The 72,089-nt window shown below is 33.4% G+C and overlaps 5 protein-coding genes across 10 annotated transcripts; 4 read left to right on the top strand and 1 right to left on the bottom strand.

Annotated features, from left to right (window-relative positions):
* Positions 1-18,656: 18,656 nt before the first annotated feature.
* LOC140860201 (uncharacterized) lies at positions 18,657-24,433 on the top strand. Of its 4 annotated transcripts, XM_073263076.1 has the most exons (8): positions 18,657-18,747; positions 19,059-19,169; positions 19,432-19,591; positions 20,773-21,298; positions 21,505-21,807; positions 22,008-22,198; positions 22,468-22,585; positions 24,314-24,433. In XM_073263076.1, the coding sequence occupies exons 2-7, from the start codon at positions 19,073-19,075 to the stop codon at positions 22,577-22,579; spliced, it is 1,389 nt and encodes a 462-aa protein (XP_073119177.1). In that variant the 5' UTR covers positions 18,657-18,747; positions 19,059-19,072; the 3' UTR covers positions 22,580-22,585; positions 24,314-24,433. The 4 variants fall into 4 exon arrangements, with proteins under 4 accessions (XP_073119177.1, XP_073119176.1, XP_073119178.1 ...); XM_073263075.1 differs by lacking the exon at positions 24,314-24,433 and having other exon boundaries at positions 22,468-22,982; XM_073263078.1 differs by lacking the exons at positions 18,657-18,747; positions 19,059-19,169; positions 24,314-24,433 and adding an exon at positions 20,110-20,587 and having other exon boundaries at positions 19,466-19,591; positions 22,468-22,982.
* On the top strand, positions 24,317-26,028 carry LOC140865185 (protein OPI10 homolog). 3 transcript variants are annotated; one of them, XM_073269739.1, is made up of 2 exons: positions 24,317-25,003; positions 25,753-26,028. In XM_073269739.1, exon 1 carries the CDS (start codon positions 24,425-24,427, stop codon positions 24,989-24,991), a length of 567 nt encoding a protein of 188 aa, XP_073125840.1. In that variant the 5' UTR covers positions 24,317-24,424; the 3' UTR covers positions 24,992-25,003; positions 25,753-26,028. The 3 variants fall into 3 exon arrangements, with proteins under 3 accessions (XP_073125840.1, XP_073125841.1, XP_073125842.1); XM_073269740.1 differs by having other exon boundaries at positions 25,729-26,028; XM_073269741.1 differs by lacking the exon at positions 25,753-26,028 and adding an exon at positions 25,401-25,719.
* A 1,828-nt stretch (positions 26,029-27,856) lies between these two features.
* On the top strand, positions 27,857-29,348 carry LOC140867826 (E3 ubiquitin-protein ligase RSL1-like). The gene is made up of 2 exons (XM_073272882.1): positions 27,857-28,641; positions 29,167-29,348. The coding sequence occupies exons 1-2, from the start codon at positions 27,944-27,946 to the stop codon at positions 29,231-29,233; spliced, it is 765 nt and encodes a 254-aa protein (XP_073128983.1). The 5' UTR covers positions 27,857-27,943; the 3' UTR covers positions 29,234-29,348.
* A 462-nt stretch (positions 29,349-29,810) lies between these two features.
* Positions 29,811-33,513, top strand: LOC140865477 (ribulose bisphosphate carboxylase/oxygenase activase, chloroplastic). Its single transcript, XM_073270138.1, has 12 exons — positions 29,811-30,163; positions 30,473-30,558; positions 30,668-30,677; positions 30,758-30,820; positions 30,934-31,047; positions 31,150-31,211; positions 31,404-31,458; positions 31,629-31,830; positions 31,999-32,105; positions 32,673-32,728; positions 32,964-33,056; positions 33,265-33,513. Exons 1-12 carry the CDS (start codon positions 29,833-29,835, stop codon positions 33,373-33,375), a joined length of 1,290 nt encoding a protein of 429 aa, XP_073126239.1. The 5' UTR covers positions 29,811-29,832; the 3' UTR covers positions 33,376-33,513.
* Positions 33,514-52,348: 18,835 nt separating this feature from the next.
* On the bottom strand, positions 52,349-55,011 carry LOC140864362 (uncharacterized). Its single transcript, XM_073268502.1, has one exon. The coding sequence runs from the start codon at positions 54,119-54,121 to the stop codon at positions 52,844-52,846; it is 1,278 nt and encodes a 425-aa protein (XP_073124603.1). The 5' UTR covers positions 54,122-55,011; the 3' UTR covers positions 52,349-52,843.
* Between the last annotated feature and the right edge of the window lie 17,078 nt (positions 55,012-72,089).

Below are 72,089 nucleotides of genomic sequence, written 5' to 3'. Positions count from 1 at the left end.
TTCGTACGACATCAATCAACGTTGCATTCGGCTACTTTGGCATTGGTTGAACTTTTTAAGAAAACCTTGTTCGTGTTTTACACTTTTTAAATTTTTCTTTGATTCTAGAGCCACATGTTGATGTGAGTAAGATTCACTTTGCCTTTCTTTTTGGTGATCTACTTATGTTGTGGTTGACGTCTAAATATGCCTTAGGACCGTTGTTTCCCCTGATTATTTACTTGTGTGAAGTTCTCTCGACTGAAGTCACACTGATTGCCTTGATTGTACTTTAATTGTTTGAACATGATTTCATTACCCAAGGATGAATGATCACGAGATTTGCATCTTGTTGGATCATATTTATTATTCATGGAGCCTCCATTATTATTCATTCACCCCTAGAATTGAATTATGAGTGAGTTGTTTTCACTTATCTAGATTTTTATTTTCAACTCGTTTGATTATAATACTTACATTATTTCGTTTCGTATTAAGCAGCATCACTTATATGTTTGTTTCCCTTTCATGATCCATCATGGTGAATTATTTGGGTGGATCATAGTTTCAAATTAGCATTTCTATTTCTTGTGAAGGGAATCGACTCGTAACCGCATAGTATGTAGTAACCCTTACCCGGATCACCTACTAAACAGAACTTAGGCATGCAATTAACTTAATAAAACAGATATCAGAATAAAACTGCGGAAACCAATAACATTATACAATCCCAAGTAAAGGAATCTGTAACTTATCCAAATAATATACAACCAAATCGAATAGCTGTATAAACCCAAAAAACAGTAATAAAACCTAAACGAAGCTCCAGCTGGCCAACCACTGACTAGCCCCTCCTGGATCCACCCTCCTCGTCCAATCGCAAACCTGCCCCATGGAATAGGGTGTCCAGAAAATACAGAGTACGAGACGTGAGCATACAACGCTCAGTGCGAGAGTATGAGTATACATGCATGCAAAGTGAACTCCCTATAGACTCGAGGTCAAGGATCAGATAACAGAGACAGACCGGGCCCTGGTATGTAGCACGTTGTGCCGTCGCTTCAGGAGGTGGCTCCCATACCGAGATAACCGTGGATACGCCGGACCCAAATCGATGGAAGTCCATCCACTAACAGGATAGGGTACAACCCTACTACAGACATCTCGAAGGAGATACAGCAAGATGCAAATGAATGCAGCATAATATCATGGCATATAAATCATGCAGTCATATAATACATGCATACTCAGTCAGGATATCTCGAACAGTACTTTCGTACCTCAAAACAGTGAAAGCTCTACCAACTCTAGGTCCACGCCTATAGTCTGCTCTACACTGCCAAATGATACTACTATCATTAAAGTGCTCTAAAAGCCTTAACTAAGCTATTGCATACTCCTAAATATTTATAGGGAGCAAAGCTATACCTTCGTCCGTCGTTAGCCCTTTGATGTCGATGCCTCCAGAACTTGGGCACGACTCCGCTACGACTACCGAACGCCTCTCCGACCTCCGGACCAAGCCTAAGAAGACTAGAACAGCTTCCAAAAGGACTAGAAAGGAAAGGAGAACTCGGAATTGGCAAATGAAAGTGAAGTCTCGGCCTTCTATTTATAGACAACGATCGGAACTTCCGATCCTTGATCGGAACGTCCGAACCCCGATCGGAACGTCCGATCCTGCCATCGGAGCTTCCGAAGATCCTGATCTGCCATGTGTCAAAATATCACTTGTTGACTCCGGATAGGGGTGATCGGAGCCTCCGGTCCTGATCGGAGCTTCCGATCCAACCACACGTCATGCCTGACGTAAAAACATCGGTGCCTTTGATCGCTCATCGGAGCTTCCGATCCCGTTCGGAGCTTCCGATCGTGCCTTCAGAGCTTCCGATCCGTCCAATACCCAATTCAATTAATTAGCATTAATCCTTTAATTACTCAATTAGGGTACGGGCTACTACATAGTAAGTGTTTAGACTGTTGGAGTTTAGTATTAGTACTAGATAAAATCCTAAGTTATCGTTGTGTTCCGAGGAATGGCGACTATCAATTATGTCTAGTTCTAGCGAGAAGACTGCTAGTTAGTGAGTTAGTGGAATGGGTTGTTTCATTCTAAACAGGATCGTTAAGAGTAAACAGACGACTTTGGTTAGCTAAATGATAGTGTTAATGACCCGATTGGAAATTGGAGCATGTTCGAGAGTGAATATTCTGTAGAGAATCGATAATTTGGTTGATCAGTCGCGAGGCAAGGAATAAGAGTTGTCCCTAGAGGATTTTGGGTACATTATATTAGCATTCTAAGATTTTGTGAATGTCAACCAGTAAGACTAATGCACCAAATATGAGTCCAGAATGACGAATAGAATATTCAGGCAGTTTTCCGGATAAGCTGTAGATTTATTTACCGGTGAAATGCTAAGGTACTTGAGGAACAATGAGAAAGCATTTTCAATCGAATTACAAACTCTTAAAGGTGCCTAATTGGGTACTAAGTTCTTGAAATATGAATTCAGATTGTACCATATAATAATTTGGGAATTTTTGGATTTTCCAAACTTGCTATCAAGTTGAACTAGGGATTTGAGATTTGTCTTCAGGCGATGTGTAGGAATTGTTTGGTACTTAGACCGTCTAATCCAATAAGTGGACAATAACTCGTGGTATATTTTTACTTGAGGTGTAAATTATGGATTTTTTAGTCGTTGCGTAAGGGATTGAACATAAGCCCATGACCATTAAGTGTAGCACTACTAATAAGTGGCATAGACCTTTATAATTTCAAAATGGATATTAAGTTGTTCTTGAAGATATCATTGTTCCGTAATATTACCAAGAAATATAATGAAATTTACTCGTTTTGTCGGTTCTTATGCGATTGTCGAGGAGATAGGTAATTTGTTTTATATGTTGAGCTGGCGCAGAGTTGTAAGGGACGCATGATGAGTTTCATGTGTAGCATGTTGTGGAAGTACGAGTTAGAATCATCTTGTATCTAGAGGTCTAACGAAGTAGAATTGTATAGCCCCTTAGCAATCCTATTTAAAAAAGATCAGTGTTAGTTGCTAAGTATTTTGTGAAGTATTAGTTGCTAAGTATTTTGTGAACTTGTGAATTTCTTTAGAGCCCGAGTTGTATATTATATGAGTTAAGTTTAGCTGGTGATTAGACATTAAGCATAGTTTTGTTGTTAGGAAACTTTTAAGTTAGAAGTAAGATTGACATAAATTATTTATTGATTTTACGGATATATATTGATTTAAGTTGCGATCCAGGATTTAAGGTTATCAAACTAAGGCATACATCAGATATTTTAGGAGTTTAGGGGGCGAATTAAAACTCTTACAGTCTTATGGGGACAATGATTAGAAATTTCTCTTAGGCTACAATCATTCGGGGATAAATATGAATTTGCAAATTTATTTTGCAGTGGGAGTTAGTTAGCCCTTACTTTGTAGGTGTTGTTAAGCATCAGAGTGCACAGCGAAAGCTGATTTGGGCCAACTCTTGTAGGTGCAAAGTTGGAAAACTTAGTGTTGATCTGGTCTAAGGTACCCGGACATAGTTAGTGAGTCTTGAATTTCGAGGACGAAATTCCATTTAAAAGGGGAAGGAATTGTGACGCCTAAAATCAAATTTACTAAATTACATGCATTAATTTAATAAATATTATAATTATTATTTTTACGTTTAATTGATTTAAATTCTTTATTTGAAATTATGTGCTAATAAAATATTTTATTATTTGTTCAAATGATTTTATTTTACTAACTATTTAATTAATATTTTTAATTGTTTAAGTTTATTTGTCAAAATGATTTCTAATATGCAATTTAATTGTTTTAATATTTTAAAGGTTTAATCTTGCATAATTACATTATTTTAATTAATTATTTAGTTTATTTTTTTAATAATTTTAACTGTTTAGCTTATTTGTTTAAATATTTTTGAGTGTCTAATTTATTTATTTTAAATAGCCTTAGTTTAGCGGTTATTTATTTTAAACTATTTTAAATTATTTTAAATGTCTAGTTTATTTATTTAAATCCTTTTTTTTAATTGTCCAAATCATTTTAAAGACTTTTATTTTCGCTTGTGTATTTATTTAAATTGCTTTTAAACGTTAGTTTAGTATGTTTAAATTATTTTAATCGCTCTGCTTGTTGTTTAAATATTTTACTCGTTGCTGCGACATCAAAATATTTAAAATATTGATTTTTAATTCTAAGATAGCATTTTCAATCTCGGACTAGTAAAATCCAATTTAATATTTTAAATTAAAATTTCAAGCTTGTATTTTATTTAGTCAATTAAATTCATAAATCCTAGTTGTTGAATTAAGTTAGCATTTTCTTTTATTATTATTAGTGTGTAGTATTTTATTTATATATATATATATATATATATATATATATATATATATATATATATATATATATATATACAACCCTCACTCACCCAATTTAATATATAACCCTAATCCCTAAAATTCACACTCAAATCTCATTTTTCTCACACACCCCTTCACGATATTTCCCATTTCTTCTCCTAAACTCACCCATCGGCTTCACCTTCTTCACCTAGCCACGCCGCCGCAGCTCCTCCTTTTTCTTTCTTTTCCGGCGAGGCACCTCCATGACTAGATGGTCGAGCTGTTTTCCTTGCCTTGAGCTCGGTTTCAGCTCTCATCAGCTCATTGAACCAGCCGCAGACTTCATCTCCATTTTCTCCTTCAAGCTCGATGCCGCAACTTCGTTTCTTCTTCTCCGACGAGGCATCTACCTGGCTTGCTGGTCGAGCTTTTCCTTTTCTTGTGAGCTTGGTTTTCATCTCACTCCAGCTCACAATCGACTCGGCCGCAGCTCAAGTTTTTGATTCTTTTCGAGTTTATTAGCTAGGCAAGATTTATGGGCTTTTTGGCCACCAAGTAGATTAATACATTTTGTGTGTTGCATTTTAGGAGCTTTCAAAATTATATACATATAAATGTGCCCTGTTTCGAGCATTTTTCATTTAGCCGAGATTTTCCTTCTACTTTCTTGCTTGAGGAATTATGGTATTATGATGTTTTGATGAGGATTGTTTGAGTATAAATTTAAAGAAGGGTGATTTCAATGATGCCTTATATATCCGAAAATTTCAGATTGTTATGCCATATGATTTTCGAATTTTTTCAGAAATGTATATATGCATGTGGTTCGAAATTTTGTTGTTTGATTGTGTTGATTCGGATGATGGATTAGGGCTACCATGGGTGAAACGTTGTTCACATGGTAGAGTCTAGGATGGCTTGAGGTTGGCTTGTAGGTTGTGTTTGAGGGACTTTCGAATTTGAGGAAAAGAGGGCTCGGTTTTGATGGTGACTGGGGGGCTGTTGTCGGGCTGTTCTAGGCTTGAGAAGGGGCTGGTTTTAGTGGTGTGAGTGAGTCTAAACATTGGTCATGGTCCTAGTTTATTGGCTTGGGATATGGGAGTCAAATAGCTAAGGTTTTTATTGGATATAAAACTAGGATATGAGCAGAATTTTAGGTGATGTTTGAGCTGTCCAGAAACTTATAGCTAAGGTTAGGCTAAAATCAGAATTTGGCCATGGGCTCGGGTCTGGAATTAGGCCAAGATGTTAGAAATATGTTGGGGAAAGCGGGAATTAATTCGGTTAAGTTTTGGTTGGGTTCTAGGCCTTTGAATGTATAGGTGCAGAATTTGAAGAGTGACATGCTTGCTGTCCGGAATTTTATTTTCATAAAATGGTTTGGATAGGAATAATACCCCGAATATGACTTCCTTATTTAGTCCTAAGTGTCACGGAGTCGTGGTTTCAAGCGGAACTCTTTTTGAATAAGATTTGAGTGAGTTATAGATTTTACGGGTGAACCGCTCAAATTGTCCTAAGCGAAAATCTATGGATTAGACTACTATCCTTGGTTTGTCTCCTAAATCACTATCCCGGTCATCCTTGTGTGAGTCATTTGCATGATTATTGAGTAAATATTTTCAAGTACATTACATCTACATATGCGTGCTAAGTCCATGAATCAAGAAATAAAAAAAGTATGAAATAAAATATTTTAAATGAAGTGAGATGGTTGTGACCACAGAAAGACGTGTATGGACGAGTTGAGAGACGTCTTGACTTCCCTTACCACCAGACGTGTATTGAAGAGTTTGGGAGAAATCCTGACTTCCCATACCACCAGACGTGTATGGACGAGTTTGGGAGAAATCCTGACTTCCCATACCAATCAGGGGCAAGATGAGTTTGGGAGATATCCCGAGTTCCTTGCGGCATAGTGAACTGCAGCCATGATCTAGATCGAAACCAAAGTCACAATTCAAGGATCTAAGTTCACAGTTACAGTTCAAATACTTATGACTATGTTTCAGTACAGTTTATTCAGTTACAGTGATTATATTTGACTTAGCCATGCATATGTTTCATTTATGTTCACTTCTTTCCTTTAGAAATCATTTATTTAAATTATGGCGCACAAACAAAAGTATTTTTAGTATAAACTATTTTTAAATTGCGTGTGCATGTATTTATGTAGTACTCGTTATTTTCCCCATATTTTTTTTGGGCCCCTAGGCTCACTACATTTACTTGGTGCAGGTTTAGGTTATCATTGAGATTGCGGGAAAGGACTTTCGAGTGGACTGTGATGCGGGCACGGCACATCCTTCTGACCATGCTAGTTTTCCGCAAAATTTTATTTTACCACTTTAAAGTCTTTTATCTTGTTAATTTAGTAAATGTAAATGTAAAGATAATATTCTTTGAAATTGTTTGCGGGCACTTATGTATCAAAATGTTTAACTTTTGGATAGTTTGGAGTGTCAATCTCTTTCTCAGGTTTTCGTTATTTTCTTTTCTCAGTCTAGTTTATTTAGTGGTGTTGTTTGCATTTTAAATTTGCTGTCTGTGACATGCGGGTTTTAATATATTTAGAGAGGTCATGCCAAAAAATTTTGAAAACCCGTATTTTTATTTAGTTTAATTTAAGGTAGAATTAGGGTCGTTTCAGTTGCGGCCAGCTTCCATCTGCTTATATAGAGAATTACACCGAATTTCATCTTGGGCTTTAGGTCAACAACAACTTACGGCGCAATTATAAAGTTAACATAGTCCAACCCGATAAGCCTTCATTCATAAGTCTGATATGTTCTTGTACTTCGATCTGCTTTGATCTGCCATCAAACTTACAGCTTCTCGGACACTTAATCTGACTTCTAACCAATTCACAGTACTCGAGCAATCTATCTGCCTGAACTCATTCGAAGACTCATCCGACCATCACTTTGATCTGATCCCGGTATTCGATCTGACCATGAACTCATCTGATCACTGAATTCATCTGATCTGTACTATTTGATCTGACCTCTTCTCTATACTCATTCAATCTGATAGAAACATAATTCAACAATCAACATCCTGGGTGAAATCTACTGTCAGTGTTTCAAGTTAGGAGACGCCTAAAAAACTTGATCAACATTCTCGTTGGTCAGTTGAAAACATAACCTTAGTCGATGTTGGCACAAGCGAGGAGTCAAACGTTTTTTTTAGAATGAGAAATCATACCATCAAAATTTTTAAATGTTAAAGATCAAGCAAAGTTTTTAAATCACATTTATCGAGCATAAAGTTTAATATTTTGGGAGGAATAATAGAAACCATGGAGGGATTTTTGATAGCGCTTAGTTCTCATGAAATAAGATCATACAAAGAAAAAAAAAAATAGGATTTATTAGGGAGCTCCATAACACACGCCGACGACATATGTGAATAATTTTTAAATTAAAAATAAGGTGTCATTGTTTTATGTTTTTCCACAATGCACAAGGTTTCAGAGTCCTTCGCCGAATCGCTTTTATGTAAAATTATACGTTTATATCGTGCGTAAAAGCATTCACGTGTATTTGATGCATATATATATTTACGTTGATTTTTTGGGGGTAAGAAAAGCTCGATCAATGTATATGCATGCATATCTGTGTTAAAGAAGTTTCTTTCAAATGGATCATAATAATAGAAATTCTATTGGGTTTAATTGATGTCATAGGCCGAGATTTAAAAGAAATCCCGATAAGGAGATAGTGGGGAAAAGGAAAAAGAGAGCGCAATAATCGTTGGGACTTTAAAATTGTCTTTTTCAAGTTTCAAAAAATAAGCTAAGACTTAGGTAGTGTTTGGGAGAGCTTTTAAAAATTAAAGCACTTCCAAGTTTTTTTTTGACAAAATTAGAAATTTTGTTGACGAAAAGCTGAAAAATGCTTTCGAAGCTTTCCCAAAGACTACCTAAGACTCTCTAAAACTGATTCATCTGGAAGAACAAAGCTGATTCATCTGGAAGAACAAAGGCAAAGGAAAATCGAGAAAACAAGAAAGGTGAAAGGTGGCGGGACAGAGGAAAGAAGAAAGGAATTAAACTCCGTAATATTTTTGATTTATTTGATGTGTAGTATTGCTTGTATTCAAAACTTGAATTTGGTTGATGAAAGAGGCTAATCCCTGGACATAAGCAATTAAGTGTCGAATCACGTAAATACTGTCTCGTTAATTTCTGCACCTAATCTTTATACTTATTGATTGAGAGAGAACTATATTTTTGGTCATGTTATTTATTTATTTTTTTCTCCTTTTGAGATTTGTTAACATCGATGTTGTATTTAAGTCTTGTAAGTTTTGATCTTGTTACGATGAATTTTTATATGTAGTCATGTATCTTGTATATATATTTTTTTTCATTTTTTTGTCTTTTAAATTGTGCGTTATTTTCGTTTTTGATATCTTTTTTATATAGAAGTCTATCGTATGATGAAGAACCAAAAATAAAATCATATACAAGTTAAAAGATAAAAAAATATAAGCAATATACAAGTTACATGACTAAAATTAAAAATTTGCCGTAACATGATCAATAATAATAAAAAAAAAACATGTAAGTTACATGATCGAAAATATAAATTTATCTTTAACACGACCAAAAGTGAAAAAATTGCAAATAACATTACCAAAAAATTTATTTCTCTCAACGCCTTAATATGCGCATTGTGTGATTGAAGCAAGTGAATTTCTCTGAAGATAAAATAATTCATATGTTTCTTGGGTATGATTGAATTCTTCGTTAGTGGTGTTGATCTTGGTTCGAATTTTGAATGATTCTCAATCACACACAAACATACATATATATATATATATATATATATATATATACGGATTATTCGATTCTATATAGGGGTATTACCCTCTCTGTATGATCTTATTAAGATCATACTTAAACCAATTTTATGTTGCTCACATGAAATCTATGTGTAGTCATTTGCTGGCTACACAAATACAATGTAGATAATACTCCCATTGTAGTATCGAACTGTCCGAGATATACACATATTCACTCCAATGTTGATGCTACAATGAAATCATGAAGGTTGTTTATTTTTGTGCTCAACAACCTCAACTTCTAGCAATTTTTTTCTATAGGAGTTGTCAGTCTTACAAATCATGAATCACAAAATGACTCGAATACAAATGACGTGACTTTTTATATTTTAGATAGCTCCTTTTGGAAAACCCATAAGATAGTCGGAGGCTGGTTATGAGTGACACGATTGACCGAACATCTACAAGCTTTAACTTTACATTGAGCATTCATAGAAAGTCATGTCATTTGTTTTCGAGTCATGTTGTGATCCATGATTTGCAAGGATGACAACCTATATGGAAAAAAAATGCTAGAAGTGGAGGTTGCTGAGCACAATAACAAGCAATCATCATGATTTCATTGAAGCATCAATATTGGAGTGAATATACTTTAGGGAGCTCCTTTTGAAAAACTCATGAGATAGTCGGAGACTAGTTTATGAGTGACATGATTGACCGAACGTCTACAAGCTTTAAATTTCGATTGAGCATTAATTCTAGTTTTGCAAAGAGTACGTAGCTGCAAACAAAAGAAATAATGCAAAAGAAAGGATATGTTTAATTTGAGATGAATGTTGAGTACATGTCTTTTGACAATAGGGAATGATTTATGCAATATTTTGTATTATGCTTGGAACAAACACTCTTCATTTACCACTATAACATATACGTCCTATCCAAACTCGTTGATTATAAAATATATATATACCTGAAAAAAAATGAGTAAAGTACTCAAATTAATTTTATGTGAATTTAACTGCTTACATCAACGAAATTGCATACTTATTTACGAGATAAAAATTATTAAAATGGATGGAAATATATTTTGAGTGATTTTTTTTTTGTTAAAACAATAAAATAAATAAATCCAAGTTACTGAATTAAGACAGAATTTAAAAATTTGTAGGATTAAAACTAAAAAATGGATTAACGTACATGACTAATATTGCAATTTTTCATACGATATTACAAATTCCATCCATATTTTAAATTAATTTTCTAATTATTATTTTATGAATTATCCAAAAAAAAACATTGCTGACAAAAACAGGCAATATATTTTTCTCATTAATCAAAAAAAATATTTTATTTTAACTATCCCAAAAATATTGCAAAAAAAAAAAGAAATGAGAGCCTCATAAAATTAAAAACAATAAAAAATAAAAAATTTAAAAATTATGAAATACCAAATTCCTCGACTGAAAAATAAATTAAATAATTATTAAACATGAACAACATTTTTTTTGGGCAAATTATTTTAAACTCCCCTATACCAAACTTTTCTTTAACTTAACTCCCTAGCCACCCTTTTCTTTATTTTCACTCCCTAGTGGTCCCCATATTTGAATTAAAATATAATTAAAACTAATCCTTTGTACGTGGCTTTGTTATACCTATCGAACCAGTCCCGGCCATGCAAGACTATTAGTTACGCAAGGTTTCCAGCCGATATACTCCAGATTAGGGTCCAACATGCTTCCGTAAGATGAATTAAATTTAAATACCTCTTTGACCATAATGTCGTCGGGTCATACCTGCCGAGTTTTATGAAGTGCTGCTCACACTCTAACCACGCAGTCGCAACAGATGGTTTTTGCACAAGCTCCTTCAACGACACCCAGCACAGCCTTAATTCGTTTTCTACCTTAAGGCGTATGGTATATAAATTTAATTATAAAATATGAACATGAAAGAACTAGAGATTTAAGAAATTTATTCAGACATAATATTATTACATAAATCAACTCCTTTGAAGAGGATAAGACAACTTGTTTAGCTACTCATAGTAGCCTTGTTCTTGAAATACATAAAAGAAAACTTAATACAAAGAGAGACAAATATTACAACAATTTATTTGTAAGAAAATTGAAGGGAATGATCGATATCTTCAGCTTCCTCAAATGCCTCTATTTATAGCTGTAGTTCCACTCGTTTCACCGAAAAACTTCAGGGAATCTCACAACTGTCTTGTATTTCTTTATGCCATTATTGATGGCATCTTTTACTAGTGAAGGATGCAGTTGTCTTGTATTTTTTATGTCATTATTGATTACATATTTTACTAGTGGAGGAATCACATGTCTGCCACTTTCTTTTGGCTTTATTCTCCTCACATGTCTGCTTTATTGTTATCGGGGCATCTTTTGCTTTTGAAGTAGGCCCCTGTGAAAATGCATCTTCAGTGGTCCTTGTCCACCTTTGCTTGTCTCGAAAAAATTCTTTCGATCCGTTCGGGGTCTAAAAATTCTTTCGATCCGTTCTGGCTCTTTTTGATTTGGGCATTTTGGGCAGATATTCTCTGACCATCTTCCAATATGAGCCATGTTACAAAATTTTCGGCGAGTTTCTTTACTCCCCGGCAGCTTGTTGTTCCACAAAAGATTTTTTTTCTTTTCGAAGAGTTCTTCCGCAAAGGCTGTAGTTTTCCCTGTCATTGTATTTAACAAGAACGATCCATTCACAAAATTCTGATAAAATTTGAATGGAAACTTGACTTTGTCCATCTCCGTAAGACAGACCCAAATACCTCATGCCCTTCTGGTTGAGATTTCATTTTCCCTGAAAGTGGACACCAAGGGTATTTCTTCAGTTTTAGGATCTTTGATAAATTTATGACTATTTATATCAGGTCTCCTTAGCTTGATGAAATGAAAAGGTTCGTTTGATCATTTCACTGTTGGTTCTGGAGCTGCACTGAAAAAGTATAACTCAAAAACATCCCCTCTGGACAAATGATCACTATTTGCCCATGTTTCCTGGACTGCTTTCTGGATCCATTTTGGTAACTGTGATATCTCTGGGAAGCTTGGTGACGTTGTATAAACTGAGGCCAAAGCCCCAAATTCATACCAGAGTTTTACATCTTTAGGATTGACATTGTTTTTTAGCCAAATCCTTGGATATATTCCTGCAACATCAACCCTGCAAGTGTTCGGGTTGATTTCACTTCTTGTATTCAATTTCTCCCACCTCTGTTGATAAACCTGGAATGGAGAAATAATAGATGGATTAGTATCAATCTTAGATTTTTCCTTGTCAGTGTTGGGCCTAAGATTGATCTCTTCCTCTTTTACCCCAGAGGCGGAGGGTTGACTTGATGAGTTCTTCTCATCAATTGTTGTTTTATCCAATTCATCAAAAGTTGATGGTAGATTAGCACTTGTGTCTTGGGTATTAGAATTCCCAAAATCTTGTTCTACAACCAGTGGTTGTATTTCTTCTTGTAAAACCAATGGCTTTATCATTTCTTGTTTATGAGAAACCAATGGCTTCTCTATAGCCCTCACAATTGGCCCTTGAATAGCAACCCATAGTTGATTTTGAGCTTGCAAACATCCTGTAATCCGATTGGATACTTTGATCCGATCAGCTTGTTGTAACCTGCCAGCCATTTCAGCATTAATGATAACAGGTTGAACTCGATTTGAAGCAACCCAAGGTGTTCCCTGAGGTGTCTCTGCATTTTCATGATGGAATCCACGTCACTACCTTCCATCTCTTGTTAAAAAATCTGCAAGAATATTTTTATGAGATTTAATAATAACAATATCAAAAATATAGTTCTGACATAAAGCTTGCCATCTTAATAATCTAGCCTTCTCTGGTTTAGATTCAATTTTATTCTTTAAAAAAGCTTTTACCTGAGTATTATGAACTTTTAAGTTAAATTTTTTAGCAAGTAAAAATAATGGCTATTTTTCGAAATCTCTTTTAACTGCATAAAATTCTTTCTCGTTGATATGTCATCTGATGGCCTCTGATTCTGAAAAAAGACCGCTACAGTATCTGCATGGTATTTCTCCATCCGGGGTGATTTTGGTAAGGATTGCTGCCCACCATTTGTCACTGGCATCAGTAAACAAAACCAGATCATCTTTATCTACGGGTATAGCCATTTTTGGGAGATTCTTACATATCTCCTTTAATTGGTTTACCCCTTTAGTATGGTTATCAGTCCATATAAACCTAGCATCCTTTTTTAACAAAGGACTGAACATCTTTCTGTACATTGCTAGGTTGTTTATGAACATCCCTGCAAAATTAATTACTCCTAGAAAACTCTGGAGTTGTTTTACATCTTTGAGTTTATCTGGAAAATTCTTTACATTTTCCACAATATGGGGTTGTAGAATTATTCCAGTTTCATCAATCTCAATACCACGGAATTCAATTTTTCTTGTTGCTATGACTGCTTTCTTTTCAGATAAAACCAGTCTTTCTTGTTTACAAATTTTAGAGAAAATTTCTAAGTGTTTAATGTGTTCGTCTATGTTTTTTGATGCTATAAGAATATCATCAATATAAACAAACACAAAGTTGAAATATCTTTAAAAAGATTATCCATCTTTCTTTGAAATATTTGGGGTGCATTAGCCAATCCCATAGGCATGACTTCCCAGATATAATGTCCTTGTGGTGTAGAGAAGGCTGTGAATTTCTTACTGCTTTCTTCCATTCGAATCTGGTAAAATCCAGACTTATAATCAAATTTTGAGAATACTCTAGCATTTCATACATAGCTGATTAGGTGTTCTCTACTGGGTATGAAGTACCCATCAAACTCCAGGATTTTATTAATACATTGGTAGTTAATAACTAACCTGGGTTTCCCTCTTTTTATTTCACCATGATTTCTGACCAAAAAACCTGGGCTGCTATATGGTGAAACTCCTTCTTTAATTAGACCAAGGTCCAATGTTCCTTGATAATCATTTTCATATCCCTTTGATCTGTTATATTCATCGGGATAGGTTTATATCTGACGAATTCATACTCTTTGCATTCCTTTAGAGTAAGACTGACTTTGAGTTGATTTCTATCCCACCATGCCAAAGGATGCTCGTTGTAACTTTCTTTGAGCCTCTTTTTGACATCTTCAAGGGATACCTTATTTTCTAAGTCTATATATCTGTGATTTAGAGTTACCTTGAGAAGCTCTATGCCCTCTGTTTGGTGTTCTTGTTCTGTTGTTATTTTTAACATGGTTTCTCCAAACCTTCTTGAATCTTTCATTTTTGGGTGAAAAAGTTGTCCTTTATCACCACGTTGGCTGCGAAATATTATCGGCAATTGTCGATAAAAAAACAACCTTGAGTCTTTGAAAGATAATTTTATGATCCCAAATTGTAGTGAACATAAGTCGTCTTAACTCATTGTCTTGTGTGTACTTCTTAAACATTTGTAAGAAATTATTTTCTAACGGATATCAGCTTCTGTATCATGGAAATAGATTGGTGGTGTCTTTATCTTATACCAAGGTGTTTGACCTGCTCCTCCCATAAGGATCTCTGCTTGTTTTATTCCTTTGCAAAGAATTAAAATTCTTCGAGAGAAATCTCGTCCAGCAATTTTTGGAAATTCTTCTTCACATTCTTCAGGGAAGACTCCTCTTTTTGTTGTACAAATTTCTGCTCCCGAGTCAATATAAGCTGCAAAGTATTCAGCCTTATATTGTTCATATAACATCCCTATCGAAATGTATATGGAGAAAGGACTTGTTGTCATTTTTTAAAGGGATTACTAAATGGCCCCGCCATTTTTAACAAACTGTGTTGTAACTCAGTAATCCGATTTAGACTATTCACCTTTAGCTTTCCTAAGGCCTCAGAAGATAGAGTATGGCTACTCATTTCTACTTCTTCAATGCGTTCTAGTAAATCATGTTCATGACTTACTAATTTCAACAGTTGCTTCTTCCTTTGTTTGTAAACAAAGTTTTCGAATCTGATTAAGGGTTTGTCCCTTATCCAATTCTCTTGGTTTTCCATCTCGTAGAATTCTTATTGAATCCTCCAAGTCTTTTCTTTTGCCATGAACTCTATTCCTTTTTCAAGGCGTTTCCATGGTTTATGGTCCTCCAGAAACTCTAGACCAAGAATGAGCTGATCCACTTCTTTTCCTGGAATTCCACCGATTTGAACTTCCAATTCTCCAATATTTATTACTCCTTGGTAAGTTTCTTTTTCCTGTTGTTCCAAATAGTAAATCGAGTTACAAGGGAACTGGTTCCGATGACTTGTAATTTCGAATACTATTTTTATTTATTTTCATCCTTCTGGAGATCTAAGTTTTTCTATTATAGAAAACTCCTTTTCTTCTGGTGGAATTTCTTGAATAGGAGATTTGTCTCATCTCCTACTTGTCATTCGGTCTCCTTGGAAAGATAACCTTTGGGGTTCTATTTTAAGATCTTTGTATAGAACCGATTTGTCTTGAATTTGAATGTCTGTTTCCTGAATTAAAGGAAACTCAATCCTTTCTGGGTATATTGCTTGAGCAACTTTCCCAAAGATCTCTGGAATTTCAATGAACTCATTTCTAATAAATAATTCAGAATGATGAGTATTAGAAAGAGCATATGAAATTTGATATGTAATATAATATGGCCTATTACCTTCCTTCATTAGTCTTTTTTCCTTGAAGTTTTGATGCAACGTCATGGCTCGACTAAAATCTCTATCAGCTAAATTGTAGGCTATTCTTGGATAAATAACTCCCACAATTTTTCCTGCACACAAATTTCTCGAGATAGTTCCTAGAACCGCATCTTGTATATTTTTCATTCTTTTATCGCATACTACGATATCTATGGGTGAATCTATACCCTCTTTAAAAGTAGCTTTGATCATAATCTGGATTGCTCCAATATGAATCCAAGACATTGTCTTTGCTACTTCTGCTTTTAATTTTTGTAATTCCTCTCGAATTTCTTCAAAGGAAATTAACTGCATCTCAAATTGATTACTGGTTAATTCCATAGGGATCGCCATTTCCTTTCTGGATACCTTATAAATCAAATTATGTCTTCTTTGTTTTAGCCCTAGGTTTCCTAAGACTTTTTCAACTTATCCTGCCGAAAATCCTTGGTACTTCTGTAATGTTGGATTTTCTCTCATAATTCTTTGGACCATATTATGAGATATCGTGGTTTAACTAAAGAATCCAGCCAAACTTTCATGTGTTTCATGCCGAAACACTTCCTCTTTACTCTGATTCTGATTCATCCTTAGAAACTTTTTGACTAAACAATATCTCTTCTTCGTATATGCTTTCATCTGAGGGGATATCCTCAAATTGATATACTTGGACTAGATCTTGAAAGAAGACCGCATCATCCATATCTGTTTTTGCTTCAAAGAGTTTAACTCCTTTTTTCTCGTTTTATGGACAATTTGTAGATATATGTCATCTAGCTCCACATGTCCAGCAGTTGCAATCCTTGAAACTTTCACTTGCTCTTGTATGAGTTCTTCTGAAAGTTCTTCTTGATGGTGTTCTTTCCCTGCTTTGTGATGAGCCTGTTGCTGGGAATGTCCTTATTGGTCCACTTCTTCTACCCGATCTATAGGATCTGGCCTTTTGTTTGGACCAAAATGTTCTTGGTTTCCAAGAACTTTTCATTCTTTTATTATAGGGATTATTTCTGAATTTCTTCCTTTTAAATCTCTGTGATCTGTTTCCAATTATCGTTGGAAGATCATTTTCTTTACAACATAAAGGTGTACGTTTATCTATACCCTTTATTTTCTTGTAGTTCTTTTGTAATGCTACCATATGACACCATTCTGCCAATTTTTCTTTCAAAAAGGAGGCGCGTCTTGCCAATGTATCAAGATTACCTGGAACATATTCTTTAATCAGCATTTCTCTCCAGGGACTTGGCATTTTTGCGAAAAATAGCTGAATAGCTACATTTTCCTCGACTCCCGAATTCCATCTGTATTTAGTGAATAACATAATGTATTCATCAACTAAACAAATATCGTGTAACTCGAGGCTATACAGAGTTTGAGTATATCTTCTCTTTTTCTATGTATCTTGATTGTTGAAATAGTCTACCCCTATGAATTGTGCTTTAAATAGGGTGTCCATTCTTCCTCCAATTTCACTGAGGGATTCTCCTGCTAAGATTGATTCCTTAGTTTCTGGCATAGTCATCTCTCAGGCGATCTTGACAGATCTCATTAGACTCATTTCTAAAAGTTTAATGAATCCTTCTTTATTGAGATCTAATGTTGCTGCTGCTATTCTCATAGCTGATGTCCAATCATCTATGAGATCTTCTCTGTTTTTGAAGTCCAGAACATTAAGGTTTAACATAACCTCATAAGGATGTATTGGATCTAAAATAGTTTTTTCGTAAGGAGTTTGATGGAGTGGGATCTTACTCTTTCTTGATCTGGTTCCTGCTGGATGTGAATTTTCTCCAACCTGGAACTCACTATGTGGTTCTTCTGTTTTAACCACATATCTGGGGGATTCCCTATGGGTAGTTCACTCTCAGGGGAATTCATTTTTAGATCTACTACTTTGAGATTCGCAAAGGAATCCGCAAGATCTTGTAGATCCTCGAGATTTAATCTTTCTAAAGTAGTCATCAGATAGTGTTTTTCTCTGATATTGCTTTTATGAGATTAATCATCATTTTATCATCAATTATAGTTTTTTGAACCATTTTGGTTTTACCTTTCTGATGTAACAATGTTCGGTACCAAATGAGAGTGGTAACCTTCCTCCTGTATTTCTTTTTTTAGAACTAGCACTGTGTTCTAGATTTATGATTTTATTTTGAAGATCCTTTAGAGTTCCAAGAATTTTTTCTTGTTTCTTAAGGATTTTTTCAATTTGCCGAGGTATTTCATACAGCTGTTTGCTGTAATATTGTACCGTTTTTTGAATTTCTCTAAGATCTTCGGAGAGTTTAGAGGAATCTGGGGTAATCTCTAAAAATTGAGAGTTAAAATCATCTTTCTTTATCTCTTCAAAATTGAGAGCATTAATCACAACATGTTGTAAGTAATCTATTGTGAATAGATTAACTTGTTTATAGAATTTCATATGAATAAAATCCTCTTGATTCAAACCTCCGTTTGAAGTCATTCTTTTGTAAAAATCTTCTTCTCAACAAAGAAAAGTTTGAATTAACGAATAATATTGTGTCTGAATAATTAATCTAAGGCTCTGATACCATTTTTGCGGATAATTCTTTGTACCATGATTAAGCACAAAATCTTCAGATTTTAGCATAAAGTCTTTAGATTTTAAGCATAAAAAATCATAAATCCAGTACAAGAATTAAACATAATTATTTAAGTTTGGTGGTCTTAGGAAGCTATTGCAAAGAATCTTATGTATGTATAGGGAGCTAAGGCAATGTCAAATTTGGGGTTTGGTTTTTTTTTTTTTTTTTGACAAAAAACATAATTCATTTATACGCAAAGATTTGCAAGTGTTGTAGTATAATTTAATTTGAAAACCCCGAAGGGACCTCTCTCCCTTGTTTCTTCATTTCCCTACTGGCTAGCTGCGAAACCCTCGCGCGTTCAAAATTTTCTACGCCCAGCGTCTGGGTAAGTTTTCTCTTGATTACGCATTGCGAATTAATCTGTTCTACATTTTTACTGTCGTTTCAGCTCATTGATCGGATGTACTATCTGATTGGCCATTTTGCGTGGCGTTTGTTTCGATAGTTTTGATTCTTCTGCCAGGTGTTGATTCACTTGTTTACTTGTTGTTTCTTCGTATTATTTTGAGGGTGGTGGAATCTTATTCGTTTTATCTTAATGCCCTTTTAATTTTATCAAAATAACTCTGAAGGGTTTTACTCGTTAACAAGTATTTTACTAGAATTATGATGTTAATGATTGATGTGCCTGTGTAGTCATTGTTGGCTAGATGAGGCTCTGTCGGAACGTTGTTGTGCCTGCCAAGTTCTCTCGCCAGTTTGGACGGCAAGGAGTGATCAAGGCCTCGAACATTTGGCTTGACAAAGGTGTATTTTCTTCTGTGATTATGGATGTTTACAATACTTGAATTTTCAATATTATGGAATGAAAATATGTTCTACATTCCGTCATGTATTATCATCACTTTTTGTGCGAATGGGAAGTATAAACTTTGGACACTGTTTAAGCTACAGATAGTTGTGATTGTGGACTACAATCTACTTTTGCTCCTCATTTCTTTGTGTTATAAAGTAGTTTGGTTCTCAACTATTTTGAAAAGCTGCTGATATTTGTCATGTTGTATAACAGTTTCATTTGAGATGTCTGATGTTTGGCCCGAGTCAACTGTACAGTGTCGGGGAAAATCAATGATTGCTTCAGTGCCTTCTGATGCATCAAAAACAAAGAAGACCAGTAAAAGGGTCTCAATGGACGTACGCAAATCAATGGTGGAAAAATATGTGGACAAGTATGTGATTTCCATGTTCTCCCTGATTTAATTTGTGATATCACATTCCACATTACTTCTACAGTTAGTTTCGCACACATTTTTGCATTGTGTAACCTAGGATTAATTTTGTTAGAGTATCTGGCATTAAGACGTGATTTAGCTGATTTGCCTCCTTTGATTTGTTTTCCTTGTTGAATTTATGCTTTTCTAGGTGATTCTTTCCATTTTTAGCTTAATTCCTAGTATAAATAGTTTTCCGTTTCTTTGTAGGTCTAGCTGCATGCATTTATTAGTCTCAAAATACAAGGATATTTCTTCTACTCAGTTTTTGAATGTTAAATTTCTATTTTGTTTTGTTCACGTGTATTATGATTATATGATGTGATAAAAGTGAGTGAAAATTTGACGCATGGCCTTTAACGTTGAGGTACCATTGTACCGCTACCAATGGGTTACTGAAGAGCATTATGTTTGATATTGGATGTAAGTGTGAAAGGCAGGTAAACTTAGGTGTAATTGTTGCATTGCTGGTATAGTTGGCAAGCTTGCCTAGGTGCTGGGGTGCAGCCTCTGCTCGTAGGAGGTAGTCTCCTGCACGCATCTCTCTTGAAAGGTCTATCTAAGCTCGCTTTTCGTGGGGTGCAAGCCACACTTAAAAGTTTAGTCAGGTGCGCTTCAGGCCTCCAGTAATAAAATACCCAGTGTCTACGAGTGAGACATTGGGTAAACCCCTAAGCCCCTGCCCCATATTTGTTAATGGTAAAAGAACTCAAGTGCAGTCTATAATCACCACGAATCTTGATTCACCAGCCTTCCCTAAACCCTTAAACCGGCTTTTAACTCTAAGCCTTCATGCTGTGATTAACTCCCTAAACCTGTGTTTGATTCCCTAAAGTCTACGAATAATATGATATACGCATACCTCTGTTCTTCTGCCGAGGCCCGAGAAGCTCTCATAAAAATAGAATTTTGGAGCTTCAGCCTATACATCAACCACAGAGAAGACAGGGTTTGGTGAGTAAGATGATTGAAGTTTTGTTTTTATTTACATTAAGTATTTATTATTGTGCTTTTTTATTTACATTATTATTAATGGTTTGTAAATATAATTTTGATGCTACGTCATATTGTAGTAAAATTCACTAGTTATACTTCTTTGTAAAGTTTGAGAATTTTCATTATGATGGTCTGGTTTACAGGTACAGAACAATGAACGCAGGGAAGTTCCCTTCTGCATCTGATGCGAAAAAGAATGTCGGTGGCTGCTACTATGTCGTAAGACGGATCCTTCAGGAGCTGGAATATAATTCATCTTTAGCCACTGGCTTGCAAGAGGTCTCTCGAAAGAGGAAACCGAAAGAAGTCGTCATCTCTGTTAAACCTTCCCTAGATGTACTGATTCCAAGCAGTGACTCTAGATTGGAAGCAGATAGTTTTGACACCCTATCAGTGACAAAGCCAGAAGAGGAAAGCGGATTATTAACTATGGATGTGGATACATCAAGCAGTCAAATGGAATCAGATTCAACAATTTTTTATGATGTTAAGAGAAATAGAGTTTTTGTGGATAAGGAAGTGGACAAGGGAAAGTCATTATTTGAAGCCGAAGAGTTCTCAAGCAATGATGCAATTGCGGATGAATCAATCTTGAATCTGCAGACTGAGGAATCCAGTTCCCTGAACATTGAATCGGCAGAAAGGTCACAATCTTTAATTTCAGTTGAGGTAAACAAACTGTAGTTGTTTTGTTAACTAAATGTGATGCTTAGAGATCCAAGTCTGATTCTTGTGCAAGATATTATTCAAATACAGCTATTTTGAATAGATCATAGGCTTGTCGTCCTTTTTTCTTTATGATATGTAATGAAGCTATTTGTGGTAAGTTTGGATTTTTTTAAAAAAAAATAAAAAATTGGCTCTTGTTTTGCTAGAGTGATAAATCAAAAGATGGCGGAACTCAATCTCATCGCCTGATGGATGAATGTGAAGATAGTTTGCATAGTGATCTTGAAAGTTCAGTGACTAAATTGAAGGAGATGGCTTCTGAAGATTTTCTGAAATATGATGAGCTGAATCCCGATGATAAGAAGCACAAATCAAAAATAATAGAAGCCGAAGAGTTCTCAAGCAATGATGCAATTGCGGATGAATCAATCTTGAATCTGCAGACTGAGGAATCCAGTTCCATCAACATTGAATCGGAAGAAAGGTCACGATCTTTAATTTCAGTTGAGGTAAACAAACTGTAGTTGTTTTGTTAACTAAATGTGATGCTCAGAGATCCAAGTCTGATTCTTGTGCAAGATTTTACTCAAATACAGCTATTTTGAATAGATCATAGGCCTGTCGTCCTTTTTTCTTTATGATATGTAATGAAGCTATTTGTGGTAAGTTTGGACTTTTTTTAAAAAAAAATTGACTCTTGTTTTGCTAGAGTGATAAATCAAAAGATGGCGGAACTCAATCTCATCGCCCCATGGATGAATGTGAAGATAGTTTGCATAGTGATCTTGAAAGTTCAGTGACTAAATTGAAGGAGATGGCTTCTGAAAATTTTCTGAAATATGATGACCTGAATCACGATGATAAGAAGCACAAATCAAAAATATTAGAAATACACGAATGGTAATCTCTTTTCCCCTTCGACTGCTATTTCATTTGGAAATGTCAACAATTTCATTGCATTATCTCACTATCTGTCATACCTGTGCCCTGAAGTTCACATGATGTTTTGTGATATACCATATGTGTGCTCTGATTACCTCTCCTTTGTGGGAGTGCCGAATCAACTCGATATTGCCGGCTTATGTTGTGTGTATTCATGGAGAATTTGTTTTTGTTGGTTCCATATCCTTTATATCACACGGCTAAGCATTTATGTTTATTTTTTGCAGGGAGTCGCACAAAGTACCAGCTTCAACTGCAGAACCGGAGAACAAATCATCTATGTGGCAGAATCTTAAATCTTTTGCAAATGGTATAATAGGCATGTGGAGAAGATCTTGATTTGAGGTGATTAACGAGTGTTTTAAAGAAATTTATGCTTTGCTGTAGCTCTTGAGCATGATGTTTAGTAAAACTGGTTCATTCCTAGCTAGCATTGATAGACCACAAGCCCACTGCCCTGCCCAAAAAAATACGTCCGTGTAGCTTAGTAATTTATCTAGGTCGAGGATATGTAACGCCAAGTATCCCTTCCAAGTCTGAAGCTATTGAGTGGTTAGGTCGCTTTGTGGACAGTAGGGAAGTTATTGGTGGTGAGGTGTACAAAGTATGAGATAGTAATCTAAAAACAATGGTTGTAACATCTACAATGAAATCGAAGTTTTTTAGAGTTGGCTTTTGCAGCCTGCAGGTTTCTGTGTATCTGTTTCGTTTGGTTTTGATGCTAGTGTTTGTGATTGAGTTATTCGATTATCGGGTCGATTCTCACATAATTGGCAGGAGACTTCATATTCAGTGGATTCGAACGTAATGATGGACATTGGAAAAACTTAAGAAAGTACTTCAGAAAAGTATTCAAACATAATATTAAAGTTAATAGTACTATATAGTACTCCCATGTTCATAGAACATTAATATAATTGTTTTTTTTTTTTTGGATATAAGAAATGAGGAAATAAATTTAGAATCCAAGATTCCCAAGTCATCAAAGGCCCAAAATCGAAGGTTATAGAACCAGGAGAAACACCTGTGTTGCAATTTCTCAATGTATATTCGAAAGAGTAGGTTTATTATTATATGAATAATTGTCAACTTTTAGTTTGTGTGAGATCCATGTATTTTTATGCAACATACATTCAAATTGATTTTGAATTGATTCAGCATTAGGTATGCTGGTATGATCTCAACGATATCACAGATTTATATTCGTGAAACGAGTTGACCCAAACTGTAACTAAAATAAAAGTAATACTTGTTCATGAGTCGAGTTATATAGAAGATTTGTCTTACAAAATTGATTCATGAAATCGTTTTATAGGAGTTTGGACTACTAGCATGAATAAAGAGGTGTCAATTTGAGTGGGTCAGGTTGGCATAATAAATTAGCGAAAAATTTCTCAACCCGACCCGAACCAACCAAAACTCGGATGATCAGACTAACCCGATTTTATTTTTATTTTTTAATAAAATAATTAAATAAACATTCAAAACACACAATAATAACAAGACAAAATATTTCTCCTCAAAAAAATATACATAATTTTTACCTGTAATAATAAAATCTAAAATATACTTACTATAAAAAAATTCAAAAATTTATTAAATAAATATTAAATGATGAAAATATATTATATTAATGTACAATATTTTTTTTAAAAAAAAACATATAATATATAAAAATATAATCAAAATTTTCTTAATTATATATAAAAATAAAAATAAAAATAAAAATAAAAATAAAAATAAAAAGTTTCGAGTCAACTTGGGTTGAAACGAATCCAACTCGAAATCGATTAACTTTTTCGTATTAGCTTTCGGGTCCAAACCGATTCAATATGAATAAAAACTTTCAACTTCATGTCAATGTGTCAGTTGAGTTTATTTTTTATACCCTAAGTTTTTACTATCATTGTCAATAAAATGGTCCGATTCCAAAGCAACTAAGCGTTTAATATAAGTGTTAAATTAAAATTTTAGGAAAAATAATATCTAAATTTTGTCACGCATATTCCACGGTTACAAATTAATTTTGTATAGAATGGTGTATGAAGATAAGTTTACATTATCCATTTTCAGCTGGAATTTTCGGGATCCTTCTGGAAAAACAAGGTTCTCTAAAACCTTCGAAAATTTCGCAAATCGCCCACGTTCGAGTGTGGCTTAGCAGAAGAAGAAGAGGAATCAACAATGTTCGGAGTGGTGTTCCCCAATCGAAGCTTCCCTCTCGATATCTCCACCTTCAAGCAAATCGATGCCACCCATTGGCTGCTCGATATGAACCATTTCGTCGGCGAATCCTACGATTCCATCCGAGAAATCTGCATTTTCTTGCTCAACAGTTTCACCCTCCCTCCGGACAAGGCTCTGGCCCTGTACATCCAGTCCCCCGGCTCCCCTTTTGTCTTCTGCGGGGCCCTCACCCTTGCAAGACCCTCCGCAGTCCTCTCACTAACCTGGCCGGAACCAGCCCAGCTTCATATTACGGCCCCAGATGCCCCGCCGCTCTCGGCTAACATCGGGGTGTCGGTGGAGGACATCGCTTCGCTGCCATCACTGGATGTGGCCGCTGAACGGAAGATTGAGAGGCTGGCTTTGAAAGTTGGGGAGAATCTGTTCAATTTCATGCAATCGTTTTGTGGGGTAGATGGGTCGAAGCTGGTGGTGCCTATGGACATCATGGACCGATGGTTCAAGAAGTTCCAGGAGCGTGCCAGGCGTGATCCAGAGTATTTGAAAGGGTTTGCCTATCAGTAATTGTATTTTGAGGTATAAAGAGGAATCATTTTTTCTGGATTATGTGTATTATTAGATTGCTTAATGTAAAATGAATCATGGTTTTGATCAAGTTCTGATTTTTACACGCTTTGAATATCAAAAGATCCTTTTTTGATGTATTTTTCAGTTAGCTTCTGGCACTTTCTTCTGCCAAGATAGTGAGTTTCTTGGGTTTCTGCCTTGTGATTTTTCTGGTTGTGTATGGCTATATGTTCCCTTTGTTATCGGTTATCACATATTTGTTGGGATGGATGTAGAAATATAGTTTGGGGGAACTTAATAGTCAATATAGAATAGACTATCAGAAAAAAAAAAAGTGAGGTACTTTTTGCCCTGCATATGTATTCTCAGCTTCTTCCTTTTTGTGTTTCTTGTTTATCAATTATAGTATGCTGGCTTGGGAATGAGTATATTGGTGTGCTTCATGGAGATGGTATAATGGGTTCATTGTTATTCATGTTATGACTCCAAAATGGGAGTGAAGCATGTGGGATGTTGTGAATATGAGGCGGCACGGTTGGATTGTTTGTATAGCTGCAATGGTTGTATAAGGCCGTTGGTGGGACACGATGGCCATTCTTCCCCAAGTCTTTCTTGGAGTTCTAAGAGACAGCAAAAGTTCTATTGATATCTTGTTATGGTTAAAATATGTTAAAATATCGTGTTTCGGTTACGTTCTTTTTTGGTTAATCAAGAGGATTTCTTAGGCAACACAGTTGGATTGCTATTTGTTTGTGCAGCACTGCAGCTACAATGGTTGTATAACTAATGCATTTGGTGGGACATAATGACATTCTTCCTTCTTTCTTGGAGTTCTAAGAGACCCCAAACGTTTTATTGGAAGCTTGTTATGGTTAAAATCGCTCTTCGCATATGGTGTTTCTTTGTTCAGCGAGAGAGTTTTGTGAGAGAGCACAGTTGGATTGTTTGTGTAGAAACTAGGATTGTATATGACTCTAATCGCATTCTTCCCCAAATCTTCATGGAGTTTTAAGAGATGCCAAAAGTTTTATTGATGTCTTGGTAATGGTCAAGTCGTGTTTTAGTTTTTTGTTATTTCTTTGTTATTCGAGAGTGCTTACAAAGGCGGCATCATTTGATTGTTTTTGTAGCTCCGATTCTTGTTTGAGTAGTAACGCATTTAATGGGACGCACCGTAACGTGCATCTGAACGTATTTATATTATTTTTTTAGTGGAACTCATATACGAGGATAAATGTGTAACTTTATATACACTATTGAGATATTATTTTAAAGTAGCGTGAAACGCCGTCCCCAAAACTTTCTCCTCCATTTTACCTAGGGTGCAAAAAATTCAAGGCTCCAATTTGAGTGCAAATAAGGTTTTGCTCGATTGTAGAAAATGTCTGGGAACTCTATTCAAATGATCAAATTAACTTGAGCTCAAATTAACTCTGAAAAAAGTTCAAGCATATTTGATTTCAGCTTAGATTTAATGATTTTGAAAATAAATCAAATATTTTAATTTTGAGCCAACGCGAGGGATATAATTAAATTAAAGCACACAAATGTGAGGCAAAATTGGGAATAAGAACAAATGCAAATAGATAATTTCGTGAATAGGTTTTCTGATTCACACATACTATATGACAAATTTCATGCTATTTTTAAAATAGTAGTACCCTGAGGTTCACACGTACGAATATACACATACATGTATGCCGATAATGTAAAGATATCTTCTACTATATTTCGTGCTATTTTTCCTATTGTACAAGAATAAAATAATGGTGCGGTAATATTAATTAATTGTGTAAAGAGCTACTCACCATTCACCAACAGATACAATAATCTTAAATCATGTCAAGATTACTTGCAAACAGTGAAAATTGAACTCCAATTATCATGCCATGCATTTTTTGCAGCATGAAAATATATATATACATGCATACATACATAAATGCATATATATATATATATATATATTATAAATATAAGATAAAAAAATAGAGAGTGAGATTTTATTCCTATACCGGTTATTTAAATTTAGTAATTTAGCAAAATATATATCTTACTATTTAATTAAAAGTCTGCACCCTATATCGGTAATTTGAAACTTATTTATTATTTTCCTAAAATATCACTTATTTTTTAATATTCAATACTATATTTATCTATATTTTTAAATCTTTAGATTGGAAAGTCTATCACGCCTAATAATACCAATATTTTTGAATATTCAATATTATCTATCTATAATTTAAACTTCAATAATATATTTATTCATATTTTAAAATTTTAAATTAGATAGTTATCGGTCCTAAACTTTTGAATGTTAATTCATCATGTTCTGAAAATTAGATGGAAATTAATTAAGTGAATAATAAACTAATAAAAAGATGAATGTTGAACAATCCTCAAAATCCTCTCCAACATCAAGTGAACAAACAATATCAATCAATTCAGTTTCTCCTTGTTAATGATTAGATATTTAAAAATTAATGTTTATCATCTTCCTTCTATATAGGATCCTTCTCACGTATGGCACTGTTTACAACCTTTAAAAATATACGTAATTATTGAAATTTTTTTATTAACAAATTTAAAAATTCATAATCACTCATTTTTTAAACATTACCTAAAATATGTAATGTAACGTGTAAAATTGTAAAACTTTTTCAATGAATATGTGAAGAATCCAAATCGACAAGGAAATTAAGAGGCACTTATGGGAAATGAACAAAAAACGAAGGGTACGAGGAATACTCGACAAATCCCATAATCACTCGAAATCTACATAATCACATTCACAGTTCATAAGTGGAGAATTTTTGAAGAGATTAAAAAAAAAAAAAAAAAGTTCTGAAAAAAATGGAAGAATTCTCCAATATTTCTCTTTACTGTGATGACTCTTATCTCTGCCTACTCTGCAACATCAGCAGTGAAGAATCTACCAACAATGGAACTCTAATGTCGGACGAGAAATTTGCAGAGGAACTTCAGTTTCAAGAAACTCTAATGGCTTCATTCATCACCTCCAACACACCTCCAACAGATTCATCACCAAGAAAACAAAAAGAAACCGGAGAATCCTCCGAATCCTTCTGCGAAATATGCGCCGAAAGAAGAGCGAACGATCAAATGTTCCACGTCCAAAACTGCAGCCACAGCTGCTGCATCACTTGTGTCACAAGATACATAGCCACAAACGTCACCAAATTGTTCAATGTCAACCGCGAAAACTCCGCGGTGCTAACGTGCCCCTTCGGCTTAGACTGCGGAGGTGTTCTTGAAGTCGATGCATGCAGGGAAATAGTTCCCAAGTACCTGATCTCAATGTGGGACGATGCCATCTGCGAGTCTATGCTGGATGCTTCTCAGAAATTCTACTGCCCTTATAAAGATTGCTCTTCTTTGATGGTGAACGATACAGGGGAGGCGATAAGGGAGGCCGAATGCCTTTCCTGCAGGAGATTGGTGTGCGTGCAGTGTAATGTGCCTTGGCATTCTGGAGTTGGGTGTGAAGAGTTTAAGGGGATGGATGAGAGTGAGAGAGGGTTGGAGGATTTGATGGTGCATAAGCTTGCTAAGGAGGAGAAATGGCAGAGGTGCCCTAGATGCAAGTTCTTTGTGGAGAAAAATGAGGGATGCTTGCATATGACTTGCAGGTATGTGTAACAATATCCATTTATCTTTAACATTTATTATATATATGTACTGTATGGCAAGAGGTTCGAGATGATCTCATGACGTTGTAGGGTCTATGTGTGGTATAAGTGATTGAAGGATATGTAATGTTGATGTTTTAAAGATGAGATCTACCTAGATGTCATGTTACTTATGTTAATTGTATGATCAAATAGATGGATTTTTAGGTTTAGTTTAAACTCACAAGAGGTTCGAGATGATCTCATGATGCGGTCATGTCGACGTGTGGTATTAAACATGAGATCTATCTAGATGTTGTTACTTAAGTTACATTGTATGATCAAATAGATGGATTTTTAGGTTTAGTTTAACCTCGATCATGGTGAGGGTTTTATTCAGTGATATTTTTATGTATGATCAAACGTGGATTTCACATGTTTGGATCAATGATGATTATTGGATCTGTAGTGAAGGTAATATTTTTGGTGTAGGATCTTGTTAACCGGATTTATAGGTTTATTTATTAATATTCATTTCTAAAACAGGTGTGGATTTCATTTTTGCTATAAATGTGGAGGAACTTGGAGTTCAACTCATGGTGGCTGCGCATGACAATCCTCTGGAGTTTTTTAGACATTTATTTATTCTCATTTTTATCTCCCTTTTTGGGTTTTATTTGATCTTTATGTTATGGTTCTTCATCATGCCTCTGTTTATGTTGAAATATCTATAATTTTATAGAACAACGCTTTTTGTGCAATTAATACTTTCAATAAACACGGAGAAATTCTTATAAGATAATATCAATCGATCTCTTGAATACAAATCCTTGAAACTGGATGTCTACTATTCAAAAAATTCTTAATTTTTTTTTTTTTTTGCATTCCTCAAGTGTATTCTTATTTTAATCTTTCTAGACTTTAACAATATGAAAACAGTAACACATAAAAAGTCACATAGATGAGAAAAACTAAAATGGTAAAAAGAAATATATATATATATATATATATATATATATGAACAAAGACTAAAAATAACATATAAACAAAATAAACATTTATAATAAGCTTGTTATATGAATATATTACTTATTTATTATATATTCTTAAAAAAATGAAAACCAATTTAAAATTAAATATCCTTCATAAAAACATGTGGCGCCAAAGACATAATAACCACATAACGAAATCATTGGTATGTGAATACTTACTATGGCTATCTGCTTCCGAATTCCTCCTTCCCTCCCCAGAGACCGCTGCTTCAGCAGCAATCCCTTCGATTTCCACTTCTCCAGCAGAAGCCACTCGAATCCCTTCGCCATCTGCTGCAGCCAAAGTGGTGGAGATGAAAATACAGATTCAAATGCATCCAACAAGCTCAAAAGCAAGCTATCTCAACAGTCTTCTTGGGAAGCTAAGGATTCTGAGGGTAAAGATTACTTGTTCCGGCTCGGCGCAGAGGCCGATAACATGAATATTGCGGTCGGAGCTAAAGCCGGAGTCATCGATGATCTGTTCACCGGCAATTTCCTAGGAAAAGACTGTAATGGCTTCTACATTTTCACTTCAAGATGTTGATTACTGTGTATGGTTTAGAAATTAGAATTGAATGAATTTGTAAACGATTTTTTAGCTAGCGTGAAATTATGAAAAGGGTGATAAAAAGGTTTTGTGATTGTCCTGTTTTCGTCTTGTGGCCATGCTTGCTTCTCTAAGTCCGGACCCTTTTCGACTCAAGCCATAAGAGTCGAAGAAATGGCTTGAAATGTAGTTATATTACCAAGGATTAAACTTTATGTATGAAAGTTTTTACGAGTTGTGTCGGGATTTGATTTGTGTGTTTATCCTCCAGCTGATATTGTGTTTGATTACCGGCAAAAGGTGACAAGGTCCTTCGAGTATCTTCAAGGGGACTACTACATCGCGCCGGTTTTCTTGGTACGGGTTTGAGTTGATGGCTGATTTTGTTCTTCTGTGCTATTCTGTCATAGACATATGGATAGGTTGTCTGATTTTTTATTTTTGTGTTTGATTTTTTATATGACAGGATAAAGTTGGTAAGGTCTTTCAATCTACACAAAAACACTGACTTCTTTTCGAAGGAAATGTGGAAGTACTGATATTGTTGCAATTGCAGTATGCCACATTGTGAAGAACTACATTTCTCATCTTATCAATGCCAAAGTTCCACTGATTTTGGGTAATCGTTTATTCCCTCGGTAATTTTTTGTCCCAATTCTGGATGAATGATTAGTTTCTGAAGATATAAGCATAATTATGATACAATAATGTTGTTCACTTGCTGTTTTGCAGGAGTGTGGGGAGGAAAAGGGCAAGGCAAAACTTTTCAAACTGAACTTATTTTTCGGGCGATGGGGATTGAGCCTGTTGTTATGTCAGCTGGAGAATTAGAATCAGAAAGAGCAGGTAAGCTGTCATTTGATGAATGATATACTAGTTGAACTTGCTTGCTTTCTATGCTTTTTTTATATTTGGTGCTTATTTTGGCTTTCTCATGTCTTCCTGTAGGAGAACCTGGAAGATTGATACGTGACCGGTACAGAACTGCTTCTAAAGTGGTTCAGAACCAAGTTAGATACTTTGATTCTTTTACTGTTTTCAATGTCTAGCTTACTCAACATTTAATATATCAAAGTTTTCTGACTTGTGGGCATTTTGGAGTAACCAAGCATCCCAGTTCCCTTTGTTAAATTATATCTTTCTCTTCGTTGTTATGCTTACGGTCATATGAGAGTGAGTCCAGTTTAGTTTGAATGATACAGGGAAAAATGAGCTGTTTATTGATCAATGATATCGATGCCGGACTTGGTAGATTTGGTAAGACGTTTTAAACTTGAATCGTGTAGAGGCTGCTCAGGCTTTGAAGCTCAGCCCCTTTGAACTTCTCTTAGAATATTACTTCATGCACATCATACTCTGTTGTGCATGAATCATGAAAATTTATTAAATGATGTTCCTGACTGTTATTTTGTCGTTTTCTCGCCTAGGTAACACTCAAGCAACGGTCAATAACCAAATTGTAGTTGGGACTCTCATGAATATATCAGATAATCCTACAAGAGTAAGTATAGGGCAAGATTGGAGAGAGTCGGATATTACACAGAGGATTCCAATTATTGTTACTGGAAATGACCTCACAACTATTTATGCTCCGTTGATTCGTGATGGAAGGATGGATAAGTTCTACTGGTACCCTCTTATCTTGATGATTTTGTTTGTGCCTGAATTAAACAATTGATTCTTACAGATGATGCATATGATGATTAGAAACCATTTATTATATATGTGTTATGACATTACCAATCCAGAGCAATTTTACTTGATGTCAACTCTAAAAGCTCACAATCTCCGATGCAGGCAGCCGACTCAAGAAGACATTGTGAATATCGTTTGCAGAATGTATGAGAAAGATGGTATAACAAAGGATGAGGTTATCAGCATAGTGGAAGAATTTCCGAATCAAGGTACCCCTCCTTGGCTGTGTTTTGTATGTCGTTGAACAGAAGAGCTTCTTGTTTTCTACTGTTTTTATGCATTAATATACTACGTTGGTTTCCTTTTAGTTTTTAACGTAATTTCGTAAGATTAATTGGTATGAACTGCTGCACATGTATCCACATCTTGAATATATGTGGTTGTTTAAAATAAGTGCAGAAAGTGTTCTTGAAATCCAGGACGACCTTACGGTGTCTTCGTTTGTTCATATTCAATTGTCATGGCTGAAATATGTTGTTACTGCCATGAACACAATGCTGATCATTAATTGCAGCTATTTCATAGTTTTATGGAGTCAATAACATGTTCAAAAATCGCAGCGAATCCTTATTTACATTGCATGTTTGGATTCTACATATTTGGAACTCATACTGTCATACAGGATTGACCAGAAGAAAAAAGATTTAAAATAACACAATGCTAAAAAAAACAATGATCCTAGCTTACAAGGACTGGGAAAGAACTCTACCTGTGTTGTACTTGGACGGCATGAAGTTTCGCGCTTCATCTCATTTTCTGTTTATTCCTATGTGCAGCATTGGACTTTTATGGTGCTTTACGGTCAAGAACATATGACCGTTCGATCCTAGAGGTATCAATAAATCTCAGATAGGTCCTTGGACTTGTGTGTGTCAATTCTTCTACTTTTCATCCCATTTACGCGACTTACAGAGTTTTGTTGGTTCCCTGTTCACATGAACTGTCCTTTGCTTCTTGTTTATGCATTGATCTAATTGAAACAATAGTATCCCGCTTCTTTTCGGTTGGCTCGACTGATGAATACACCTTCTTTTCTTTTCTGTGTGTTTTTTTTACTATTTTCGCAGTGGGTAAATGAGGCTGGAGGTTCAGAAAATCTTGGTAAGACACTGCTCAGGCAGAAAAAGGAAGGAAAACTTCCAGTATTCACTCCTCCAGAGGTAACTTATCTCTGAATCTGATTATTACAATGATAATCTGCTTGTTTTTATTTGATTTTGCATAGGTATGAACATCATGAACTTTTCGCCTAAGGCGAAAACTTTTGGGACTAAAAGATAAAGACTGAAAAACTCAATATTATTAACTGTTCCTTTTGTAGAACATAAACTGGCTAAGTCCATATGTTACATTTCATCTCTTGTGTAGCAAACTGTTGAGGCTTTACTCGAATCGGGATACGATCTTGTTAGAGAACAGAAGCTAATACTGGAAAACAAGCTTTCCAAGGAATACATGAAGAACATGGATGATCAGTAAAAACAAGTTTGATAATTATGAGGCTACAATTCTATTGCAACATATTCGTATACTTCGTTGTATATCGTCGAACGTTTCACGAAAACAAAATATCATGAGAATATATATAGTTGATTTGATTTCTCCTTCGTTCGTACCTGATGAATGCACCTGCGTAAGTAGGCTCGGTTTGGTTTCCATTACATTTTATCATGTGTGTTTGGATTAAAAAGTATTGTCTTTTTTTCATAATTTTGAAGGAAAATAGATTTTTAACAATGTATTAATTTGTATTAAAAATTAAAATGAAAAATGGACGTGTAAATATATGAAGCATAAGTGAGTGAAAATGACCTTTGAATGAAAAAGAAAACGAAGGAAAAAAGGAGTTCCATTTTAAGATGTCACTTTCTTCTTGAATAAATCATTTACACCTAACTTCTATGTCTTGTCGATGAATAATCTAAATTTTGTGTCACCTTCAAATTGACTAATGCTACAGAATAGATCACAACGAATCAAGCAACTCTTATTTTATTCTCGTTTCGGATGTAATTGTTCTTAATTTGTCTCGAATGTATTAAAAAAAAAAAGTAAAGAATGTTTGATAAAATGGGCCTACTAAATTTTTATCTATTTATTTTTTCAAAATATGAAATTTTCGTGGGAGCAAAATGAAAATTTGAACATCACTTCTTTGTTTTTTTTTACCAGTTTAATATTTTTTTTTTTTTTTTTTTTTTTTTTACAAAAGACGCTGGTATTGAGTATTGACACATCACACACGTACGCACACACGACTTGAAGCTTGTTTCCTAGACAATATTCTATTGCATGAACTATATAACTTGATAGACTTACTTCTAATGATTAAACATCACCGACTGAATTAGCATAATGATCCATTTTTCGTCTTATAAGTTAGAGATTAAACCGCGTAATTATTATTATTATTATCCATACTATATTATAAAACACTATATCCTTAATTAGTATAACTGATTTTGGTATTTTTGTGTAACATTATCTAATTTTCAAAATCTTTTAAATTATTTAAATATATATCTATACTTTAAAATTTTAAATGGTTATATCACTCTTAAATAAAAAAATTAAAAATATATTTATTATCATTATTAGTAGTAGTACTCTTGTGCATTCCGTAAAAAAAAATAAAGGATGAATTTTTTTTACAAGAAAATAAAATAAACGTTATTAATTTTTGAAATTGAAATTGTACATGGTAAAAATAAAATATAAAAAAATATTATTATATAATAAAATTATATCGTTAGTTTAATAAGATTGATTATGGATGGACTATCTCAAAAAAAAAAAAAAAGATTGATTATGGATGGTGTTTGAAGCAAATCTAATATTATCTAATAACAAATATAATTAATATAAAGTGTTCTTAATATATTGTTGTTTTTTTGTTTTTTGAATCGATATTGTTGTTGTTGTCAAATTATTATCCCTAAAATCTAGACCGGGGACAAATCAAAAATCAATTTGAATCCCAATTTCAAAATTCAAATTTCATTTGATGCCATGCACAGTGTGTGCTCTATCATGTTATTATTATTTAGTCCAAACAGCCACGACAAGAGACAAATTTGAAAGCTACACCCGAAATTTGAAATTTTCACAAATTATTTATTCCAATTCGCAATACTTTAGTATGAAACTTCAGGAAACGGCATATACTGTTTTTTTTAGAAAATAAACTTTGGATGTGTTTTTATTACAATTGATCGTTAACTCGAGACTTTATCTCAAGTTTAAGATCTTGATTTTAAATATACTTTTAAGTTAAACAATTGTTGCTATTTAGGTAACAAATGTAATTTTAGTTTTTTATTACCAAAAAATGCAATTCTACATTATTAAATGAATATTACGGGAAAAAAATTACGAAGCATCGGTTGGATTTAATATTAAATCTTTAATCCAAATTCAACCAACTTCTTCGGATGATTTTCTACATTAAATCCACGAATTTGAAAATTTTAACTTTTAGCATTTGCTATTTAATTTTGAGTATGAAATTTGAAAATTTTAAATTTTAGCATTTGCTGTTTCTTCCTTCGATCACGTAAAATCCACTCTTTCAAATTTCATACTCGAATCGAATCCTCGAGTCGAAACACATCCATAGAATGATTTATCAATGTTAATTATATGGTTTCATATCATAATATATGATCCATATAAGCCTATGGATCAAGATATATATTCTGGTAACCCGTTGTAATCAAACGTATGAGTGGAAGCATTATATTGATTAGGGATCATTAATTAAGCACCTAATTATAATTTAATTGCCAACTACAATTAATAAATATGTTAGGTGCCAATTAAGACTATTCAAAACTCGAAAAGCTAGTGAAAAGAAGGCGAGTTCTACGGCACTAAAAACACTGTCGGTTGAGGATTTTGAATCAAACGTATGCTTATAATATTAATTAATTAATAGGTGTTGCTTAAAATTTATTAGGAATATATGTTTGTATGACCGTCTCACAAAAATTACTATAATATTGAGTATTACACGAACTCTTAATATGTGTGTAGGAGCGTCTCACAAAAATTACTTTTCGATCAGTCAATTTTTTTCTCCTTTTTCTAAAAAGTACAATTTGTGATACGACTTGATAACAAATTAAATAATTTTAAAAATTATAAAAATTGTTAAATATACTTTTTTTAATGTTTTAAAAAACGCTAGGCGATAGGCAGGCGACGACCCACAGCCTAGCGCCTAGCCGCGTAGGTGGGGCCTAAGCGATTTTTTTTTTAAATCTAAATAATAAATAACTTGGAATATTCATGAGTTTTACTATAAAATATAATTTTTATGTCTTTTATTTTTCAGTTTTTGTACAAAAATCTTATAAAATTTTAATAATAATAATAACAACAACAACAACAACAACAACAACAACAACAACAACAACAACATAAATATTAATATATATCAAGTCTTCATATGTAACATGAGATTTAATTTTTTGCTTGACTTTTTTTTTTCTGTACTTCTTCTTTCTTTCTGTGTTTGTTTCTTGCTTCGCGTCTCTCTTTTATTTTTTGATTTTTATTTTTTTTAAAATAAAAAATAGTAACCGCCTAGGAGGATTTCTGCCAGCCTAGGCGGGAGATTAGGCGGGCAACGCCTAGAGGCATAGGCGACATAGCCTAGCAAAAAAGCGAGGCGGTGAACAATATCCTAGCTGATGGAACACGTTCTCGGATCTGTCAGATCTGATACCCGGAGCAGCGGAAGTTTAAAAATTTTATTTTCTGATCTGGAACGATTCCAGATCATGAGTATCAAATCCTAACGATTAAAACAAATAAGTAAAATAAAACGCAATTAAATTTTACCTCTCAAGTCTCAACTTGAGGTTATGGACTCCAACAGATTTCTCTGTTCTTCTTGTAAATCCCAGGAACTGATGACTCGCTCGATCAACTCCTGAATCAGGTCCATGAACAGAATTCTTAATCCCTCTGATAGACTGCACTAGAAAGTCTATCAGAAGTTTCTACGAAGAGAATTTAACAGATCTGATCTGTTAAACCAGACTGCAATTTTCAAAAAATTGCAGACTGGATTTTCGAACACAGAGGGGAGAGGGGCGGCCGAAACCCTAGGGAGAGAGCTCTCTAGGTTTCGAAATTTATGAACTGTTGTGTCTAATTTCTGTACTGCAATAACTTATTTATAATGTGGGCTGCTAACATCTTAGGGCCCATTAGTCATAAGTTCAAGCCTGACAAGCAAAGCCCGCATGTTCAGAAATTAATATAAAATTCATTGTGACTCAAATTGATAAACCAATTTCACCAATGTGTACAGAAATCTTTTATGCATATTTTAAAGTAAAGATAAATTTTCTGAATCCGAATTCAGTGATTTTCAAAAATGGCATCCCTATGTCATTTTAGGAAATCTCACTCCCTCTACTCTTTAATAAGAAGTCCTACTTCTCATTTGCTAAATTTAACTCATTAAATTTAATTATCTCAACGGGGATTAGAAATCTATTACTTGTGTAACCCTCAATGGTTCAGGGATATAGCTAGTCGTGGGCCCACAACTCCTTGTGACTCGGAACAACAATTTCCGACTTACCCATCGAATCAAGGTAAGAGCGCCTAGCAACATCGCCACATGATTCCCTAAGTATCACTGATAGTGCCTGCAAGAACCAGTAGGTTTTGGTTTGCGTACAGTACGGTCTCTTCATCCATATATCCCGATCGAATCAACAACCATTGGTATATTGAGAGTCGTTCGAGATTCGATAACTATGCAATACATCTTGAAAATCAAATAGTGACATCACATGTGCAACTAGGAAACCAAGTAACCTAAAGCACATCATGTACTCTGGCCAGAGATTTGTCATACTAATATCTCCTCAGATAGCATATGATATCCACACTCGCAAGCGTGTGGTGAATCCTTAACAATAAAGCATTGACTCTTATATGTGTCGTAACTGTACCCAATCTTGACACCTGATGACCCTCATAGAGTCGGTAAACGAGTCAAAGTACAGTACTAGCATATAGAGTCTCCATGATATTTCAAGTAGTAAGGACTAATGGTGTACAACCAAAAACCACGGACTTATCCACTCAATTAGTGAAAACCACTTGGAAAGTTCGAATAGGGTAGTTCGATCATCCATCAAATGAATATCCATTTGCATGCTTCGAACATCTCTATATTCCATACCAATGAAACGTGGTACTTGGCATCGCAAATGCTAGTCTCAATCTTGAGCGATCCTTATCCTTATTTGCGGACGGCTCAATTGACTAGGAACTGTTTAGAATATACAGTGATTATAAGATGTGTTCCATGACAGTCATTCAAATCTACTATCATATCTTACATGCACTCTAGTATACTCAAGGTCTTTATCTAAACATCGTATAGTAAGTCACAACATAATAATATGATACAAGATAAAGCAAAAGCCAATATAAAAGTGTAAATTATATTAAACAAATATTGTTTACATATAGAGTCATAAAGGCCCTTAGCCACAAGTTGGCTAACAGCTTTCAATCTCCCACTTGTCCTAAAGCCAACTAGTCATACTACGTAGTCACATTGCTTCGCGATGTTTGTAAAATAATGGTCCTGGCAAGGGCTTAGTAAGTGGATCAGCGATATTGTCTGCAGAGGCCACTCTCTCGACAGTGATGTCTCCACTTTCCACGATCTCCCGGATGATGTGGTATTTCCTCAGTATGTGTTTGGATCTTTGATGAAACCTTGGTTCCTTTGTCTGAGCAACGACACCAGTGTTGTCACAGTACACCGGGACTGGACCAACAGCTTCAGGAATGACCCCCAACTCTTGGACGAAATTCCTCATCCAAACGGCCTCTTTAGCAGCAGCTGATGCTGCAATGTATTCTGCATCAGTGGTGGAATCCGCTGTGGTGTCCTGCTTGGAACTCTTCCAAGAGACAACACCGCCATTGAGCATGAATACAAATCCAGAGGTTGATTTCGGGTCATCCACGTCGCTTTGGAAGCTAGAGTCGGTATAGCCTTCCAATTTAAATTCTCTTCCCCCATAAACCATGAATATATTCTTAGTCCTTCTCAAGTACTTAAGAATATCCTTCACAGCTTTCCAATGCATTTGACCAGGGTTGGCCTGATATCTGCGCGTGACACTCAGAGCAAAGGCTACATCCGGTCTGGTAGATATCATCCCATACATGATACTACCTATGGCTGACGCATATGGTACGTGTGTCATTTTCTCTATTTCTTCGTCCGTCTTTGGAGACATTGACTTGGATAGAGAAACTCCATGGAACATAGGTAGATGTCCTCTCTTGGACTCATCCATAGAAAACTTTTTCAATATGGCGTCGATGTAGGTTGCTTGAGTGAGTCCTATCATTCTCTTAGATCTATCTCTATAGATCTATATTCCTAGAATATAGGACGCATCACCCAAGTCCTTCATCGAGAATCTACCTGACAACCATATCTTTGTTGACTGCAACATCCCTACATCATTCCCAATGAGTAGGATATCATCAACATAAAGCACTAAAAATGTCACAGCATCCTTAAGCACTTTCTTGTACACGCACGGTTCCTCCGGGTTCTTGATGAAACCAAAGTCCTTTATTGTTTCATCAAATTTATGGTTCCAACTTCTTGATGCCTGTTTGAGACCATAAATTGATCTCTGAAGCTTGCATACCTTATGCTCGCTTCCCATGGATGTGAATTCCTCGGGTTGCATCATATAGATCTCTTCCTTAATGTTTCCATTAAGAAATGCAGTCTTCACATCCATTTGCCATATCTCATTGTCATACCATGCTGCTATGACAATTAAGATTCTTATGGACTTGAACATTGCAACTGGTGAAAAGGTTTCATCATATTCAACACCTTGTCTTTGTGTATAACCTTTTGCAACCAATCGTGCCTTGTAGGTCAGCACCTTACCATCAGGCCCAAGTTTTCTCTTGTAGATCCATTTACACCCTATAGGAACAATTCCATTGGGAGGATCTACTAAAGACCAAACTTGGTTTGCATGCATGAAGTCTATTTCAGATTGCATGGCTTCAAGCCATAAATTCGAATCGTCATCAAAAATTGCCTCCTTGAAGTTTCTTGGATCACATCCAACGATGGGCTCACTTTGATCCCCTTCAAGTAGGAGATTAAGTCAATCAGGAGGTATAGAAGTCCTTTCGGATCTTCTAAGAGGTGGCGTGTCAATTAGTGGTTCCTGAGGTGTGGGGTTGCTATTTTGTATCTCGGGTTCTTCTCGAACTTCTTCGAGTTCCATAATTTTGCCTTTTCTATCAAGTAAGAATTCCTTCTCAAGGAAGGTGGCATTCCTAGAAACAAACACTTTTGTTTCAGTAGGATGATAGAAATAATATCCGATCGAATTCTTCGGATACCCTACAAAATAACATAAAGTGGATCGATTATACAACTTATCTCCCACTGTCTGCTTCACGTAAGCAGGACATCCCCAAATCCTCAAGTACGAATACTTAGGAGTTTTGTCATTCCATAATTTATATGGTGTTTTGTTCACTGCTTTAGTGTGTACATTGTTTAACAACAATACAGCCGTTTCAGTGCATAGCCCCAAAACGAGGGTGGGAGCTCAATGAAGCTCATCATAGATCGAACCATGTCCAACAGAGTTCGATTACGACGTTCTGCTACACCATTAAGCCGAGGTGTGGCAGGAGGAGTCCACTGAGAAAGAATTCCATTTTTCAAATAGTCCAAAAACTTGGTACTCAAGTATTCACCGCCTCGATCAGATCGAAGTGCTTTAATACTTTTACCTAGCTGGTTTTCTACTTCATTCTTGAATTCTTTGAACCTTTCAAATGATTCAGATTTATATTTCATCAAATATAAATACCCATACCTAGAATAATCGTTAGTAAAGGTAATGAAGTAGGTGTGACCATATTTAGTACCAATACTAAATGGGCCACAAACATCTGTATGGATCAAATCCAATAGATTTTGACTACGCTCAGGTTTTCCCTTAAAAGGTGTTTTAGTCATTTTTCCTTTCAGACAAGACTCACAAGTAGGTAGAGAGTTTATATCTAACGAATCAAACATTCCCTCTCCCACTAGCTTGTTCATCCTTCGTGAGGAAATATGACCTAGCCTAGCATGCCAAAGGTTTGCCGGGTTTTGACTATCGTTTTTCCTTTTAATTGTTGTTGCCGGTTTATCAACATAATTAACTGGTACGTCTTTCAATTTCAAGTTATATAGATCATTTTCAAGTTGTCCACATCCAATTAAACATTTATTCTTGTAAATATTGCAAATCTCATTTACAAAATTGCAAGAAAAACCATCTCTATCAAGCATAGAAACAGAAATAATGTTTTTAACCAAATCTGGCACAAATAAAACATCTCTCAAAATTAACTTAAAATTGTTCTGCAGAATTAAATAAACGTCTCCCACAGCTTTGGCTTCAACTCTAGAACCATTCCGAGCCTCAAATGGGTCTCACCCATCCTAAGCTTACGACTTTTTGTCATCACCTGCAAGTCATTGCAAATGTGAGATCCACATCCGGTATCCAATACCCAAGAAGTAGTATTAAGTGAAACATTTATTTCAATATAAAACATACCTTTTGCAGTTCGCAACTGCTCGAGATATTCTTTGCAGTTATGTTTTCAATGACCGGGTTTCTTGCAGTGATGGCTAAAATCTTCATATTTGTTCACGTTTGAAGCATTTGTCTTGTTCTTCTTCTTGGGTTCAGTTTTCTTGGGTGGGGCAGAACGTTTCTTACCCTTTGCACTTGGTCCCTTCTTAGAGTTAGAAGAGGAGCCTATCAAAAGTATCGATTTATCCTTCTTTAATGTGGCCTCATAAGTGACAAGCATATTGACCATCTCTTATAGGGTGGCCTCTATCTTGTTCATATTGAAGTTCATCACAAAACCGTCAAACGACGAAGGAAGAGAGAGAAGTAATAAGTCTGCATTCAGTTCGTGCTCCAATGTCAAATCGAGTGTTACCAACTTTTCAATGAGCTCAATCATGTGTACCCCATGCTCACGGACCGAAGTCCCATTTCGCATGCGGTATGTCATGAGCTCTTTGACAGTGGCATACCTCTCGGATCTTGACTGAGCTCCAAAAAGTTCCTTGAGGGTCTTGTGAATGTCAGCAGCATTCACTGCATCCTCAAATCGCCTCTAAAGTTCATCATACATCGAAGTCTGCATGTGGCATTTGGCCTTGATATCATGGTCCCACCATTTATCAAGTTTGGCCAACTCTTCCGGACTCACATTAGCCGGGGCTTTCTTCGGATGAGACTTTTCTAACACGTAGAAAACTTTTTCCGAACTTAGAACAATCTTTAACTTACTGAACCATTCTGTATAGTTAGCGTCAGTCAGTTTGTTTTGTTCGAAAATAGAGAATAGTGGATTGCGCGAATTCATCATAATGAAATACAGAAAAGAAACAGACAATAATCAGTGATTGTTTAATTAATTTACTAAGACATAAAATAAGGCGAGAATAATTTTATGAATTACACTCCCACTATTTTAACGATTTCACCACCCTCTAGTGAAAAGGAGAAACTGGTTTTCTTAGTGGGAACATGAAGTCCAATTGACAAATCATAGTCCCGAATAATATCAGCCAACCATATTTTTCAAAAGGTAGAGCTCAATTGCTTCCAAAACAACCCCCATGTTTTTACCTCATATCCAATAAGAGCCCAAATGACGCCGTTTATTGTGACATGTCAAGATGACCCACCAATATTAAGTTGTGATGGACGGTCTCCGTATGGATCCCCCAATAATATGAGCCGATCCTACGGGAGTTACACCCAACTTACAACATGTGTCGATCCAATGTACAGCTTTTCGACGAACGGGCCCCCCAATAATATGAGACGGACCATGTCCGCGGGTAGCATCTCATACATTGATCGTTGATGGAAGGTAGGAACATTTAAACAATATTTAAATTCCCTTTTGTTAATCTTGATATCAATTTTAAATCATATTTAAAATGAGGGATTTTTAATTTTGAAAAAAATTGTCTCATCATTTAAAAATTTGTATGCTTGCGGGATTCATGCAATTTAGTCTAAACATGCATACAACAATAATATCAAATATTATATAAAAGATGATCGATGCCTAGATCTACTCGACCCGTGGTTGCCAATCACGAGTCTAAGTCCAATCCTAGGTGATATGTAAGTATGCAATGCAATCCTATTACATTGAGCTTCCAATTTACATTTCTTCGGTCTTTATTGTCTGATGGGCCCACCATTGTCTTCAAATCTTTATCTCCCACTAAGTCTAATAAATTTACAATAAATTTCGATGACAAGTAGGGGATACATATTTAAGGGTGGGAACGGGCCATTAACCAGGCCCACTTTTATTACAAATGACAAATCAAATTGGGCCATAAACCAAGCCCATTAATAAAACTCAACAGTAATAATAAAAACCAAATGTAAACAACCTAACATATACCTAAAAACTTGGTCATGACAATCGATCATCTTTTTATCCAATTATTTAATTCAATTAAATGATCGGATAACATGCAATTCAAAGTGCAATAATTGGAAATAGATAAAATCGTATTTCATACATAAAATCTTATTTTATATATAAAATCATATTTTATCTAGTTTATCCATAAAATCATATTTCATAAATAAAATCTTATTTTATATATAAAATCATATTTTATAATCAATTGTACCAAAATAATTAATTTTAAAAATTTTAATTTATTGGATTAAATTTATAAATTTCCAAAATTCAAAATTTATCCAAAAATTAATTTTCTTAAATTTTTGGGCTCAAACACGTTCTCGGATCTGTCAGATCTGATACCCGAAGCAGCGGAAGTTTAAAAATTTTATTTTCTGATCTTGAACGATTCCAGATCATGGGTATCAAATCCTAACGATTAAAACAAATAAGTAAAATAAAACGCAATTAAATTTTACCTCTCAAGTCTCAACTTGAGGTTATGGACTCCAACAGATTTCTCTGCTCTTCTTGTAAATCACAGGAACTGATGACTCGCTCGATCAACTCCTGAATCAGGTCCACGAACAGAATTCTTAATCCCTCTGATAGACTGCACTAGAAAGTCTATCAAAAGTTTTTACGTAGAGAATTTAACAGATCTGATCTGTTAAACCAGACTGCAATTTTCAAAAATTGCAGACTGGATTTTCGAACACAGAGGGGATAGGGGCGGCCGAAACCATAGGGAGAGAGCTCTAGGTTTCAAAATTTATGAACTGTTGTGTCTAATTTCTGTACTGCAATAACTTATTTATAATGTGGGCTGCTAACAGCTTAGAGCCCATTAGTCATAAGTTCAAGCCTGACAAGCAAAGCCCGCATGTTCAAAAATTAATATAAAATTCATCGTGACTCAAATTGATAAACCAATTTCACCAATGTGTACAGAAACCTTTTCTGCATATTTTAAAGTAAAGATAAATTTTTTGAATCCGAATTCAGTGATTTTCAAAAATGACATCCCTATGTCATTTTAGAAAATCTCACTCCCTTTACTCTTTAATAAGAAGTCCTACTTCTCATTTGCTAAATTTAACTCATTAAATTTAATTATCTCAACGGGGATTAAAAATCTATTACTTGTGTAACGCTCAATGGTTCAGGGATACAGCTAGTCGTGGGCCCACAACTCCTTGTGACTTGGAACAACAATTTCCGACTTACCCATCAAATCAAGGTAAGAGCGCCTAGCAACATCGTCCCATGATTCCCTAGGTATCACTGATAGTGCCTGCAAGAACCAGTAGATTTTGGTTTGCTTACAGTACGGTCCCTTCATCCATATATCCCGGTCGAATCAACAACCATTGGTATATTGAGAGTCGTTCGAGATTCGATAACTATGCAATACATCTTGAAAATCAAATAGTGACATCGCATGTGCAACTAGGAAACCAAGTAACCTAAAGCACATCATGTACTCTGGCCGAGATTTGTTATACTAATATCTCCTCAAATCGCATAGGATATCCACACTCGCAAGCGTGTGGTGAATCCTTGTCAACAAAGCATTGACTCTTATATTTATCGTAACTGTACCCAATCTTGACACCTGATGACCCTCATAGAGTCGGTAAACGAGTCAAAGTACAGTACTAGCATATAGAGTCTCCATGATGTTTCAAGTAGTAAGAACTAATGGTGTACAATCAAAAACCGCGGACTTATCCACTCAATTAGTGAAAACCACTTGGAAAATCCGAATATGGTAGTTCGATCATCCATCAAATGAATATCCATTTGAATGCTTCGAACATCTCTATATTCCATACCAATGAAACGTGGTATTTGGCATCGCAAATGCTAGTCTCAATCTCGAGCGATCCTTATCCTTATTTGCGGATGACTCAATTAACTAGAAACTGTTTAGAATATACAGTGATTATAAGATGTGTTTCATGACAGTCATTCAAATCTACTATCACATCTTACATGCACTCTAGTATACTCAAGGTCTTTATCTAAACATCGTATAGTAAGTCACAACATAATAATATGATAAAAGATAAAGCAAAAGCCAATATAAAAGTGTAAATTATATTAAACAAAGATTGTTTACATATAGAGTTATAAAGGCCCTTAGCCACAAGTTGGCTAACAGGGCACCCACTCTTCCACTAGCGCCTAGGCGGGTTTAGATGGCGCCTTTTAGAACACTGCTTTTTTTCCTTTACAATTTTAATCTGATCAATATGATGTTATTCTTGTGGGTCTAATTCTTCGCTTTTCCTCCAAAATGGCGAAATGATGTAATTTTGTGTGTTATTCTTGTGGGTCTAATTCTTCGCTTTTCCTCCAAAATGGCGAAATGATGTAATTTTGTGTTTTTGCCTGAATTTCTTAAGCCAACATTGAAAGAAGTTGCCTTTTTTTTTGAAAATTTTCCAATGATCAAAATATCTTGATTATCATCATCATTATTATTATTATTATTATTATTATTATAATAATAATAATTATTATTATTATTATTATTATTATTATTATTATTATTTTGATCGTGATTATTATTATTATTACAAGAATATCCCTTCTGTCATATTAATCAGATCTTAATTAATGATGGATAAACAAGTCGTAGACTATCTAATAATTGATATTCGGTTAATATAATGCATATGATGTCATACAATTTATCGGGTTTTTTTGTGTTCAACATCTTTATATTTAATTAATGTATTTGCCGAGTACTTCTTTTACATGTTATATTTGTGCATTTCCTAAATGTATCTTTATGCTCCAAAAAAATTGTAATTATTATGGATGGATTTAGAAATATGTTAATTATAAATCATTTATATAATTAATATAGTTTTTAAAATAGAATAAACTTTATTTTGTGGCAGAAAATGACGACACTAACCCTGGTTTTTTCTTTCCCTTTTTTTAAGTGGACTCGGGTGGACCACGTGGACCTGCCGACACACAACACCACATATCCAAATCTAATGCGTAAAGATTAATTCTTTCCCAAAATATTCTCACTATGCCTTGTTTTTTTAAAAAAAAATAAATAAATATAAACATGCATTAATATATGAATATTTTGCCAATATAAAAAAGATTAAATAAAGGAAAACGATTATATACACCAACAACGCATAAATAAAAAATGTTGGGATATGTATATTAGTATTTGGCCAAAGCATTATATTAATTTTTTTTTAAAGATTAAAATTTTGAATATAGCGGATAATTGTATGGATCGAATGTGAGATCAATATTTTTTTTTTTATCACCGACGAATCCATTTGTTATTTCACAAAATAAACAAGTGGAATAAAGGGGTAAAATACGGTCAATATTTTATTTTGACTATAAAAATAAAATGTTCCCGTAAAGAGTAACGCCAAAGTAGAAATATTTGACTTTATTCTTCCTATTTTCAATACTCACCGACTGGGAAATAAATAATGTAACGACACATCACATTCGATCCATGCTTTTTGCCACTTTATAATAAATTGAACTGTGTACTTTGAAATGTTTAACGACATCATCATCAAATCAAATTTTAGTACTATTATCGATTAATCAAAATGCTACGGATATATCGTAGACTATACATTTGTGATCATTTTATCCAAAATATCAATGAAAAATTATAAAACATCGCTCCAACGATGAACATCGAAAACTAAAATGTTGTACATTCAACGTATCCGAGTATTTTTGAATCCGGCATACCCGAAAATTCTTACACTACTTGAGTATGCATTGAAGCGAAAGATAGAGCATGTGATGCCAAATCATAACAATATTAAACCTATCGATGAAGAACTGGTTTATGATTATTTATTTATATGTATTGTCAAGTAAAAAAAAACCTAACTCAAAAAATATAATATGTTTACTAAAAATAAAATAAATTATTCTTTTAAGTTCTAAAGATAATAATATAATTTAAAATATATATATAAAAGCAACAAATTACTAAAAATGTCAACATTCTAAGCCTCTTATTCTAAAATTTCGGAAAATATTTTTTTAATACTCCTATGCATCCAAAATTTTTCGAAAATCTGCTACCTGGCTTATTATATGGAAGCTGTGTGTTATATTTTGGACTTAGCTTCTACATAATTTGCTACTTACCAATTCTTTCTTTTTCAAATATCAGATTTCGATATCAGATGAACAAACCGGACGCTTCGGCTGCTTCCCGAATTGGTGTAAACATTAAATAGATGATATAAACGTACCAATTAAATCTTATTAAATTTGTTACACGTCGAGTATACAAACACATTTTTTTGCAGCCAGAAAGTTTGAAAATCATTTTTCAAATGTTTGCGATTGACCATTCTTCCAATGGCGTCGCGACACGTATCATATTCAAAATTTTGCCCGAAAATGATATCTCAACAGGCAATAGATTTCGAATCCGAAGGAAAAGACTAAACCCCACATGGACCACGTGTCCAATTTTTTTTTTAATTAAAATTTTATTAAAATAGCTTTAAAAATCCAAGTGATACCGTCACGTGTCGGTGAGATACTGACACTTTATATTCACAATTTCCCCAGTGGCACCAACGGCTAAAAGAACGAGCTTGGGAAGTCGAAAGAAATCCAAGAATTCCTCGAAAACGCACACTGGAGTGTGTTGGTGTGTGTTTTCTTCATGTAGATACAGGATACTGCGTTTTGATTGGGTTGGTGGTGTTTGTGTAGGTGTGTGGGATCGTGGGTTGAGGTTTTGTAGGGAGATTTTTGGTAGTTCTGGCCGGGTTAAGGGTGGTTCTGAGTCGACTCGGCGGCGTGAATCGGCGGAGAAAGGTGAAGATTCAGGTGATGGAGTGGTGGCACAAGATGGTCTTCCCTGTTAGAAGGGCTTGGTTTTCGGTGTCGACGCGTGTGAGGAACCGGAGAAATGGTAAATCGCCTTTTTTTTTTTTTGCTCGTTTGATGGGGTGTGATGTGATGTCTGTGGTTTTTGAAACTAATTTGGCTTTTTAAAATTAGAGATGCATTAATTGGTGGGAGTAAAATTTTTTGTATTTGAAGTAATTTCTTAAGTTCTTTGATATAAGATGATTGTGAGACGAAAAAATTTGCATCCGAAATTTTAAGATTGCAGGCAAAAAAATTCGATCTTTTCATCTGGGGAGTTGAGCTATGGGTGGTTTCTTTGATTGTGTCAGCTCCTTTTTAGTTCCTTCTCTTCTTTATTCCTTTTTTGGAAGAACTTATAATTCTTTTAGCTTTAGTCTTTCTATTTATATAATTTCTTGAAGAAATGAAAAAAAAAATTGAATATTGATTTTGAGTGAAATAGCTGTTGAATCTGAGTAATTTTTGTGAAGTTTCTTGATGTTATTGCTGGAAGGTGAAGCAACAAATTGGTTTTTCAGCTATAATTTTCTTTTAGTCAATCCCCTTTGTATTTTGTCCTGTTTTGTGAATCGTGCTTGGATATCCCTTATTGTCCTAGGCCTAAAATCTTCTTGAATCCTTGTTGTATTATTGGATTTGGATTTGGCTTATGATTTTTGGTTTTAGAACATGCCAGCCACTCTTAACTAATCTCGCTTGAGGCTTATTCGATGATCTTACTTTGATGACATCCCATAGTGAAAATGATTTTGAATTTTAGAAGTTAGTGAAAATGGATTGTCCTATTTGGATTCTCGATTTTTTTTTTTAAAAAAACTTTTCAACAAAATGCTAGAACTTCTCTTTTCTTGAAATTTCGAGAAAATGCAACAAACATGAGATGAATACTGATGCTGTTGCAACGAAGATTGGTCTTATATGCACTTGAAGCCGTTGAAGTTAAATTTCTCCGCATCATCTGTAGAAAACATGTGATTAGTATTATGATTTTTGAATTATTTATTCTTCTTGTTTTGTTTGCTTTTTTTGTTGTTCCAAATTAAACCGGATTAGGTCAGATAGATTATATTAGTGGCATACGCATCAAGAGGCATACTCAAACTAAAGGAGAAATAGGCTAAAACTTTGGCACGGACTTAGTGCTGTTATTATGCATGTGTGAAGTGATGTGAGGTGAGTTCTAGTTTGCAATAAATCCTAATGATGAGGAGAAGGGATCAACGATTATGATTCCATTAGGATTGAATTAATTATTATTATAGAAGTGATAATGAATATATTAGGATTGATCATCTATGAATTTTGGCATATTCAGTCTTTGTCATCCACTTGTTAATTGTGGACAATTAAACACCTTAAAATGATAATATCGCACTGATGATTGCTTTCATTCGAGGATTTGTCTTTTTGACAATGTATTTTGTGCGCTAATTGATTCTAATGATTCCACTCATGGATAATTACAACCACTAAATTCCTTCCACTGAGAGACAAAGTATTGAGAGAGTTTTGTTACTTGGTGTGATAGGACACAATTTGTTAATGATATGAACTGCTTGCTGATAATATGACGTCCCACTTCAGTTTTTGTGCAGTCCTTGGTTTTGTGATGGATGTAATTAACTTCTTTAATTTTTATGGATTACTTTTTGAACTCTACTTGGAATTTTGATGAGCCTGGGAGATTTATGTATTTCTCATAAATATTTGTCTGAGTATGTTAAGTTTTGATAGTACTAGAGTACGTGGTCTTTTCGACGAAAGGTAATCAGATTCCTTGATTACTACTGATGTCCAAAGATGAGATAATTATGCATCTTTATAGCAAGTCAAATATTTATCTATTAATGTTTATGGGATTGGCTTTGTTTTCCTGATTACCATCTCTACTGTTTATTTGACAACAGAACTTTTGCTTTCTATTTCATCTGCTGAATTCTTTTACTTCTCAGACAGTATGCTTATGTCCATCCATGGATCTCATGCTAACATATCCATTATAATTCTATCGATGAACTTGTTTTGTCGCTTCTTATCTTATGCTTCATATGTTTTGGACTTTTGGTTTTTCCAGGTGCCGGGCTTCTGAAACTGCATAACGACATTCAAAGTTGTGGATACGAGGATGTGCAGATTATGTGGGAAATGCTGAGAAGAACAGAATCCCAAGTAATGTCGCGCCATGACAAGCACAAGAGTAGATGGTTTTGGAAGCATTTTTCATGGTCCAGCACCCACTCAAATCGTGGTGCAGCAGCTTCCTTTTCTTCGAATCAAACTTCATGAAGAAAAGCTCTCTTTATATTGCAGCTGCACTACGATTATGTTGTATATCCTCTTTACCCTTTTTGGAATGTGGATCAATTATGGGATGTATTTCACAGATACTTCAAAATAATGGAGTCACTTGTAAATATGCGTCATGTTTTGTCATGATTCCTCAGTGGAGATTTACAGTGGAAAGAACTTTTGAATCAGGCAATTTAACCCAGTTCCTGGGGTGGATCATGATTTTTACTTGGTTATTTTAATCCCACTTTAGTAATAAAAATTGAGTCCAATTTTGATTATCGTGGAACATTAATCGATGATGGATTTAAAATGTAAAACTTTCCCTCTGTTGTTTCCACTGTTCAAGAAAATCTAGCAAGTGGCAAGTTTCTTTCCTTCAGAACTTGTATATAAGTATATGCTATACCAGGTGAGCTCCATTCTGCGTTACGCGAGGGCCCGATGAATGTATTGATCGATCCAACATAGCAACGCCTTAACAGGATATCCCAAAATTTAACTTTGCGTCTCTAATTTCCAGAATTTGTTCATCCACCTCTTTACATGGTATTCTGGTGTGATTTGTATGCCACATTAACAAAGATAACTAGAAATTCGTTATTTATCTAGAATAATATTTTTCTGTAAAAAATCTTCGTCATTTCAATAATCTGTGAAAAGCACAATTTTACAGGAGTATAACATTATGAGATATAAAACATGGCAAGAAACTGAAAAGGCAACTAAGAAACAGCTAAAGATAAACATCCATTCCTCAAAACATGAGATACGCGGTGGATCAATCATTAAAGTTTGCCGTTTCCAGAATCTTTAACAGTACATGATCAGTCCATAGAACCCCAAAAATAACAGTAATGACAATGGTTCTGGAGGAAAAAGATTGCAGATGCGATTACATGGTGTAAATTAATTTTTACAGATTAATAAACAGAATACTAGTATACTACTGACAAAAACACATGGGGATCAGTAGCCAAACAAGTGCAACAAACCCAGTAAACATACATCAACACAATGATGCTGCAACAGTGAGACTGGTGATAGATAACAAATGCCGATCTTAATATAAATACAAAAAACAATAACAATGAACGCCATACCTGACATGGAAAGATACTATAGTCATGTTTTGGATGGTAGGAATGGGTGATTCTCGGCCCTAAACAAGAGGAATTTACAATAGCAGAAGCTAGAATATAAACGGTAAACCTATGAATGATCTCAGCAGGTTACCTAAAACTGTTACATCTGAACAGTTCATCCGATAGAATGCAGTATGAGAGGTAGTAAAACTGCAACCTTCACAAGTTCAAACAGAGAAACTGGATTTTTTGGAAGGTTAGATTGTTTCATTTTTTAGATGCTATAAAAGCTTCTGAGTGAACTGAAAGAAGTAAGCTAAAAAATAGCCGTAAAATAGTATTAAAAATGTAAGGGTAAATTATACTGAAACCAAACAATTTCAAACCAATACTTTTCTTCACGTACAGGTATATTGAAAAAAGAGGTCATTTTGCACCCCATCCCCTAGGAAAGGGTCCTCCGCCAATCGCTAATACAAGCTTCTTTGGATTGAGAACATCTTTAGTCACAAAATATTTAGCATTAGTGAACATTTGCATGATAAATTCAGAGAGATGCATGATAAATTCAGAGAGACGTAACAACATGCCATGTGATGCAACGTAGCATCTGAATTACAATATATATGCAGCACCAAAAGCTAACAAGATATTTGTCATAACAAAAATAAGCATATTAAACAACTGGTCAAAGAACGCTGTTAATATTAAGATTCCGATCAATTTTGATGGTCAAGGTACATGGACATGACTATTGCATCATGCAAGTGTGCCTTTCTTCTGAAGTACCGAACTACATAAATTATTCATGCAAAACTGTTCATGAATTACTAATTGACTGCAAATTACAAGAAAAGAGGAAAAAATGAAGTGGGGATAATGCTAATCATACAACAGCGCAACCGGATTTGATGTTCTGCATATCTGAATGGTCGCTGATGATGGCTTCCTATTAAAGGGAAGCCCCATAGCAGGGTGGAATAAAGATTCCCTGCTCCGGTCCCTGTTTTCTCGTACTATTCAAGAGGCCATGCATGAAAACGTTTAAAGCCATTTTGAGGCCAGAAGAATAATACGCAAAGCATGCCTTTTGATCCAGCAGGAACCAATTCATTCAGTTAAGAACAACAGGCCCATGTTCCATATTATTCTTCAAATGCACGTGTACATATTTTCTCAAGCAACAATGGCCAGTCTTCACCAAGTTGCCTTGGATTCAGCTCCATAGCAACTCTGAAGTCCTGTAAAGAAATAGGGTAATGGGTCCTCTGTTCTTGCACCTCCAAAGGCTTGCCACTTCCTAACATCTGATAATGATGAACTGGTCTGACACCATTAATAAGCTTCATATGGTGGTGGAGCTTGTGGGTGTTATTCCTTGTCAACTCATGTCCTGACCTTGATCCAACAAGTTCAACGCAAGACGTAATTAATCTTTTCAGGTAAGAATCCAAACCATGGTTCAGCATGTTGGCGCAATCCACTGGCAACCCTTCAATCTCCTGTGTTACAGTAATTTGCTCCATTCGTTCCCTTAAGGTTAGACTATCCAACAAAGCACCATCATTGAATGTACCAATACATCTAAGGGTACTCTCTGGAGGCAGGGTTCTTCGTGCCCCACCAACACTAACGGGACATAATGGAACCCCAAGAGGAGCTTCAAGTGAAATCCTTGACGAAACCTGTTTTCCATCTTCTCTAACCACCAGCTCCAAATGTTCTTTGTTATGGACGGTAGATGGTCCATCTGAAGATCTCCTCACACCCAATATTTTAGCTGGATGAGGAACAGAGATCTCATTTTCGTTCCTTTCCAACTGCACAAGTCCTTGATGATGCTGCATAGACCTACCTATATGCGGTGAATTCATATCCCCATTCTCTAAAATGACATTAAATTCATTTGACTGATTGGAGATAGACGCCTGTGAAGCAAAATTGATCTTCCCATTTGGTCCAAGAGCACTACGACGCTCCCCAGTTCTCCGATCACGGTTACCAGATCTGGCTTTCCGAGGAGACACGGGTAACATGTCACCTCCATTTGATGAACCTGGTGAACTAGAAGCCTGAGTCATTCCGATGTGGGACCCATTCTGGTAACCATCTGCAGGTATTGCCTTGCCACTAACTTGTGTCTCGTGCTTCAGAACATCATCTTTGTGAATGGACGGTGGTGGGCCACTCTGACCACACGCATTTCTCAGAATAGAACGAATAAACTGATTGTGAAGCGGAATGTTTTCCCGCCCGATGATTCCCACACAAAGCTTATCAAATTCACCCTTGCTCACTTTTAAGCTCAATAATCTATTCAAGTAATAAAAATACTGCTTGGACCTCTCTGCCCCAAGTTTCTTCACTATCTGAGCTTTCAACTCGACAAGATTGATCCGTGAATGCTGATGTGGTGGTCGCATCTTTCTGTACCCTTCTCTCCTTCTAACAATCAAAATCCATACAACAGAAACACTAGTTCCGCAGAAGATACAGAACCCCAAACTATATTAGGGTTTTTTTGCTCCAATTCCACAAACACATTTCCCAACAACATTTAATCCATCAAACCACAAACTTAACAATGCAGAACTAAAACCCATCTCCAAAACCTCGATTATTATACATAATATTACTTGGAGGATTGAGTCCACGCCCAGAGATCTAAACCTTTCAATCAAACCAACTCTCCCTCCAAAAACCTAAATTTCCAACACATCAAAATTCTCCAACACCCAACTCAAAACCCAAAACTACTACACAAAAACGGAGTCTTTGTTAAACTAGAACACCAAGACCAAATAAAGATACCTCCCTGACACTGAAAGCAACACCGCAAACAATTTACTTATATTCTGCAAAATTCCACAAGAACCCAAATGCCACATCCCCAAAAAACGATTCGAGCTTGAATTCTCAACTTCAAGTTCAGATTTTTATGTTCAGGTTTCAAACTTGATAAACGAATCATGAAAGAACATAAAGATTCAAACTTGAAGAAAAATATGAGTTCAAAAGAAGCGCAAAAACAAATGGGCTGACCTTATTGAAGCTACCCAAAATTAGATTCAGGAGGAAAAAAAACGCAATCACAAAACACTCTCAGCTTCAATTTTCCTTTATTTCTTTCCTCTTCAATTGCTCTCTGAACCCATTTTGCTCGTCATAATATTGCTCCTCACACCTTCAAATTCTTGCTTTCAGCTCTCTCTTTCATTCTGCTTGAATTCCAAAATTTTATTTCTTTATTTTTTTTCTGAATCACAAAATGGAAGACCCTTCTCTTCGTTTCTCTGATCGCTCTGCTCTTCGATACGCCCCTTTCTCTCTCTTTTCTCGTTTCGTGTCTGATTAAAAAGATAATCATTTTTGTATGTGGTACAACTTATTAAGCACAAGGTACGACATATCAATGTTGTACATTGTGCTGCTATCGTTGTAAATGGTTCTGGCAGTACAGAATTAAGTCTGGCAGTATCAAATTTTCTCGATGGAGGGATTATCTTCGTCACGCGCAACAATTGATCGTGAGGTTTACTTGCCGATTTACTGGTGAACTATTAGTGGCGTGTTTGCGTATGATTGGTTTAATGCATTTCCTCACCTAAATCGTGCTTTTATCTAGCGACTTTCAGGATTTAGTAATCTAGAATTCACAATTTTGAGAGGGAAGAACAAATATGATTGATTGTATGGTGAAGACACGATTAATTTTAAATTTTGGGTGGATTCTACCAAAGTGATAAATTAGTAGAACCATTATTTGAAATGTTGATATTATATATGGTTTATAATTAAATTCTTAACTTTCATCCTCATGCATGAATCATAAATTAAATGATTGTTAATTATATTTATGCATTCTCGTGAAGTATGACACCATATAAATTATGGTACTTTTATCATTTTACTCATGAGATTAGATGAACGAGAATAGATAATATATACATAAAAATTTATCCAAACATGATTTGAAACAATGACATGTAATTAATTAACGTTTATTTTTCATACCAAACGTATGATATCTCAAAATTGTAAGTTTTACATATATTTTCGTAATATATATTACGGAAAGTGTTGTTGAATGCCAACAATATGGATTAAGCTTTTGATGGAGAAAGGTGTTGAGCTGAGGCTGCTGGGAAGAATTGAACAACAATATTTTTGCTGAGTAAAATAAGTTTGTTCGTGAATTGTGATGCATTAAGTTTTCTATAAAATATAGTGGCCAATCATTCTTCTGATTTTATTTGATTCCATGCGTGCATTAAGTTTTGTATAAAATATAGTGCCATTACAAATCATACTTCAAATTTTATTTGATTCCACTTGTTCATGTAAATATTTATTCTATCAAATTTAATTTATCTTGTTATGCCGAGTATTAATTTTGTCTGAGTTTGTACCATTTATAATATCGTTGAGAAAATCTCGACTCTTATTTTATAATTATATATATATATATATATATATTTAATTTTAGTCATTTTTTCGATGAATTTTAAACACTTGATTCCATCGGATATCATAGACCATAGATGATAAAGGAAATAATTTTTTTTATATATTGATGTATTGATGCAAGCAATAATATTTTTAAAATTAATTTGATTTATATTCAAATAAGAGTGATGACATAATTGTAAAAATTATCAAATAACTAAACTGAAATTTGAAATGTTTAAAATTTAAAATAAAATAAAACAAAACAAAAATGTAATATTTATATCATATAAGATAATTTTGGCAAAAAAATATGATGTCATCTTTTTTGTCTAATAAAGGATTTATGTATGTATATATATATATATACACACACACACACAAAATTTGGATAATGTTTATAAGATCATGCTACGTGTATAACGAGGCATATACATTGGGTTATAAAGTGTATTTAAAATTATAAAACTATCCTAAATATATTTTTGAAATTTTTTTTTTAAATCAAAGACAATGATAATTTTATAATTTTAATGCATTTTGTAATCCAGCTTGTAATGATCGTTTTATATATAACATTTTCCATGTTTATATAAGGCATGCATGCACTAATCACAATATTATTATTATTCAAATAAAATCTATGTACTTAGAATTCATAATATATATATATATATATTCTATTTTATTAAAGTTGAACAAAAATAGAAACTTATTTTGGTTGATCAAGACACACCAAAACATGTTTCCAACGATAGATGAGATCCTAGCATATGGGTAATATCCAAATCATAAATCCAATTGTTTCTATTTTTACGCATAGGCGTAATTAACTATATATTGTTAATATGGCAAATCATGATACATTAGATCTATCATTGGGGTAATAACATTGTCTCAAACTTTTCCCATACACCCTTATTTTCTGAACTCATATCCTTAGTTCATTTGGAATTTAAATTTATTTTTGTTCATTCAATCCAACGTTTGCCACTTCCCTTACTTCCACGTTCCTTATCTTCCATAATTATCTTAACATTAATATGCAACAATAACTGGAATTGGTGAGCGAATTTAAAAAATAAAATTTAAATTGACTCCGCATAGCATTTCATGTTATCCATTTATAATTATTTTCACGGTAGAAATCAAAGATGAAATCCAAATACAATAGATAAATGTCGTAGGATTCATGTTTTTTCCCTCTTTTTTGGTGGAAGAGTTCTATTGCCTTAATATTACATTTGATACATACTTCACTTAATTTTCGACTACAATATGTTTGACAAAATTTTTGTTTCTCTTGTCGAACATTTTACATATAGAAACTTGAATATGTCTTCAATTCGGGTGTTTGTTTTGCTTGGATTATTAGAAAATCTAAAGGTAATTTTTTCGTTATCTCTCCGCAATATTGATCATGAGTTCAAAAGTTCATTTGAGTTACCTTCCATATATATAGTAAAAATAAATTGAGTTGAGGCTCTAATTAGTATCATTTCTTTGAAAAAATATCGCCCCAATTCATCCAAAAAATGATCATGAATTTTGTGAAAAATCAAGGGGTAAGCTTTCTATTTGTTCTTTCGATTATTTTGTTTGCATTCTCAGCAGTATTTCGCTGTAATTCTGATTGTTTGTCATCATTTTCTTTGAAAAGTGTAACATTCATCCACTGCTCAACACCGAAAATGGTAGATGGATTTTTGAAAATCAAAAGTAAGTCATCTATTTGTTACTTACTTCATTTTGTTCATCATTTTCAACAAATTTCTACACTAATTCTTATTGTACAGAATGATACAAATTTGTAGATATTGTTTTTCATTTATATTCTACAATAAATGTGTGTGAATCAATGATAAAAGGTGATATAACAATTCGCCATTACCGACATGGTGCTCAGATTTCTTCATAAAATCCACCGTTTTCAACTAAATAAAGTTGGAGGTCAGAATTTCAACTAAATATTGAAATTGGAAGGTTATACCGACTCTAACTTCCAATGCGACGTGGATAATTCGAAATCTACATCTGGTTTTGTATTCGTACTTAATGGTGTTGCTGTCTCTTGGAAGAGTTCTAAGAAGGACACCGTTGCGGATTCTACCACTGAAGCCGAATACATTGCAGCGTCTGCTGCAGCCAAAGAGGAAGTTTGGATGAGGAATTTTATCCAAGAGTTGGACATTTTTCCAAATGGAGTTGATCCAGTCCCGTTGTACTGCGACAACACTTGTGCCATTGCTCAAGCAAATGAACCAAGGTCTCATCAGCGATCCAAACACATATTGAGGAAAATTCCACATCATCCGAGAGATAGTGGCAAGAGGAGATATATCATTCGAGCGAGTCGCCTCTACAGATAACATTGCTGATCCACTTACAAAGTCCTTGCCAGGACCATTGTTTGAGAAGTATCGCGAAGCAATGAGATTGAAATTCATGAATAGTTGGCTCTAGGGCAAGTGTGAGATGGTTAGAGTAGATACCCTGCAAGCCAACTGTTGGCTAGAGATTTTATTGACTCAAATGTAATAAAAAAATTTTATTTTAATATAATTAATCTTTTACTCAATTCTGGCATTTACTTTATCTGTAAACTCATGCAAGGTGCATAGATAAAAACATTAAATATATTATAGTAAATAAATATGAGGTTGTACATGTGATGACAATCATGAAACACAAATTTTAATTATTGTATATTCTAAATTAAGTTCCTAGTCGATTGGGCTGTCCAAAATAAGGATAAGGATCGCTCGAGCTCAAGACTAGAATCTGTGATGTTGTGTACCACGTTTCATTGGTATGGACATAGAGATGTTCAATCATACAGATTGGTGCTCATACGATGAGTTCATTGAACTACCATCCCTCGGATTTCCCAAGTGGTTATTATTCATCAAGTGGATAAATTCGTGGTTATGGTTGTACACCATTAGACCTTACGACCCGAGACAACACTGAGGCTCTACATGTTAGGATTGTGCTTTTTTGACTTGTTTACCAACTCCAAGATGGTCATCAGGTGGGGAGATTAGGTACAGTTACGTCACATGCAGAAGCCAGTGCATTGTAGTCGGAAATTCACCGCTCACCTACGAGTGTGGATATCCTATGTGATCTTATGAGATAGTAGTGCATGAAATCTATGGCCAGAGTATGAAATGTACATTAGGGTAAAGTGGCTCCCTAGTTGCACATGAGATGTCACTATGTATTCTCTTAGATGCATCACATTGTTATCTAACTTCACATGCAACTCTCGATGAACCAATGGTTGCAGATTCGATCGGAATATATGAGATGAAGAGACCGTACTGTACGATAATCATAATCGATTGGTTCTTGCAGACACTATCAGTGATACCTAGGGAATCATGGGGCGATGCTACTAGACGCTTTTACCATGATTTGATGGGTCCAATCAGAAATGAATTCTGACATTCTTATGATCAAGGAGTTGATGCATAGAATGAGGCTAATAAGGGTAAGCCCGTATAAAAGACAATATCCTGAATCACAAATAATTGTGAACTCACGACTAGCTGTATCTCTGAACCATTGAGGGTCACTCAAGCACTAGTTTTCCTATTTTCATTGAGATAATAAATTCAAAGAGTTGAATTTATAATAAACATATTTGATTGGATCAAATGATAAGCTTATAAATGAGTTTATAAGGGATTATAGAAAATTTTGAAAGCACAACTGCTAAAAACAGTGAAGGGAGTGCACCTGCTTAATTTGAGTGAAGTGTTCCAAAATTAGCAGCTGTCTTATTTATACTTTATTGGTTTTAAAAAATTAAAGTGTGCATCATAATAATAATTAAGTTAAAATCATCACATCGGTGACATTGGATCATCGATTGAGATTATGATAATATTAATACAATGGATACATGAATCATGAACTTGTAGAGTACAAGATCATCATGATAAATTATTAAAGTAATGGACTTTAATAAATTAATAGTATTCTAGTTGGACTAGAATAAAGCTCATTATTTGTATCAACTAGTATTTCACCCGTGCGATGCACGGACTATATATCATGTATAATATGGTTAAATTGGATAATATAAAAATTTTGAATGTGAAATTAAAATGTAAAAAAATTAATTCTACAATAAGTAATAAGACTAATGTTAAAAAAAATACTTTTAAAAACACAAAAAAAACTTTTTACACAACGCGATATTATTTTGTATAATTAATGGTAAAAAATAGTATGATTGAACATTTGAACGAACATAGATAGAACATAAAAATAAATCACAAAAAAATTATGCACACATCAACATCTTAAAAATATGATTCCATCGTTTGAGATCTTGTTTGTTTTGATATAGAGGTAGATCTTAACAACGTACTAACCATAGTTTCAGCGCTCAATGCTAGTCTAGAGGGTTTAGTTCACTAATAACATTAAACAAATATGTCATTAATTTGATTTGCAATTGATTGGTGGCTTTTTTTTTATTGAAGTTGATCATGTTAAATAATATATTTTGCTCGTAAACTATATTTATACATTAAGTTTATTCAAACCAATGTTGGAAATGCTCAATCAGTTTTGTTAAATTTTAAAATTTTTAAATGTGTGCAGGAAAATCAATATTGTTTTTTTTGAATTTTAGAGATGGAATTTTCAATTTGTTGGAAAGAAAATATTATATATGTATAAATATATGAAATTATTAAGTGTGATTTTTTTTCGAATCTTAAAATATGTTTTTAAATTTTTTTGAAAATCAGTGATCATAGACGAAATGCTGAAATCTTGGTTAAGATTTATACATACATGGTAAATCAACAACATTGTGTAATCTATATATACATGTATATTTAATATTAATTAGATATATTAAATGTTTTATTGATATTATGATATATATATATATTGTATATAAATATATTTATATTATGTATTTTTTAGGATTGCTTTTTTTACATTAGACCCATTATCTAATCTATATATCCATGTATATTTAACATTTATCGGATATTTTAAATTTTTATTGATATTATGATGCATGTGTATATAAATATATTCACAAATATATGATAAATTAGCAATATTATGTATATATATTTTTAAAGTGCACTTTAATTCTAATTATAAGTGTGTTCAAATTAAAAATATTATATATTTCTCATACATGTTGAATTGGAATTGTTTATAAATATTTTTTGTAATTTAAAATGAATATATATGTATATAAATATATTTTAATATTATATAATTTTTAATTTTGTATAGAAATATTGCGATTAGACGATGAATTGTTGATGCTTTAGAAAAAAAATATATATCACGAAATGATATTTATGTATATAAATTTATGCAAATATTACGGAATTACATTTATATTTAATAATAATATTTTTAGATCTTAAAGGTGTATGTATATAAATTATATTACGGAATTGTGTATATATATATCCATATAAATGTATATGTATAAATTTATATTAAACATTTTTCCAATCTTAGATTGGATTTTTAAAAAATATGATGTTTTAAATATTTTGGAAAACAAATATTATGAATGGAATGTTGAAATCCTGAAATATTATAAATATTCATGTTAATTTTAAATGAATATATATTTATATAAATAGATGCAAATATTATATAATTTTTAATTACATGAATATTGCGATTAAATTTAGAAATGAAATTGTTTGTAAATAATCCTCCGTAATCCAAATATGTCAAATATGAAGTAATTGAATTAATAATTTGAAAAAAATATATAATTTTTTATAACAATTTATTTTTCCGGTTTTGTTCACAAAATTTTTGTTTTTAGAAACAAAGTTTTTTGGCGAAATTTTACTGAAAAATGACAAATTTGTTTATATATATATAATATAGATGTACTTTCATGATTTGAAAAGTAAATAAATATTAAAAAGGGAATGATAAAATCAAAGAATAATTGAAGTAATCATGTGTAATTTTACATGTATATATATATGTATATAAATAGATGTAAATATTATGAAACTTTTAATTACATGAATATTATGATTTAATTATGAATTTTTTGTTTTTGTTTTTAGCACCACATTTTTGACAGGATTTTGCCAAAAAATGACAAAAAAATCAATATATATACATACATATATATATATATATGTTTGTGTGTGTGTGTTTAATTATATAAATATTGTGATTTAATTTCGTAATCAAAATATTAATAAATGATTTATATTATTGTTAAAACTATAAGTTATTCTATATTTTTCTTAATTTTTAGATTTTGTTGTATTTAAGAAGGGTCGAGAAGTTAGTAATGATTTTGTATAGTTTTAATTAAAGTACTGATTGTGCATGCTTTTAATTTGCAGTTATAGATAGTGATTTTGTATAATTTTAATTACGGTTGTGATTTCATATAGTTTTTTTTAATACAAAATTAAGAACTCAAATATTATGCAATTTTTCATTACGTAATATTGTGATTAAGTTTGGAATTTAAATTTTTTGAAAATCATCCATAATCAAAATATGTCAAATATAAAATAATTAGTTTAATACTTTGAAAAGGTATGATTTTTTAAAATTATTTTTTTCCTTTTTCTTCAGAAAATTTTCATTTACGAATCTTAGGTTGGATTTTTTTTAAATGTTTATTTATGATTTTTAAAATTTTTTAAAGGCGATATTATCAAAAGAATGCTAAAATTAGAGAATTTAGTTATTTTGTACATTTTTTATCCTAATTTATTTTTAATATTTAAAATGAATAAAATTATTTATATTTATATATATATAATTAATCAAATTTGAACCTAATAAATATGGTAAAATTGCAAAGGAATAAAAATTCTTACTAATATATATTTAGTTTAAGCATTATATATATATACATACATATATATATATATATATAAATGATATTGTGAGCAACTATCGTGAGCACCTGCTGACGTGACATCATGCACATTTAATAGATGAATGACACGTCAGCAGGTGCTCACATGGGTGCTCACGGTTGTTGCTCATAATATCATTTATATATATATATATATAATGAATCAAATTTGAACCTAATAAATACGGTAAATATTGCAAAGGAATAAAAATTTTCTGTTAATAATGTTCTATTTTCAATATTCGTGCTCAGTCTTTCATATTATTAATTATAATATTGCATTCTATTTAAGAAAATTCAATCTCCAAAATTGAAAGACTTTTTAAATTTTAAAATAAAATTAGGTAATTATTTCATTTCGTATATTAAATATTCTATTGTAATTTATTTTAAAAATTCAACGACAAAAATTTTAACAATTTTATATATTTTAGCATTTATTTGATAAATACAAATTAATAAAATTAATAAATCTGTATAGAATGATTAAGAAAATTTTAAAATGATAATTTATTTATTATTTTTACTTTTAGTATTTATTTATCTACTTTTTAATGTGTAAATTTTTTAGCAAATAAAAATATTATAAACTATGTAAATTTTAGTCAATTATATCTGTGAAATATCTTTATCTATTATATATATGTATATATATATGGTATGAAAAGATTTGAATGTTTTTCTTTGCATTTAAAATATAAATAGAAATAAGTAGTGTTTTATTCCTTTTTTAGCTAAAAAAAATTTTGGCGGGATTTTACTATATTTGGCAAAAACTCAGTTATTATATATATATATAGATACATGGTATTAATTTGTTTAAGAAAATATTCTTGATACCATAATATATAACTTGCACACAAAAAAAAATATAATATATATATATATATAATATAAATTTTCTAGAATAACATTCACTTTTAGGAATGAGATTCTCGAAAATCTTAATTATATATATATATATATATATATATATATATATATATGTAATAATTAAATTTGTTTAATTATATTTACATGTATAATTAAGATATACATATATATATATATATATATATATTAATATATAGATATATATAATATGATATAATCTTTCGAAATCTCCTCTGAGATATTCAAGCAATTTTGAAATCGTTTTCTCCCTTGTGCTTTAAGGATTTCGGCCACCCTAACCAATAAGAAATTGAGTCGTCACTCCTTATTCGTTCAATCTCAATGCAAATTTCTTCTTTTCTCTCTAGTGCGAGTTAGAAGAGAAATAGACAAACTGATCGTAGACTTGCATTCGGAGATTGAAGAAGGTGGTATTCCAATTGATCGTTCGTATGAAATTACAACAAGAGCTATCTCCGCTAATCCTGCAATAGTTGGTGCCAAGTGAGATATTCACTAAAGGTATAATTTCTTAAACACCATATGAATGTATATTAAACCATACGAGTGCCCAAGGAATTTTGAATGTCAAAATTAAAATTTTAAAACTTTCGATGCATTTTGGGCACGAGAAAAACGGTGTTATAACAAGAATGTAAGTATTAGTAGTTAAATAACGACAAATTTAAATTTTCGTCGTTAATTACTGTTGGAAAATTTAGTTTTGGTATTTACAAAAGAAAGCGCAACTACAAAAGAGCTAAACTGATATTCGAAAATGATGACGTCACTATGACCTACAGATACAGTTTACGTTGCTAAACTGAATCACTAAACCGAACCATCAACGACCGCGCTAAAGGAATACAAATCAGTTTACCTCGCTAAACTGAATCCATCAGTTTACCCTTGCCAAACTGATTGCTTCAGTTGTCCACAACAGTTTACTACCGTGCTATTTCCGGATAAGATCATCCGTACTCTGACATCTCTGGATAAGGTAGTGCTGCGATACTAAGGGAATATCGACTCCATAAATCTTTGGTGATAGTGACAAATCCAACGAGAATAATTCAAATCTTATCAGAAGGATAATTCGAATTTATGACCGTTGGCAATACAAAGGGTATAAATAGAGATCTTGATCAACATCAGGAAGAGCCCTTTCCACGCACTCAAAACTCTGTGATTCTTACGAGAACACGAAAAGCTCTTTACGATCAAGATTCGATCAAGGAACTCGAAGCACAAACGTTCAAAAGCATTATTCTGATCATTGAAGGGTCGATTTTTGTGCTAAGAATTTCGAGTTATATTTACTCTATTGTTATATCAGTATAAGACTGAAACTGAGGTGTTATGCTAGGAGTTCTTGTTTAGGCAGTGTTTAAGTCCTAAACTAGATTGAGTTTGTGCAAATTACTTGTATAAATCAAAGTCTTCTAGTGATATTCTTTCGAGGTGAAAGAAGGGGTGACGTAGGAGTGTTTGAAATCTCCGAACATCCATAAACAACTACTTGTGTCATTTTAGTTTACTCATCATTAACACACACCATAAACTGATATTCACTCAGTGTTTTAAATCTGTAGCTTGACATATTTCTGCACATATTTTGTTTGCCAAACTGCATCCGACACTAAGATAAGCCTCGAACTCATTCCTTAAACCGATTGAGTTCAATATTTCCTACTAAACTGCTTGAAAGTATATATATTCACCCCCCTTCTAGACTTTCAACCGATCCTAACAATTACTGACAGAATTAACATTTTGTAAAGTAATATTAACAACTGAGTTTTGTTTTCTGTCGTTAATTTATGATATCTCTATAATTTCTGTCGCTAAATCCAATTTCTCTTGTAGTGACGTGGATGACGTTATTTATTGCCACATGGTAAGATTAATATGTAAATTATGGTTCATATTTTGACACTTATGTTGTATAAATTTTGTTATTACTTTTTTTTAGAAAAATTATCAGTGTCCTGCTAAGCTTTCTGGTTTTGTGATTAATTGACTTGAAATATTTTTGCTTAAATTTTTTTGTGTAACTATGTATTTCGATTCATGATACATTTACAATTAAAATCACACTTTATCCATATTAAGCATATCGTATCATTATAATCATATTTATTCATAAATCAATACATATATATTTGGATTACCAATATTCTACACTTATTTACACACAACATCATGTAATGTTTATTAATTAAATCACATACGCAAATGCGGTGAGTCGCATGCTAGTATATATATAATTACATATTATAAACTTCAAGGGTCTCCATTTAGGATTCGAGCCGAAGAAAGTGAAATACTAATCAACAACCTCCCTATCAAGTCTCTTCTACTCAATTCAGCCACTTGCGACCCAATAACAGTTTCACAATCGGTCACGAATCTCTCACATTTCTCTAAATAAAACACCATGTTTCTATAATCTCTTGTGTTGAACGATGAGTTCGTGCTCTCAACCAGGCCCGTAAGTATCCCGTACGAACTTTCACATATCGCATAAAGATTTTGTTTGTTTTTGTCATGCTCGCGAGCTTTCAACTTACGCACGAAAATACTTGTAGTTTTTATATACGACAATGATCCGTCGAGAGCTATGTGGCTCAATGCTGTGATATCCATCCTCCGAGAGTGGGCGCGATTTTCAAAAAAACGATAGCAAGGCCAATAACTTAGAGCTTGGCTACAAATTTGATTGACCAATGTTGCTGTATCGCTTGAGGATGGACGGATCAAAACAGAGACCAGCAGCACAATGGAGAGGAAGGTAAATGAGTTTGGTGTGGAAGCCATTTTTTGCAAATTTTCTTGGCCTTTAATTTTCTTTCCTCCGGTTTCAATTATTTTTCTTTTCAAAATTTGGAACATATATATAAAGGAACACATTCTCTCATTGTAATCTTGGAAATATAGATTACATTATAATTTTGACTGCCATTAATGTAATTTACTTCAATTAATTTCCAAATAGGAATTTAGGCAATCTCACATTTGCATTTTTACCTCTTGAAGCTAGATTTAGCCGTTTTGAATTCAATCATATATGCAATACAATCCCGTACTTAATAATTTGGATTGGATTTCATTTTGTGATTTTGACTACCATGCATTAATAATTTAGGAAAAATTGTCATTTTGGTCATATATGTTTGTCAATTTGCGATTTCGGTTTTCTATGTTTTTATATTTCAGTTTTAGTCCTACATGTTTTAATATTTGGTAATTTCAGTCATTTTTCTTTAAACATGCTTATGTGATACTATACATGTCAGCTCCACATCCGCACTGCATTGGTGCCACATCGAAAAAATGACTAAAATTATCAAAATATATATAATTGTGAAATAAAACTGAAATATGAAAATATATAGGACCAAAATCGCAAAGTGACGAATCTACAGAAACAAAAAAGCAATTTTCCCAATAATTTACTTAGGTTGCACTTGTGAGATGAATATGAAATTCATGGTTTTTTATTATACATTTAGGGCGTGCTTAATATGAAGGAATTAGGTGGGAATAGAATGAACATTTCCATCTCATCTTCTATATTCATGCTTGATTTGACATTAAAATGAAAATGATCATTCCGATTGAAATGTATATTCAAATGAACATAGGAATAGGATGGAATGACCATGCCCACCTATCATTTCCATGTTTGTATGCAAATCATTTCCATGTTTATATTATTCAAACTATTAATTAACCTATATAATTATTATAATATATTATAATATATAAAAATAATACTGTAACAAATTTTTAATATTAATTATTAGTATTTTGATTTATTTATTTTTATTAGTTTTTAAAAAATTATTAATAAAAATATTATTTATTAATATAAAAATATTTTTAATATTTAATATTATTTTGAAAATAATAAATAATATTATTTTAAAAAATAATATTATTTTAAAAAATAATATTATTACTTATTTATTATAAAATTAAAAATAATATTATAATAGTATCTTATTATAATAAAATAATTATTATTTATTATTATCATAAAAATATAAATTTAAATTAATTAAACTATATAATGATAATTTTATAATAATTAATATATCATCAATAATAATAATAATAATAAAACAACGTATGAATAATTATTATTTTGATATATGTAATTAAAATATAATTTTTTGTTAAAAATAAATTTCATTTCATTCCTTTTTCATTTCAACTGGTACTAAACGTTGGAATGAAATATAACAATCATTTCATTCCTAATGATATTCCAGTCCAAAGTTGAATCCATCAACACTTTATTCATTTTCAATGTATCAATCATGCCCTTAGATATTGTTTGGTTTGGTGTATTATTAATATATGTATAACTTATCTCATCCAATCTCGTAAGGCTTAATTTTGTTTTTGATTTTATGTTTTTTACTTTTTGATAGTACTCATACGTCTTGTATGAATCAGATCATAAAAAACTTAAGAAGATAGATGGAGACTCAAACTTCACTTATAATTTCACAAAGCAGACAACTCCTTTTATAGGCGTGGAGAAACGCGTACAAAAATTAAAATAAAGAAAAGGAGGGGGACCACCTGACTCTACATAATGAAAACAACTCATTTTTCGTCTGAGGGGACGCCTTTACACGTGGTGTGATCTACGATTATGTTTGTTTCCACACTGTGTCACTTTCTGAGTCACTAGTGGCTTTAGACCACTTCTTTATTGTTTTTTTTTTCTTTGACAGCTACTTCTTATGTTTGAATTGGTTGGCAATGTCCACATTTATGAGTGAAAATAATTGTTACTATATTTCTACATAGCATTTGTTAAGTTTCATTTGTCATATCGACTCTTGATTCATATATTGGCGTTTCAAATTGTGCCAACATTGCTAAATATTTGTTTTAGATAAGATCTTTGTGTCCAGTGGTTAATAAAATTTTACTGGATGCATAATTTATTTTAACGTTTGAGTTTTCATCAATCTTTTCAATTTTTGAGATCATATCAATTAGTGTCTTTATTCTTATCTCCAAAAGTATTGAGATATCCATGATGAATTTTTCTTCATTTGATCCTTCAAATAAGAATTTTTCATTATTCCTTTGACATTGAATATAGACCATTGGTTGGTAGAATTTGTCATTATTTCAATTTTGAATAGTTGAATATATATTCAATGTTAGTACTGGATCGTCTTTGAAGACTGCTTTTTTGAATTGAATAATATTATTTTTCAGTTGGTAGGGAAATAATTCTATCTCTTGATTGTTTGAACTAACTTCCAATCCACTTAATAATCTATTTGAAAATATTGCGACTTCATGCGCTGGAGCATCTTGTAGTGTTCTTGCTCTGGATATATTTTGTGTGTCACAAATCTGTAGTCAAAATCCTGCAAATGGTTTGACTGTTCTCAAATAGTTTAGTGTTTCAAAGAACTCAGTCTTAATTTTTTTTGTAAATTTTGTTTTTTGAAAAATTTGTTTGTGTGGTCTCAAATTGATCATCTTTCTTTCTCTTTTTTCAAGGGCGTTTTTAAACGTTCTTTTTTTCCTATGTATTTTTCTCGGTGTTGGCTATGACCACTGACTGTTTTTCATTTATCGCCATTATTTTATCAAATGGAGTTGCTATTTTGATTGGTGTTCTTGGTGAGGATGATGACGACGATGTTGTCATCTTCTCTTCTGCCCTTTGGATTTTTCTGATTAAATTCTTCTCCTTTTGTTGAAGAATTTGGTAGTCAACCAGTTGTTCTTTTAATTGACTTAATCACCCCATCAATATATCCTTGATTTTATCCTGCAAAATAAAACACACACACACACAGATATATATATATATATATATATATATATATATATATATATAATTAATGGTTAGTAATATAACTCTTCCTGTGAGTAATTCGGATAGTTTTATTATGCGTATCATTGCATTTATGGGTCTTTTTACAAGAAACAGATCAATCTTCATAAATGAGATTCATTACTTTACTCGTAGAGTAATTTATATTTTTGAATATAAATCTCATTTTATCAATTTATATTCTCCATGCTTTAATTCTTAGGCATGTTCGGATGGCTTGAAGTCATAAAATAATTCATGTTTATGAATATATATCTCATTTCATCAATTTATATTTTCCATGCTTTTCGAGGCATGTTAGTGTTACGCCTTAAACACATACAAATCTCGTGTTATGAGATTAATGTTTTTAATGCATTAACAAGTCTCATAATATTATGTTTTGATGATTACAAAACTCGATTAATTGTTACTAACCATTTAAAGTGAGATTTTACAGATTAGATTTATTGATGATTAAATTCTTGGAAGCTATTTTGAAGCTATACATGTATTTATAAAGTCTTGTATTGCTCATTGAATGGATGAAACATTGTTAAGAGATATGAAGAAAAAGACAAGAAGAAGTCAAAGTATGGAGCAGCAACTTCAGAAAATTACTGGGAATTTTCTAGGCATTGAAATCCGATCTTCACCTGTCATAATCGTGATGAGGAAGTTTTACATGTGCTTTCCAAATTTGTGAGCAATCCAACGGCTAGATATGAAGTTATGATTTTTCCACAAAAGTTGTGCAGCACCTATTTCTGCAGAACTTGAAGTGAAGGATGAAGAATCAAATTCTGAAAATTACTGGACGTGCTTGAGACATCCAAATAAAATCTCCACCGATCAAAATCAATATCCGGATGTTTGAAAACTTATATCAAAATTTCATATCAATCCAACGGCTAAATATGAAGTTATGATTTTTCCACAAAGGTTGCACAGTACCTATTTCTGCAGAACATGAAGCAAATGATGAAGATTCAACTTCAGAAATTAACTGGGATTGTTTGAGACATCCAAATCAAATCTTCACCAATCATATTCAACTATAGGATGTTTTACAACCTCTGTCTAAAATTCAGATCAATCCAACGGATGGATATGGAGATATGAATTTGTCAAATTTGTTGCACAGAACAAGTTCGAAAACTTGATGAAGTGACTTCCGAAAATTATTGGAAATGTTTGACTAGTTAAAATCAAATCTTCACCGTTCAGAATGAAGATACAGATGTTTTAAAGCTTCTTTTCAAATTTCAGATCAATCCAACGGTTAGATTGGAAGAGATGATTTTTCCACAAAATCTACTCAGTGCTGGAAAAAGTAGGCAGCGGCGCCGAACACTTTTTGTCACTCCTTGACTTCTCAACACACGCCTCATGCACTCAAATCAGATTCAAATCTTTTCCAACTATAAATAGAGGCCATCCAAGGTCATTTGGAGACATCCCAACTCATCTCTTCTCTCCTTTGCAAGCAATTTCTCACTATCAAAGTGTTTGTGTGATATATTTGAGAGTGTTTGTAAAAATATTTTGTGAGTTGGTTGTGCTATTGTTGTAAACACTTGAGTGTGAAGCCAAGTGTGTTGTGCTATCGTTGTAAGCACTTGAGTGTGAAGCCAAGTGTTGTGTTGAGGCTATCCTTGGAGCCATTAAGGCCAAGTGTTCGAGTTGTATCGGCGCGGTGATCATGTTGAGTTGTACGGCTATCCTTGGAGTCCTCAAGGCCAAGAGTTGAAGTGCTAGTGGATCCTTGGTTAATCAATCTTAACCAAGAAGGGGAGACGTAGACGATTTATCGTCGAACTTCCATAAACATATCCTATCTCATTTATCGCTTTATTTCTTTTACGCATTTATTTACCGCATTTATTTTTGATTGCTTTAAGTCTTCCGCTTGCATACTTGCATAATTGCTTTAAATTGCTAAAGTTGCCAATAAAACCTAAATTCCCCCCCCCCCCATTAGGTTCTAACAAGTGGTATCAGAGCCACCTTTTTACAAAATATTTTCAAAAAGGCTCTATGGAAAATCTAGCGAGCGACTATGCTCAAGGGCAATCAACAAATCGTCTTCCTCTTTTCAATGGCATAAACTACGGGTATTGGAAAAACCGAATGTCCCTATATATCCAATCCGTAGACTATGACCTTTGGAAGGTTACAGTGAAAGGTCCCTATATACCTACTAAAGAGGTTGAGGGTGTCAAAATTCCTAAGGGAATGGACGACTTTTCCAAGGAGGATATGAAACTTATATCTCAAAATGCTAAAGCCATGAATATTCTTCATTGTTCCTTAGATATGAACGAGTACAACC

This window comes from Henckelia pumila, chromosome 4 (assembly GCF_033568475.1).
Source record: "Henckelia pumila isolate YLH828 chromosome 4, ASM3356847v2, whole genome shotgun sequence".
NCBI classification, from domain to species: Eukaryota; Viridiplantae; Streptophyta; class Magnoliopsida; order Lamiales; family Gesneriaceae; genus Henckelia; species Henckelia pumila.
Note: the sequence above shows the minus strand (reverse complement) of the source record. Positions and strands in the feature narration are given on the sequence as shown.

Bases quoted from the DNA above. Each gene is read 5' to 3' on its own strand.
- LOC140865185 (XM_073269739.1), top strand. From the start codon at position 24,425: ATGTTCGGAGTGGTGTTCCCCAATCGAAGCTTCCCTCTCGATATCTCC.
- LOC140860201 (XM_073263076.1), top strand. From the start codon at position 19,073: ATGAGGCTCTGTCGGAACGTTGTTGTGCCTGCCAAGTTCTCTCGCCAG. The intron at 21,299-21,504 runs GTAAACAAACTG...TTGTTTTGCTAG, and splicing joins AATCTTTAATTTCAGTTGAG to AGTGATAAATCAAAAGATGG. The intron at 22,199-22,467 runs GTAATCTCTTTT...TATTTTTTGCAG, and splicing joins ATATTAGAAATACACGAATG to GGAGTCGCACAAAGTACCAG.
- LOC140865477 (XM_073270138.1), top strand. From the start codon at position 29,833: ATGGCTATCTGCTTCCGAATTCCTCCTTCCCTCCCCAGAGACCGCTGC. The intron at 30,821-30,933 runs GTAATCGTTTAT...GCTGTTTTGCAG, and splicing joins CAAAGTTCCACTGATTTTGG to GAGTGTGGGGAGGAAAAGGG. The intron at 31,459-31,628 runs GTAAGACGTTTT...TTTCTCGCCTAG, and splicing joins TGCCGGACTTGGTAGATTTG to GTAACACTCAAGCAACGGTC.
- LOC140867826 (XM_073272882.1), top strand. From the start codon at position 27,944: ATGTCGGACGAGAAATTTGCAGAGGAACTTCAGTTTCAAGAAACTCTA. The intron at 28,642-29,166 runs GTATGTGTAACA...TTTCTAAAACAG, and splicing joins TGCTTGCATATGACTTGCAG to GTGTGGATTTCATTTTTGCT.
- LOC140864362 (XM_073268502.1), bottom strand. From the start codon at position 54,121: ATGCGACCACCACATCAGCATTCACGGATCAATCTTGTCGAGTTGAAA.